Source organism: Maylandia zebra, linkage group LG5, assembly GCF_041146795.1.
Source record: "Maylandia zebra isolate NMK-2024a linkage group LG5, Mzebra_GT3a, whole genome shotgun sequence".
In the NCBI taxonomy this organism is placed as follows: domain Eukaryota; kingdom Metazoa; phylum Chordata; class Actinopteri; order Cichliformes; family Cichlidae; genus Maylandia; species Maylandia zebra.
In genome coordinates, this window is record NC_135171.1 from 28,678,539 (window position 1) to 28,750,302 (window position 71,764).

At 39.3% G+C, this 71,764-nt stretch overlaps 4 protein-coding genes and 2 long non-coding RNA genes across 7 annotated transcripts; 3 read left to right on the forward strand and 3 right to left on the reverse strand.

The window, feature by feature from the left end:
* The first annotated feature begins 58 nt into the window (after positions 1 to 58).
* On the forward strand, positions 59 to 5,748 carry LOC143418760 (uncharacterized). Its single transcript, XR_013098777.1, has 3 exons — positions 59 to 124; positions 5,140 to 5,193; positions 5,628 to 5,748. It is a non-coding gene; the product is annotated as an uncharacterized LOC143418760 (long non-coding RNA).
* Positions 5,749 to 18,527: 12,779 nt separating this feature from the next.
* On the reverse strand, positions 18,528 to 37,386 carry ergic3 (ERGIC and golgi 3). 2 transcript variants are annotated; one of them, XM_004548833.4, is made up of 14 exons: positions 37,215 to 37,386; positions 35,570 to 35,640; positions 34,573 to 34,660; positions 34,351 to 34,470; positions 33,009 to 33,105; positions 32,751 to 32,916; positions 31,827 to 31,884; positions 29,397 to 29,411; positions 26,851 to 26,882; positions 26,598 to 26,694; positions 22,950 to 23,014; positions 22,652 to 22,788; positions 22,285 to 22,340; positions 18,528 to 22,165 (listed from the first exon to the last, which is right to left on the reverse strand). In XM_004548833.4, exons 1-14 carry the CDS (start codon positions 37,300 to 37,302, stop codon positions 22,086 to 22,088), a joined length of 1,170 nt encoding a protein of 389 aa, XP_004548890.1. In that variant the 5' UTR covers positions 37,303 to 37,386; the 3' UTR covers positions 18,528 to 22,085. The 2 variants fall into 2 exon arrangements, with proteins under 2 accessions (XP_004548890.1, XP_004548891.1); XM_004548834.4 differs by lacking the exon at positions 29,397 to 29,411.
* On the forward strand, positions 23,750 to 26,227 carry romo1 (reactive oxygen species modulator 1). Its single transcript, XM_004548832.5, has 3 exons — positions 23,750 to 23,909; positions 25,546 to 25,676; positions 25,974 to 26,227. Exons 2-3 carry the CDS (start codon positions 25,546 to 25,548, stop codon positions 26,080 to 26,082), a joined length of 240 nt encoding a protein of 79 aa, XP_004548889.1. The 5' UTR covers positions 23,750 to 23,909; the 3' UTR covers positions 26,083 to 26,227.
* A 1,735-nt stretch (positions 37,387 to 39,121) lies between the features above and the next one.
* Positions 39,122 to 41,406, reverse strand: hesx1 (HESX homeobox 1). Its single transcript, XM_004548883.2, has 4 exons — positions 41,260 to 41,406; positions 40,325 to 40,434; positions 40,094 to 40,195; positions 39,122 to 39,307 (listed from the first exon to the last, which is right to left on the reverse strand). The coding sequence occupies exons 1-4, from the start codon at positions 41,360 to 41,362 to the stop codon at positions 39,122 to 39,124; spliced, it is 501 nt and encodes a 166-aa protein (XP_004548940.1). The 5' UTR covers positions 41,363 to 41,406.
* Positions 41,407 to 46,858: 5,452 nt separating this feature from the next.
* Positions 46,859 to 51,656, reverse strand: cyc1 (cytochrome c-1). The gene is made up of 7 exons (XM_004548835.5): positions 51,521 to 51,656; positions 49,778 to 49,968; positions 49,401 to 49,527; positions 49,053 to 49,210; positions 48,802 to 48,962; positions 47,839 to 47,939; positions 46,859 to 47,538 (listed from the first exon to the last, which is right to left on the reverse strand). The coding sequence occupies exons 1-7, from the start codon at positions 51,599 to 51,601 to the stop codon at positions 47,434 to 47,436; spliced, it is 924 nt and encodes a 307-aa protein (XP_004548892.1). The 5' UTR covers positions 51,602 to 51,656; the 3' UTR covers positions 46,859 to 47,433.
* Positions 51,657 to 55,323: 3,667 nt separating this feature from the next.
* LOC143418761 (uncharacterized) lies at positions 55,324 to 57,013 on the forward strand. Its single transcript, XR_013098778.1, has 2 exons — positions 55,324 to 55,667; positions 56,317 to 57,013. It is a non-coding gene; the product is annotated as an uncharacterized LOC143418761 (long non-coding RNA).
* The last annotated feature ends 14,751 nt before the right edge of the window (positions 57,014 to 71,764 follow it).

Here is a 71,764-nt window from a genome sequence, read left to right on the forward strand (position 1 = left end):
AGAATGGGGGTGGGGGAAGACTCCAAACCTCCCTCCACCCGCTCATTGTAGTGTTGATGCATATGTGTTCTAAGGTGCAATTAAAACCCAGGAGGGCATGGAGCTACCTGCCAAGGAGCAGCAGGTAAGCGCATAGTCCCTCCTGCTAACATGTAGCTATGCTTGTTAACATGAACATGTAGGTACTCGAGTATGCGGTATGAGGCAATTCTAAATACCCTCATGGAAGTAGTCAGAGCTGCATATGGAATGTGTAGCATTTTGTTATCTCTTTTCTCCTGTTTTTGTATGTCAGGCTCTGTGGTTTTAAGCTTTGGTTTGACCTTGGAGGTATAGGCTGAATAAGCCACATGCCCATAAATCTCACAAATTCTGCTGGAAAAAAGACAAGTAATAAATACTTGCATTAGCTTTTAAAAGCTATGAAAAATGGAGTTTCACTTCTATATTGTGTAAAATGCACAAATGATTCACCTTTGGCTCCTTGAGAAAATATGCAATGAAGTTGCAAAGTTTTATTGTTGCTCAGGAGGCTCATGTTCCTCACACCCACAACCAGGACTACATTTACATATGCACTTATGAGCCTACAAACATCATGACATTCAGAGGTGTAAAATGGAAGAGAAAAACAATATTCATGGCCAGAGCCTGTACATTCCTATTGGGTTAAAGTAGCAAATAAAACATAATCTGCTTCACCATACAAACCAGTGAAAGCTGCTGAATAAGGTCTAATTTGCTCATGATACCTATGCGCTGGTTGGAGTGCTTTCACAGCATGAATCTGCCCCCCTGAGAAGAAGCTGCTGGAGCCACCATGTCTGCAGATTGCACAGGACAACAGGAGCAACATGTCAGGATCAAACTGCATGATAGGAGTCTGATAATGGCTTTAGTCCAACAGACAGTGTGTCAGAAGCATGAGCGAGCATAGACCATGACATTTATCCTCTGGAGACAAAGCTTGATGAAGATTAAAGCACTCCTTTTTTCTTTTTCACTACTCTCCCTAGTCAGAGTGTAGCCTACTCAATCAAAATCATTTGTAGTTGCCAGAAGATCGCAAAAAGCAGTTTGTAACAGCTAACAAGTTATATTATGTCACAATATGTCTAAAATGCCAAGTTTTAATGAATACATAGAAATCAAACTTTTTTTGTGCATGCCTACACCCATCATACTCATCACTAGATTTGAAGGTGGTAAAGAGTGATGACATCTCCAGTCAGCTCTGACTTTAATTGGAGGGGGAAACTGCCTGTAGGTCCCATAAGGTCTGTTTGACCACTGAAAAACAAGCATAAGAGGGTGATTTTGAGGTCAACTTGGAGCTTTTTTTTAACCTCCTGTAACCTGATCTTAGTGTGAAGCACTTTGTGATTTTTATCTGTAAAATGTGCTATATAAATAAATTTTACTTACTTACTTACATGCAAAGTGTCACTGCTGAATGGCAGGTTTTATTGCCACTGCTTAAACCCTGACTAACTGCTTTGCCTCTCCCCATCTTTGTGCTAAACTGAGATAGCTACTTGCTGAAGAAGTGTCAAATTTAGGGTCATGACAGTGGCACTGGTATTCATATTTCTTGTGAAATAGTAAAATGATATTGAATGGTAGGGTCACATGGTGTGTAAGAGGGAGAAAAAAAACTACAGGCTGGTTTTCTGTGGTTGCCAGTTTGTTTGTAATTGGTAAATCATTTGTTTTTGCAGCTTGTACTATTATCATTCAGGTCCGCCCACTTTCATCTGTCCTGCAGCCCTTCGTGCATTTCTTGATCACACGAGTCCAGACTCACCGGTTCACCTGTTCTCTGTAAAAATGTCTGAAATGTTTCAGTAGTCTTGTCATGTTACTATGATCCCAGATCCTTAAGTGTGTTAAAAACCAGAAAGAAAAAGTAAATCAATGTCAGAATTTTAATATTACATGTAAGACTATCTTAACACGAACTTGGCTTTTGCAGTGTGTGGATGTTGCAGCACACACCTCTAGTTATGGCTGTGGCATATCTTTAAATTATAAGTTGTTAGGGGTTTTTTTTATAGCTGACATTAACTGTGGGGATTTTTTAAGCCTCAAGGGTTCTTTAAAGTCATGAAACTCCTGCACAACCTCAGTTGCATTATTTCAAAGACACTTGATCTATTATTGCATTTTTTCCATCCATTTACACATGGTTTTATTGCACTAAAATATTTTCCAGTTGCATATCGGGAAAAATGTTTCCCCTCCTATGACTCTATCTGCAACAAACAAGTCCTCTTTGTTCTGTTTCAGCTTAGCAGCAACACCATTCAGCAGACCATGACTTTCTTAACTTGCTGAGAAACTACACCAGGAGTTTGTTATCTTAGCTGGCGTACATTTCTCCAGACATGTCTTTGATTAAATAGCTGTATTTTTCAGTCATTCTCCAAGCTAGCGCTAAAGGTCCTTCTTCATTACAGACACCAGCACACTTGCACTCTGACCCAGGTTGTTTTTTCATCAGCCCTTTCGTATGCTGTAGCTGGAAGATGGGCATCTGCAGCATGAATCTTTTACCAAATCAGGCTAGCATAGCGTGCATAAACAGTAGTAAAACTTTAGAACTTATAATTTGTACAACCACTCTTTGCATTTGTTACTCCCTTATTAAGGTTTATGCAGAGCACCGACCAGGATCTACTCATGCAGCAGTGTTTTAAAGTGCAAAAAAGAATCTTATGCTGTACTCCAGGTATTGTTAGCAATACCAATGGCTAGGAAGCAACACACTGACAACCTAGCAAGACATTTTCAACCTACTGATTCTGGAATATGGTCATAAGTGGGACATCATTCCCAGCCTTAACACTCAAGATGTAGCATAAAGGTTCCCCTCTTTGGCTGTTTGCTTCACCTGGCATATTTAAATGGATTTGAGCAGAGGCAAAATAAGGTTTTCTGGACATAGACAAGACTTATGACCCTAAACTTAATAGGGTGTTGTATGTATGTAAAGTGCAGTGCTGGACGATGGGTGGCACGGTGGTCAGCACTGTTGATTCACAGTAGAAAACTATGAAACTCTGAGGCCTTCTCTGTGGGAGTCTCTATGCTCTCATTGTGGCTGTGTGGGTTTAGTTCCTCAATCCAAAGACATGCACCTTAGGTTGCATAGCAATTCCAAATTGGCCGTGGCTACAAGTTAGATGTAGTGCATAGAATAACTAAATGTATTGGTAAATTCCAGTCCATTTCCATAAAGTCAAGTTTATTTTTGATGGAATGTTTGAGACCAGGAACACGCTGTTTACTTTACATGGAACCTCGTGCATTTTTTGGTGCCCATATTATCAGGTTAGGGAAGCCACAAGGTCTGCATGACTGGGTCTCACCATAAATATAAAGTAAAACACCTGGTAAGTTATTTAACCATGTATGTTATTAGATCAGAATCAGGACTGTCTGTGGATACCACACGTTTGAGCCACAGCAGTTCAGTGAGGTGGCCTGCCACGCACAGTTTAAAGGGTACAAACCCTGCTTATAAGGTTTCACATTTTCTGATGAGTTTAAAAGACCACACCTCCCAGTGCAGCATCTTTGAGTTCAGCAGATTCTGTAGTTCTGCTGGCTTCATCATACTGTGACCTTCAGCTTTTTCATTTGAATATCCCAGTCTGTAGTCTGAGCTGTGGTGGGAACATTTTGCTGATTTGAATCACTTAATTCAGTTTAAAGCTCTGTAGCTGTTGTGTCTCATTGTAATGGATTAGCCTATACAATGTGCACAAAGGTAATTGCTCTCATACTGACTTTTTAAATAGGCTTTTAATGAGTAAATAAAGCACAGTGACTCACAGATGAACATGGTCCTTTATAAGTCACCATTGAGGGAAGCTCACTGGTGATTCATTTCAGTCAGCTGAACAAAGACAAAAGACACAAATCCATCCACAAATGCAGTCCAGATGCAGTGGAGTGTTTTTAACAAACACGTGTTTGGAAATGTAAAAAACAAAAACAAATAAACCAGCGAGGATTGTGATGAGGTAATGGAGATCAGGTGTGGTGAATCACATTAACTGATTCACCTCCTGTTTGGAGGAGGTGGGCGGACTGAGGGAATCCAGAAAGGCAGGGAATGTCGGAAAAACAGGGAGGGACCCTGATGCATTAGCATTTTAACAATTTTGGGAAGACGGTGCATGATATAAAGTGGCGCACAATACGGTTTCAGGTGCAATTCATAACAGAATGTTGTAATGAAAAGATGATTGTCCTAGGAGTACAATACGTCATTTACTGAGTACTTTAGAGCTGTGCTCATCACTTTCAAGTAGCACCAACAGGAAACCTACACCCCCACCTTCAAGACAAGTGGTAATTTCATATCCCACTTGTCTTGGTGCCTGTGCTGTGAGGGAAGCTCAGTATAGCCAGGATATCATTTCCTTATTTGGTTTTTCTTACATTACCTTATCAACTCAATAAATCAACTTGTGGTCTCCCAGTGCATGCTCTTTCCCAGTGCACGTTTGCGCAGAAAATCCAAAGAGGTTTCACAGTGCAAATGAATAATACTGGATTAAAGTTGGTGAGCTTTAGACACTGTGGTCAGTAGGACTGGAAAGATAGCAAAATGTCAGCTATAAAAGTGTAGAGCTAGGGATGTCCTGTTGAATTATATTACTATTTAAGGCCTAACATGGCTTTAGAGTTGCCATAAGACTGTATGCTGTATGCTATCAGCACACGCTTGATTTTGGACATGTTTACTGATGCCACGTTAGTATAACAAACCCAAAGTATTAACAAAGAACAACTAATTAATTGTAAAGTGTTTTATCCTAATGTCATTTCATCCAAAATTGTGAAATTACAAGAAAGGGCCTCAAAATCTGACTTTTTGCTGGGTTGACTGAATGGAATATTAGCTTAATATTACATTACGGCATGTAGTTGTCTGGCCTGTTTAAGCAATGTTATCCACTCTGAGTGTTAGCTAGTATGATAAAATGACTAAATTAACAACAATCAGAGAAATAGCTATTTTTTTGTGATATATGGCTATAAATATAGAGTCAGAGAGAATATCTGAAAAAGTCTATAAAAGAATGTTTTTGGGCTTTTCTGTTGAATGTTAGCCTCTGTATTATGTCACAGGTCAGCTGATGGCCAAAGCAGACGGGAGTTGGACTCAAATGAGACTGAAACCATGTAAGTTTAAAATACGCAACCAACTCTGAATGTGTGCTATCATACTGACCATGTATTACTATAGTAGAATATAATGATTGCACAAATTCATAGTCACTAATGACACTTGTCACTAGTGCTGGGAGATGCTGCAAATTTTGGTATAGATCTGATACCAAGTAAATTAAGAACAGTATTGCCGATACCGATACCGATACTTTTAACCTAAGGGCGCTTGTGTAGAGGAGAGGAGTCTGTCTTGATGTATTCTGTCATTTAAATCTGCCATAGGCTATAAAGAATTAACGTGATGATATTTCTTCATTTTAAAAAAAAAGATAAAAATGTATTTAACACAGTTCAGTGGGATACAGTGGGGTTAGGTTAATTGGGGATTCGAAATTGTCTGTAGATGTGAATGTGAGTGAAACTGACTGGCTGTCTCTCTGTGTTAGACCTGCCACAGACTGGCGACCTGTCATCGTGGAATTGCAAAAGAGAATGATGGACAGTGGGATACATACTGGACTTTGAGGATAGAAACAAAGTATCGATTCACTTGCGGTAGTATTGATCCGATACTGATACCAGTGTTGGTATCGATACAATCGATATTTGGATTGATCTGCCCACCTCTACTCATCACGTTTTGTTTAACAACAACAACAACAACTAATAATTTCCATAATTTAAGTTGAACAATAAAAAAACCCTGTAAATGCATTATGAGATAATGCATTTACAGGTGCCTACACAGGTGTGTCCAACATTTTCTGCCTTTTCTCTCTCCTAACACTTCTCAACACCACAGGATCCACAGGAGGATTTAGTGGAGGCTGAAGACTCTCTACAGTAAGACAGTATGCTGACCTTGGGTTTTTCAAGTATTACCCGCTTATTATTTGTGTTGTTTCACACAAATGTGAAAGTGTGAATATTTCATGTTTAAAGTATTACCAGAGAAATGTATTTCCTTTTGAAACACTTATCCTCATGCTAGTCCTCTTAATTATTTTGCTGCCAGTTGACATCACTGATTGTCACCTCTCAGTCTCCTTCTGACCTATCAGAAAGTCTTACATTTAAAAGTTGATTTAATTTCTCAATTACAAAATCAATCTCACACATCCTGTACATCACCTACTCTGGAGCAGGTTAGTTTTGCAGCAGAAGTTGCCCTTGTAGTGTACAGTCTACTCTGGTAAGCACCAAATCCATTTGTTAAGTGAGAAAACCCAGTGTTAAACCTGAAGTAACCCCTCCAAGCCCCTAATCCTGTTTCGAAGTACAAAACTCTGTTTTGGCTGCTTACACTAATATTTCTCAAAAAGCTGAAATGTGACCTGGAAACATCCCAGTGTGTAACAGAGGGTGTGTAACTGATTTAACAATAACAGTTTTGTCAGCAGTCTGACCACAGCCAGCCAGACATGTGCAGACTGAATCCATGCTATTTAAAGAACACTGAATGTAGAACTTCGTAATTATGATTATTATTGTTTGAAACATGTATGTTTTGGAAAAACCCGAAGTTCCTCCTCAGAATAGTTGATGGTAGACTGACTCATTAGACAGCTGTCTGTTGCCTTCAGTTCCTCCTTAACAAAAGAAAAAAAATAAATAAAATGAAAAAGAGGGATATTAAGAGTCAGGACTGACTCCTAATTCCTCAAGTTTAAATATAAAACAGCTTGTTAGGATATCATGAAGTGAAACTCAGACAAAGCAGTCTGAGATATGTTTCACTTGGGTTTTTTTTTTTCTCATCAGAGAATTAAGCAAACCAGCAAAAAATAATAATACTTTGGTTTTAATTAAATAACACCAGTTCTCAACAGCAGTCACTGCAAATGTGTTATATTGTAAGTTTATACCACACAATATTAGTATCAGAACCCTACTGACTACATGATCCTCTATGAGCAAAAACCTGGCAAAGGTGGGGAGAAAAAACTCCTTTTAAACAGGAAGAGATCACCAGCATACCCAGGCTCAGACAGAGGCAGCCATCTGTTGTGACTGGTTGGAGCTTGAAAGACTATGAACAACATCCAAGTCAAAATCCAAACTACGAGAGCAGAAATAAGAGGTGCACGCAAAAAGTCTTGGGTAAATGCATGGGGTGAGACAAAGAGGGAATTGAGAAGAAGTGTTAAGGGCTTCATGGGAAGACCTGCAGTCAGAGCACATATCTGATTATGGATGTGACAGTTTTGACAACAGGAACTCAAACTCAGAATAGGAGCTGGTTTAACAGGAGACGGGCCTGAAAACTAAAAGCTCCATCTCCCATTGTGCTTATAGAAACCAGAACTATATGTATGGAAAATGATTTTCAGCTCAATTCTGGATTTGACAGGGAGCCACTGAGGAGCAGTTAATAAAGGGGAAATGTTCATGTCTTTCTGGTTCTTGTTAGTGCTCTCTGTTTTTTGGATCTACTGAAGGTTTTCCAAAGAGAACAACAAAAAATGACAGTACTGTAGACATATGTCTGTGAAGGTTCTCAGTCATCCAGGTCATCGTAGTCAAAGGAGCTTGCAAAGAAAACCGTCTGGACTTCTTTAAGTTACATGAAGACGTTTCACCTCTCATCCGAGAGGCTTCTTCAGTTCTAAGGTTCTAACGTCTGGACTTCTTTAAGTCCAGACGCTTTTCTTTGCAAGCTCCTTTGAGTACTGTAGACAGTATCATTTGTCAGTAACGACATACTAATTATTTTAACAATACATCGAAGACTAAATCTAAGATAACTGTTTAATGTGTGAGTTAAAGGACATATCCTGATCAACACACTGACTCCAAGGTTCCTCACAATGGTGCTGGAGGCCAGTTCAATGCCTATTAAAGTATATTTCTGAGATTTTGGGAGCAAATGCAATGACTTCATTTTGCTTTGTCTAAGTCTAAGCATTGGTATACCATCATCTTGAACCAAGTGTTGCAGAATAAGCACTATGTTATAATAACTTCACAAACTATAGAAACAGATATAATGTTTAACTTGTCTTAAACCAAATATCCACTTATACAACTCACAGGAGAAACACTGTTAATTCAGGGAAGGGAAGGTGCACAGATGCATACTATTACGGTGGTCAGGATATAGTACTAAAATGAAAGCACAGTACATAAATGATAGTCTATACAATGGTACAGAAGGGATTTGTAGATATGTTGTAGAAATGAACAGCACGTTTTATATTTACAGCACATTTTATAGATTGTTTGGCCCCACTGGATATTTGACTGGTGCTCTTTTAATATCACCATGTAGCATCTTTGTCTTAAGCAATGCTTAGAAAGCAGAAATCAGGAAATGATCAATTTTTTAAATTTTATTTAACAATATCATGACATTTTCATTACTGTATAGTGGGATTGGGGTGAGTTATTCATATGAGTCAACATGTTAACTTACACACTTTCCTGCACTTAATTCTTTATCAATACCTAGTTGACCAATAACCAAATTCATATACCATAGTAGTTTATAAAAATCAACAATGTGAAAAGTGACATGCTATAAACAGTTTGAAAATCTATAACACTGAACATTTATTTGGTATTTACTCATGTTAAAGTAATGACTTTTTTAACTACCCACAGGAATGTTGGAAATCAGGATGTTTTTTTTCCATAAGCTGAAAAGCCCAGAACAACCTCAGCGTGAGTCATTACAGATCAGAGGCACAGTAATGCCTGAAAAATTAAGAATAAAATGATGGTCAGCTTTTTTTTTTTGGTGCTATTTGGTGCATGTTTGATATTTTCCTTTTCGTTGTGGGGAGAAATGAACCAGCTTCGTACGACAACCATGAGTCAATGAAGCTGTCTGTTCATCAAGGGAAGTATGGTCATTTTTAAAACTGTCTGCATCTAGCTGGCAGAGGAAATCGGTAAAGGAAGTTCATCAGTCATCTTGTCCAAAATCCCTTTGGTCCACTTTGTCGCCTGTTACCCTGTGTGATTGCTGTTGAGACTGGACAAAAATGACAGGATACCCAAAGGAGGAAAGGTCCTCCTGTCCATCTAACGTTCACACCAATTACCCGTTGCACCCTTTGTTTGGCTGCGTTAGATGCATATCGTGTTTTTTTTATCTAGAACATTGTCTTTTATGAACACTGGCAAGAGGACTTTCCTGAACTTTCAGGAAAGGGGAAGTTTGTGTACAATAATTTTGTTTCTTATTCACTAAAACAAACAAATAGCCAGTGAAAAGTGAAAGAAAGCTAAACAATAAAACCCCAACAATCAGACGACCCTCTGTTAGCAAGTACTTGGTGACAATATAATGGAAAACTCCCTTTTAACAGAATAAAAACCTTCAGCAGAACCAACATCAGGGAGGGGCAGCCAAGACACACTGTGGGAGAGAGCCAGAGATTAATAGTAACTAATAATAATTAAATGCAAAATGGTTTCTAAACACAAGTAAAAAATGCATCACTGGAAGCTTCCAGTCTGGCCTATTTTAGCGCAAGGTTCAGCATCAGCTGATCCAGCCCAAACTATTTGCTTCATCTAAAAGGAAAGTTTTAAGCCTAAAGGTTCCACAGAAGAGAGGAGTCAAAGATGAAGGCTCTGCCTCCTAATCTACAACTATTCATTCATATCTCATGTTGTTGAGCTAATGAGCCAAATTACAGGAGACCACATTATGACAATCCAGAGGACCACAGAAGTAAGTTCACTATGCAACACCATTGCTTTGTACTTGGAAGTTACTTTTGACATTGCAATCTTGCATCTACATTTAGTGTAAACAGAAGGAAAGATTCATGCCAGATTACACTAAAATACAGACTCACATCCTTATTGAGGATCACATCTTTTAATAGCAAGCATAAATGAGAGTAACTAACAGGGCTGGAATAATCCAGAGAATGTTCCACCTTTAGTTAATAAATAATTAGGTCCAATAGGTATTTTAATGCAAAACAGCCTGCTGTCAAGAAAAATACATTTTCATGGGCTCCAGCCTGGCAGTCCTCATAGCTGATGCCACACAGGCAGTTAATGGTTCAGCCAAATAAAACAAATACCAAATATACCAAATATAACAACTAATATAACAAAAAAAAAAACAAAAAAAAAGGTACAGATGCTGTAAAACATAAAACTACAGTTTTTATTACATTTTTATTTTAAAAACGTACATCTGTATGACGTGTTAGTACTTGTAAGTTATCTGGTTATGCATCTCACAAAAAATAGAAGATGTTTATATTGTCCAGGTTATACAGAAAAGTAAATGCAGGTAAAACTGGACAGTTTTACTGTGGTGCACAGTTTACAGTGATGGGCGTTGCACTGTGGTGATGTTTTGGGGTAATTTTCTGGTCACACCTCCAGTGCCTTTTTAGCTTCATTTAGCACATTTAGGACATCAGCAGGTAGTTTTATTTCAGTGAACAACAATGCTGTAACAGTACCAGTGCTTTTTGTATTCTGGGAAGTTAATAGAAAGCCAAACTTAAAGCTTGTTGTGTTCTACAATAGTTTTCAAACACCCAGTGTAAACCTGGCTGAATTGCCTGAAAGGAGGTTTTTTTTTTTAAATTGTCTGTTAAATGCTCTGACTGTTGTTCAACAACATTAAATGACTGTATTTAAATTGTTAGGTGTATCCTAGACATGCTAAGAAATATTCAATTTGCAGCTCAGTTTTAGCCTTAATGTCTAGACACTTGTGAATCACCAAATCAGTGCTTTGCGCTGAGGGAATTCACCACCTGCTGAAGCAAGTAGATGCGGTTTATATTGAATGTGTAGTAACTTGGCAATTGTGTAATAAGAGATAATCCCACCTGTTATAGATTATTTGTAATTCATCAGATTTTTCTTTTCTGTGTAACAAACTGAGCTCTGCTCTGTCCATTTCCATTCCTGGTTTCCAGACAGAACATCTGGTCCCCAGAACTACTGACTACGCCTTTCATTTTTCTACCAACAAACCACTGTGAGAGGTTTTTCCTGTGTGTGTGTGTGTGTGTGTGTGTGTGTGTGTGTGTGTGTGTGTGTGTGTGTGTGTGTGTGTGTGTGTGTGAGAGAGAGAGTGCGTGAGTGCGCGCGCGCGCATCCCAAATCCCAAAGCTAACATCCGAAGCTAGTAGATCCCAGCTGATAGTTCAGCGGTTCGCTCTGATGGCATCACAATCCAGAGACAGGAAGTCGGTGGATGAGTATGTGGAAACACACAAACACACACACAGCTGACAAAGAGAGAAAGTATGGACTTGATGTGCTTTTAAACCTCAAAGAATCACTGGTGTTCATCAGTTTTGATGGTTTTATGTCATTCAAAGCTTTATACTAAAACACAGACACAAGAAAAAAAAAAAAGACCCTTACAGCCCTGCTGTTGTATTTAATCTAAGAGTACAAGCTGTACCGTAGTAACAAAAATATAACCATAAGGAATTGTACCAATTTAACAGCTCTACACCACATTTGGCATGTTTGGCTTTTCATAACCTACAATTACCAGCTGAACTGGCACATGGGAGGACTTTGCTCTCAGGGCTTTCTGCCTGTCAGACTTAAGAGATTTTTAATAGTGCTGAATGTGTCCATTCAAACTCAAACCAAGATAATTTTTCTGAATCAAATCAAGTATTTTGATGCCTAACCCTAACTGTGACGGAAAACTTTATTCTTCTAATAGCAATAAAGGTTGCTATTGATTTCACTGAAGCTTGTTGCCCAGAGATTGAATTCTGGAAACTATTGTGATTCCTTTAATGCCATCATTGGGTCAAAATTAAAATTTATTAGCTTTTATGACCAAATACCTATGAAAATGATTAAAATCAGATGTATTTTTTAGTGTTTAGCTCAAACAAGAAGGAGATTGCATATTATATAAGATAGTACAGCACTTGAACAGTTTGTTTAGCATTTTGTAATTTATTTTATTTCCTTGATCCCAGTAAAATGAGCTATCCATACATTACCCAGCACAAAAAAAATATTTAAAACTACTGTTACAATCAGGAAATATGTGCGCTGCACTGTGCAAATGTTCGTGAACCAAAATGAATCTGGATTAAGAAGGTAGTGCAGTCTGCATCGTATCTACCTACCTGTCACACCCCCATTTCACAACATGAGGAAACAGCTTTACCTGGAGGTGAATTGGAGAAAGTGGTGAAGGTGTTTTGAGAAAGAAACCTGCAGCACTACGCCAAATAAAGCAGGACAAAATCTCTTTTTTTTGTCACAGTACAATATGAGCCACACTCCACTTTTCCAGATTTTACTGGAAATGTGTTCTTGTAATAGCTTATAAAAAGCACTACATGTACATGGAAGTGTTGAAGTATAGTGACCACAGCACACAAACTATTCCAGGAATTTTGTCCACTTTATCACTGATGCAGTCAAACTTGATAATCACAGTCTAAAGATCACAGGCAAACCTCCCCGAAGAGGGAGGAAGAAGAAAATCTAAGGGTAAGCAAGAGCAGAAGTGGGAGATGTTCTACAGTAACATTTAATCTTATCTCATTTGTTTATAAAGTCGTTCCAGTGCATGCGTCAGTTTTCTGGAAGCTGCAAGGATGGGAAATGGGAAGGCAGAAAAAAGAGAAAACTATTCCTTTTCATTCCACACAGGGTGGGAGACATAATGGTTTAATGGAAGTGAAGTAATGAGATCATTTCTAGAATAACAGCGACTGAGAACAGTTTTCCTTTTTTTCCTTTTTTTTCTTTTCTTTTTTAAACAAAACAATCAGACTCTGTTTCAACCAATTTCTTTGTTTCTATTCTTTACTCCCTTGACTGTTACAAAACATTCTGTACAATTCCAGATCTGGGAAATTTTTCCTGAATCGTATCTGAGGTGTTTTCAATAATCCGAGGGCTAAAGGAAATGAAAATGTTACCTGGTGGGCTGGTGTGTTTGCTGTGTGGACCCAAAAGTAGACACAAGAGAGAGGTAAAGAGGGAAATGGAAACACCTGGGGAAACACAGCTGATAAAAATCAACATGATGCCAGAGGGGAAGCAAAACTAAACACACTGAACATGGAAACACAAGACTTTCAAAATAAAGCAGGAAACACAAAGAGAAGTAAAACGGGACACACATAGGAAGGGGGAAACGGGCAACACCAAAATAATAAACAAAACAAAGCTAAACTGATTAAATAATAACTGAATAAAGACAGTATGACCTCCTTAACTTACTCAAAAACAGGAGAAAACGGGTGATTAAAAGAAACGGCAGCTCATTCCTACCCACTCCACTTCCTCAACTGTCACCAAGTGACCGCAGCCAGCGGCTGCCACAGGTGTACTGCTTGGACGTTGGGAGAAACACAAGAACCTCTCTCGCCGCAGCGCTCCAGCCTCCATTTAATGGGCGGGTCCTCCAGCTGGAACCAGTCACTCCTGAGCTTGATTGCACAAAACAAAGACATACAATGCAGGTTCGTAACATGGGCATACATGGCATGGCTCTGGCCTGGGAGCTCCTTGTCATTGTATGTTTATATGTGGGAAGCTGGAAGTGGTGAAGGCAGCAGGAAGTGCCAATCAGGCCTCACTGACAACAGATCATACTTTAATTAGGTATAATGAAAGGGTGAGCTGGGGTAGAAGTGGGTTGCAAAGCATCTTGCAGATGCACAGCAGCTGTAGGCAGGCTAAAGCTGCTTTCTTTCTTTCTTTCTTTGTTTCCAATACCACAATAAGGCCATGCTGCTTGAAATATCTTAACCCTGCAATGTCAAGTGTGTCATATTTTATACATGTGGTTTCTAGACCTGTACATTATAATTTTCCATTAAAAAACCTGAATAAATTGCACAATATATTGTTATGCAATACACAAAACAGCCAGTTTTAGCAAAAAATATGTAAATAAAACCTCCATGCATCCATCCATCTATCCAGGGTCATGAGGGGGCTGGAGCTTTTTCCAGCAACTACAGTGTGAGAGAAGGGGTACATTATGGTTCAGGCTTTACAGGGTTAAAGTTAGATTTCTTCTTTTTCTCATCTTTGCTGCTTAATCCCACAGACAGAAAACTAGCAGAAAAGGTTTCAATTTTTAATCAGTTCCAGCCTCTACAGTTTGAGCGCAGCACACATCTGGCATTTCCAAAGCCATAAAATACCCTAAACACACGCAAACTCTGTCTGACCTTTTGTCTCTGTGTGTGAAGATGAGCAAAAGTCGATAATGATAATTTAAGGTTATCATAAAATGTGTCTGTGTGCTTGTGCGAGTGTGTGTGTGTGTGCGAGGGGTTTACAGCATGTGAATTCACAGCCACAGAAGGGTGTGTGCTGAAGGGTGGGACACCGTATGAGGTACTGCGCGCGTAGGTGTTTAATTAAGAAGATTTGTTGTAATCTGTTCTCAGACTTCACAAATAATAAATCACACATGAGCAAGAAAGACGAGTTGGGTAAGAGTTAGTTTGTTCCCTCAGTGGAAATGCTGTTATAGCACTTACTGCCAGCAAGTGGAGACCTCAAGTGACTTCATCCACACTGAAAAAGTATGTGAAAAAGTGCACAGATGAATACAAACGTTTCTACAGTATCATAACAGCTTATTTGGCCTGTTTAATTTCAGTATTGGGACATAAATGAGTTTGCAGGAAACTCATAACATTACCCAACACATTAGAGTGTATGAAAATTTCACTCTTTCCTCATGAGATCCAGACAGATGTAGGATATATGCCAGATCTGTCATTTCAACTCAAATTGCAGATGAGATGCAGATGAGGAGTTGCAGTGTGAAAACGGCCGAGCTCAACCCTTCAACTGCACTGAAAAAAATGGCAATACCATGCACACATGGTAAATTTTTTGTTTGTTTGTTTTTTGGGGGGAAATTGCAAAAATAAACAGCTACATTAATACATATTTTAAGAGGTCATGTGATTGTCTTAGATTATCTCTGAGCTGGCAGGATTATTCTGAAAGTTACTGACAAAGTGATTCAGAGCCACATGTGGATGCAGGACTTGAGATGAAATGAGATTTTTAATCTCAATGAGATTTTGTACCTGGATAAATAAAGGACTAATAAAAACAACCTGCCAAAGGAGCATTCTCCAAAAGTCTGAATCTCTGCTGTAGGGACGGAGCCCACTTTTTCAAAGATATTCCCGCATTTGGTGTTTTGATGATGCTGGTCTGGATGCTTAAATAGGGCACGCCTACTCGAACAATTTAGTAATCCCTTGTGTCTGGTGGATCGGGCTTTTGAATTCATGGAAGAGACCACTCCTGCCAGGATAGAAATGTTTCATCATCGGATAGAGGGGATTATTTTATGAAGAGTTCAGATGACTTAAAGTAAATCACAGATGCAATGGGCCATCACAGTGTTAAAGCACAACAAAAAGTGACCAAAGGTTAATCTTTTCAATAAAAAAAAATTATGACTGCGGGTCATCTGACAACATCTGACCAGTGGTAAATAACCTGGCACTTAAATATCACCTTTTTACTAAAAATCTCATTCACAGAATTACACACAGATTAGCAGACAACCTGCTCTACTACCTGACCCACAGCCAAAACCCGCAAATCACCCACTATAAAAACAAGCTGAACCCCAGGCCAGCCATAAACTCAACCTAACATAATACATCAAAGCCTGAAAACAATCCCTAAACTTATCTTGATTTTACATCCACGGTGCCACCAGCTGTAAGTGCTCTTAAGCTGCTGACATTTCGCAACTGCACCAGGAGCTGTAGTCAAACCTGACCTCTGAACCCTCTTCAGAAACCAGTCTGACTTGACAGCAGCACTTAATGCAGTGTTAAAAGGTTGTGCTCATTTCAAGCATTTTTTTACACCAGTGTAGGACTTTCCACGCCCAAAAGTCTGAGAGGATCCACTTGGGCATAATGTGATGTCAGTTTAACCATCAGGGCAAATGTTGGGCTCAAATGCGCCCTCTAATTCATTAATTTATTCTGACACATGCAGATACTACATTACAAGGGCACCAATAACACATGCGAAGTCCAGGCAGACATCAGTGAAACAAACAGCTACTTTTCAGTATAATCCAGGGAGCAGAGATCAGGACAATTCAGCCTGAAAACACAAACAACAACGCCTTAAACCTAAGACCTTTCAGGTGTCACATCGTCCCTCAATTTAAACCCAAAGATGGCCTCAGGTTGATGTCTCGACCGCCCAAGACAGAAAGCAGGTAAGCCAGAATAGTAAATATTGTAAGATAACATCCTCCATCCATTCTCTTCTGATTATCCGATTCACGGTCGCGGGGGACCATATTGTTCTAAGTATACAGCTCTCGGCTGTCTGGATCAAGTTGGCCCTAAAAATACTATTAAACACATAATACTTCAAACTGTTAAGCACTAAGCAAGTCTTTTAAGGCTGCAGTGTTGTGTTTGTCATAGAAAACTTGAAAAAAATAATTTTAAAAACTCTGCAATTTAAAATAAGATCATCAGTTCATTAAAAACAGTTGAGTTAATTAAGAAACTGCTTTAAATGTTCACAGATCTTCACCAAAAACACAGTCATGGGTAGAAATCTCTTACAACACATCTGGATGGGAAATGACCCCACATAAAGTCACGACCCAACAGCTGAGGCAGGGCTTTATGAACTTGAATATGCACTTTTGTTTCCTCTGGGGCTCATTAGGTACATGCGACTGAGTTCACATCACTCACAGAGCACTATGACCCAGACACAGTTATATTTCCAGTATCCAACTACTGTCTGTGGACTGTAACACTGAACTGCTCAGCCTTGCGTGGCTCTGACACACTCTCACAGGAAGTTACTCAAGCAAGCTGTAATTTCATTCAGATGCGCCATCGCTCTGTGTGTGTGTGTGTGTGTGTGTGTGTGTGTGTGTGTGTGTGTGTGTGTGTGTGTGGACAGTTGAAACAAGTGGACTGGTTGAAGTATATAGTCGCCATCTAGTGGCTGATGTAACTACTGCCGATTAAGAAATAAGAAGGAAAGTATTTAATACTTTATTATGTAAAGATGGAAAAATAATAATTCAGCAGGACAATTAAAGTCACAAATCCCAGCTCTGCTATGATAAAGGGAAGCCAAATATAAGATGCTCAAATCTCAGGAGTAGTAATTTAGTGCTTTAGCACTGTGTGTCTTGAGCATCTTCCAGGCGTTTGCCTTACTTTGGGGTCAAAATGTTATAATTAAGAAAAAAATGTTTAAAAAAAACCCCCAAATAAAACAAAACAAATTAATGTATAAAGGCCAAAAATAAATAAGGAGGCCAGTCTATGTACAAGCAAAGCCTACCCACCAAAAGTTCAGGCTTCAGCTCTAAGGACTCGGTTTCAGATATTTAGTTCTGCTCATCTCCCTGTATGATGTCTTTGACAGCCAATTAGTTGAAAGCCAGATTAAAGGGAGAGGGAGGTAAAACAGCTTGTTTCAGAGGACAATCTGAGAAAATGCACCACAGATGGTATGAAAGATGGATGTAGCTCCATCACCTACTGGTTTCACAGGTTCTGGTTTGAATCCTTTGAAATTTTTTGCATGCCCAATCTCTGAGTCCTTGCAGCCTGTCATAGGGCTAATGCAGGGATTCAGAGATTTTCAATTGGACATGCAAACAGTTTGATGCGACAAATCATTAGCCATTGAGTGTTTCATAGCACAGATAATCCTCCATTTTTTAAACATAGTATGACAAAAATTTATATAACAGGCTTAATTTCTCATTCGGGATGAGTTCAAATGAGTAACTGAGCCCATAAACAAACAGAGGTCAAGATAAGATCCACTTTCCCATAGACTTCTATAAGACAGGAAGTCTTTTTGGAACCACAGCTATCACCATCAGGTGGCTTTCAGATAGGATGCAAGTTTTAGACACTTCAGCACTGGTTTAATTTTTCGGACATGGAGGCTGTGCCCATGTTTGTCTTTAGGATCTCCACACAAGAACACCAAGGCATAAGATAAATAAGGATTATTTTGAACTGTTGACCATGTAAAGCTAATCTAGAGTCCAAGAACCAAACCATGGAGCTGGAAATAAGTATAATAGCTCCCTATGAAAGATCCAAACTCTGCTTCTGGTTTGATTTGATTAATTGTACAGATTGTACTAAGATTACATTACAATATTAAAACCAGCACAGTGATGCAGTGTTGGCACCGTCCCCTCTCTCTAGGCTTTCCGGCGTCCTCCGCGCATGTTAGATCTAAATTGGCTGTGGACGTGGGGGTGTGTAGTATAGGGAGTACCCTGCCTCTAGCATCAACTCTATCCCTCCACTCCCTTCAGTTGGATAAGAGGTTAGGAAAACGGATGGATGGAATAAAATAAAAAACAACAACAACAACAACCCACACACAGTGGAAGCTGGTGTATTCAACATTTATTGTCTGTCATTTTAAAAACTGTTTGAGGACAATCAAAATATAAATACATTTCTCTCTGTCACTCTCCCTCTCTCTCACATACACACACAAACACACACACACACACGACCCCTGCCCCTGATTATGATGTTAAAAGGTGCAACAAAACAACCATCAACAACTGAGAACAACCGGGATCTTTCAAAATCAACCAGATTTCAGAAGCTTTTACACACAGAGAGATCCTTAGAGTATACAGTCATAACAAGCAGGACCCACCACACTGACATGAGCTTCAGTCACAGATTCACACCATGTTTTGCCGTCCTCCTAAGACCATCATGACTCAATATGTGGAACAGTTAAAACAGAAGGTGGGTATAACTTGAACCATATTTGAGAACAAGTTTAAACTTGGACAGTTTGATGAGATTTGATCAAGTAAGAACTGTGAAGAAGTTATTTGCATAAACAAACATCAATACTGGGAGGAAATCTGGTAATGACTTTGCAACTGACTTTTTTTGGCCAACACTGCATTGACAGAAAACTGAACTTTGAGTTTAGAGGTCCAGTGAGACTTTGAGGGTTTCCAGCTTTCCTTGAACACAGCAGGAGGGAGAGCTTCTGATTCCCAGTTCCAAGCTGCAGAATCTAAAGCTAAAGATACCCAACACTGGACTGAAAGTTGGTCTTCCCCCAAAATTATGAAATGAACTAAAACCTCAGTTCAACTCAAGGCTCAAAAAAGCTCACAGCATGTTCTTGAAATTGTTCATCATTGATGTAAGCCGAGCCTGAAAAGATCATTTCCAAACCAACGATTTCAAACCCAGATTTCGGTTCAGTCTGATGATCTTCAGAATAAACAACAGGGGCGGAGTTCAAACTGGCAGAAACATCTGGACACCACATGGTGACTCAACATGTGAGTCAGGAACACAGTCAGACTCAACCCAACATTTACACGCTCTCTTCTTGTGGTTTGAAGCTGCCTGCTGACCCCTCTCATTTAATGACTGAAGCTTTTGGGTGAGAATAACACTCGGGTCACGGGGATGAGGAGGAATATCGTCATCTAAAGCTACTGGCTGCACCAAATTTTTAACATCCGCATTTCACAAACAAACAATAATTTAACCGCAGTCTAAGTGAGCAGATTTATTTTTAGTTACCCCGTTGTATGAGAGAAATAGACAAACCTCAGCAAATCAACCGCTTCCCTCGGTATTCTAATTCAAGAATATCGTTTTTTGTGTTCAAAGTGTTGAACTGTTGGATTCAGCCCCTCTCCTGAGGCAGTGATCAGTGCATCTGCACATATCCCGAAAACAAAAAATGATGGTAAAATCATGGGAAAGATTTCATTTCCAAGTCACATTATGGGAAGAGTCAGGGGTCATTTTGGCCTCTAGGGAGGCAACTTCCTCTAGAACCGTAAACGAATTACAACAATTTTCTGTTGACAGTCGCTATAAAATGTCATGTGACCAAATCTCACTGTTCAGGTTTAGGGGGAAAAGAAAGCTGAATGACTAAAACGGTCAAGGGAATGCTGAGGAGAGGAGGATATGTAGAGTGCAGTCTGGAAGATGTGTCATTAGAACCACAGACCACCAGTCAGCTATTGTGATTCATCTTTGTATTTTCTTTCCAACCCGGTGAGATGTCATAGCGTCGAGTTCTTACACTAACCTCAGACCAGTAATCCTCAGACTCAGATAGTGTCCCTATGTGTGTAAACCTGATGAAAGTCAGACAGATGGAAACGGTGCAATTAAACAAATATTCCAGCAGTAAATCCGAGGGAGTTTTATTCAATCCCCATTAGTTTTCCCTCCTCGGTTATCAGGTGGGCAGAGAATCAGTCCTGACATCTGTTTTTTAGCCGCCATATGTAGAATTTTTAAATTAATGACTCCTTCAACTTCCAGTAATAGTTTTGAGGCATTAAATGTTATAACTGTTAGCAAGAAAGTAAAAATTTTAATCACGTCTTTGAATTTATTTATTGTTCAGCAATTCCAATAGTTCTAATGCTGTGCCGAAAGAGGGGTGAGTATCTGAGACAGCTGTCTCTGATGGTGGAATAATGATGGACGACACCGACATGAGGCTATTTTAAGTCAACTCAAAAAAGCAGATTGAAAAATCAGACGTCTTTACATAGTGTCTTTAAATTATGTGGGAATATTTGTAGTGCTCTGATTTTATCATTTCGTTTTTTCCCAGCTACACACAGATTGAGGGCTGGGCTACACAGCTTTCATTTATACAACACTGAAACATTTCTGTCATCTATTTAGCACGCCTGTGTTTTACTCCACTCAGGTCTTGCTTGGTTTATAACATGGCCAGGGTATTTATACGAGCTCTGATAAAGACCTGCAGGCCACATCGCCAGAATAAATTGGTGAAAATGACATTTTTCATCTTTTCACCGGACATTTTGTTTATGCGCTATATTTGAACTTTTAGACATTCAACACAGGAACAACACTGAAACTAATATACTGGGAAAGTGCATCTCAGGAATCAACTAGGTGTTAGCGTGACTCTTTTTTTTGGAGGGACAGAGGGGTTAATTACATTTTAGCAATATTTAAACACTAAATTCATCTTCTCACTTGTACAGAAACAGACATAAAGGGAACATGTGATGAGAATTTGCAAGTCAGACTAAATTTAATATTTTTCTTGTTAATAAATCCCTTTTGAAAAGACCAAAAGCAACAAATGTGTGACTATCTAAATACAAAATACTAAAAAAAAAAACCCAACTGCCCAGTTACTTCTTAAAATAGCTGGTTAGTTAGCTTCATTCATTTGATTTACAACTGTTATTCAAAACAGCCAGTTGGCAGCAATGGAGCATGGTTGGTTTAGCTCTTTTTGTGGAACTTGCTGAGAGTAAGAAAGATAAAATAAGACAAACATAACCAAAATAATGAGTTTGTAATCTCAAAAAGTTTGAAGACCAAGACCACGAACTGTATTTTACATGATTGTGACTTTTAAGGCCTACTGGAGCTTCAATTTTATAAAATGTCATCAGTGAGTCCAGGTTACATGAAGTGAATAAGTGATAGATGGCCTGTCTTTCTTATTCCTCTAGACACTGGGGTCAACCACGATTCTCTAACAATCATTCGGTGTAGTGATCTGACAGTGGACCGGTGCGCAGGTCCTTTTTCCCCCCGGAGGCTGGGTGTGCATCTGCTGCTGTGCTTGTAATCAATCACAGAAAAATCAATCTCTGATTCTGTCTCTGTCCTGTGTGGAGAGGAAAATTCAAAAACGCGCAAGTTCCTCTCCAGACTTTTTCAAGAACAAAAAGAGAGGCAGAGAAATTTAAAACCTGGACGATTTAAAACTTCTGTCTCTCTCTGCATTTCTCTCCCTCGACCTAAGAGAAGACAGAGAGATGGAGAGCTGTGCTCCCGCTTTCAAACTTCTCCCTCCACCTTTCTGCCCTTCTTCTCTCTGTCCTTCTGGCTCTGTCATTGTCTTGGTCTGTGTTGCACCGTGGAGGCCACTGGGGAGCGCTGTTAGGATGTCTTCCCCAGCTCTATCTTCTTCTGGATGGCACGAGCTGAATGGTAGATGAGCGAGTCGATCAGACCGGCCACTGCACAGGTCAGGAGGCAGGATAAACACAGAGACACAGTTTGATTACATTTTTAATAATATATACATATTTTATTGCACAGGTAATAACACAAAGCATATGTAAATAGCACCACTGACCTGTAAATACTCCTCCAATAATGGCACAAACTCCTGTTAGGAAGTGTGTAAAGGACCTGAACAGCGAGAGAGAAATTATTTGGTATTTAGATTTGGCAAAAAATACATAATGATATCCTGGTATTCTCGCCAGCCTATCTGAAGGCTAGACCGTCCCCATTTCACAGCCTCGCACTTACAGCCTTCCCGGTCTTTGAAGGACCCGGCCCACGTAGACTGTGAAGGCCGGGTCCTTCGAAGGATGCGGCCTATGAAGGTAGCTTGAGTCTTATAGATGACCTTTTTACATTGTGGCAGAGTCACAATGTAAAAACTTATCGTGTTTGAAAAACGGTCAGCAATAATGAAAGCTACTGTTACAACTTGCCTGTGTTTCTCTGTGAATTTAACCATCATGGGTGACAGCTCATATAAAACAAAGACGCCTGGCAGCCCCTGGTCTCCTATTAGCCCGTTGGCCACTTTCTCGTGCCTGGTCACTGAGAACTGGTTTGTTTTTACCACCTGGTGAAAAAAGTGAAAACCGAAACACAACAAAAACCTGAGTAATCCAGGCTGTAATTTATGTGTTTGTTTGTTTTTTTTAAATTAAATAACTTCTTAAAATCACATATTATGCTTTTGGTGCATTTGAAGAGTAAACATAAAGAGACAGTTCGACTAACCTCGCCGTCAGTTTTCACGTAGATGGTAGGAACAATTTTCACAAAATACTGGTACATCATCGATGCTGTGAGGAGGAACGTTTTTACCATTAAAATATGAAAGCAGTCACATTAAAAAACATAATAAAAAAATCTAGACTTCAAACCCAACCACAGCTCTATTCTATTGTCTCAGATATTAAAACAAGTGTTCATGACATGTTTTATATTTAGGACTATTTTTAATTCAGTTTACAACACAGTACAATCTGACAAACCCTAAAAACAGAGTCACACACACACAGTGAAGCTTACAAAGCTGGATCACAGCATGTCAAATAACTTCAAATGAATGCATAGAACTAGTTGTTTGAAGAGTCCTTCTCCTGACAATATTTTTATATTTCAGCTTTGTGCCACTTCTCATCTATACCTCAGGAAATGAGACACTTTCTGCTGGCTGCTAAGATTGATTTCTGGATCACAGGCACTAAGGACAGGGAAGACCAGGAACCGCAAATCCATTATTATATCCCAAAGAACCAAAATGTTTTTGATTAGTAAAGCTTTTTGTCAGAATCTTGAAAATTACAGGAGGGGGTTCTGTACTCAAAACATATTATTTAAATTTGGATTAAATCTACATCACAGGTTTTAAAAAACTGACCTTAAAACAAAGGAGTAACAGTGATGTGTTAAAGAACACAATAGTGTGAATGCATTCACACAATTAGCTGCTTAATGGAAATAAATGGGAAAATTGTATTAAATGTTGTAATAAAACAACCACAGGATGGCGCTGTTTGCTCCCCCCTCCACGTTACTGTAGCTCTTTATAACCTTCCTCTATCTTTTCCTTCTTCCTCTATCCGGTTATGGAGGTCTGCTTGAAAGGCATTTAAAAGCAGCTGCGCTCAAACTCACGAGAAACCTGAAGTTTCAAATCTAAAACCCCCCTCCGTTTTAAACACACAATTAAAGGTAAGCGTGACTTCGGAGTCATTCTTTTTAGAAATCACACAGTCGGTGGGACCAGGCCTCGTCTATCTGTCAAGGCCACAGGTGACGTTAGCATGCTAAGCTAACATAACAAACCACACGGAGAGAAAAAGGTGAATTTGACAGGTTTCGCAAAAAGGAGACCACACTTTCCTTTGTTATCTTTGCTTACATAAGCGCCCTTAAACGGCAAACGTTAACACGCATGGACAAGCTATGGACAAGCTAACATTAGCCTAGCATCCCAGCTAGGGAACAGAGTAAGTCTACGACCTGATTTGTATTAATGCGAGTCAAGGCAACAGATTAAAATGTCTTTAAGCTGTAATGGTTTTAACTTGAGTGACTTAAATTACAGATTAATCTCGGGTATGTTTTTATAATATTTACTGGCAACGATGCACAAGTGTATCCAAAAAGTCAGTAAACATACAGAAATGCGCACAGCTGGAAAGGGTGACGACTAATTGCTGATGGTAACTGCAGAGTAGTGGAACGCGTGTACAACTGGGATCACTGGGTTAACTCTGTGACCTTAAGGCAAAGAAACCCAAAACACAATGTACATAATTGTTATACTTGAATACTTTCATTCCAAAAAACTCAACAAGGTTCTTGCCGCACTTTGTGAGCTGTAATGACGACCCTGCAGTGATCTGAGATTGTTTACAAGCTTCAACCTGAACATTTACCCCTGACAGCTGCTCACCTACATCCTTGCAGCTATTCTTAGATTTATATTAATGCAGTTTGCACTACTCTTATACAATCTCAATCTTTACTCTTCTTTAACACAATTTTTAGTTATTTTTGTTATCATTCTTGTGCATAAATACAATCTGTTATTATACACTGTACTATTTTTATTTGTTATCTTGCTTTTCTAGCACTAGTTTTCTTTCTATTTTGACATAAATCAGAGGCATTGAAGCCTCTGACACCTGAATTCACAAGTAAAGTTCAAAGCCCTGGTTGTGCCACTTAAAGAATAATATTCTTCAGAAGAGTACAACCCAACATGTAATTTTCTCATATGGGGATAATATTGTTGGCTGATATTGCCAAGAAGATTACGTTTACTGACAGCGCTGGCTGAGATTTATTTCACGATGTTTACATTTTTATGGCTAACATGAGGAAAAAACATCTTGAACAGTTCATGTATTTGGGTACTGAAGTGCTTTTTCTCCTGGCAAAAAGGGGGAATGAATAGCTTTATCAGACAAAACATTTGAATACTAGAATCAGCCCTGAGTTTCAGAAATGGTGAATCATAAGTTGCAATCTAGAACTTGCATTGGTTAATCTAATCAAATGGTCAACAAAAATGATATGCTATAAGTTTTAGTAATTGTAGTGCATTTACTTATATGGCTTTGTAATCTGGAGTGTTTCTGTTGCCACTGTTTCTGCAGATAAAATAGCTAATATTGATGAAATTAGAAAATATTATAATCTCACAAGTCATCATTTGTAGACCTACCACAAGCCGCTTTTCACAGAGTGAATTAAGGATTCCAGAGGGTCTGTTTTACAATTTTTGAATAAGAACAAATACATAAGATGATAATTTATCTAGCTGGTCTTTAACCTGTTTTTTTGTTGCAATCCTCTGTAGATGCCGGTGGCTGTAGGTCCATATGGCCAGACCCAGCCAAGTTGCTTTGATCGGGTCAAAATGGGCTTCATGATGGGTTTTGCAGTAGGAATGGCTGCTGGTGCCATGTTTGGTACTTTCTCCTGTCTCAGGTAGGTTTGAATTTGGTGTGGGAACAAACTATTTATATAAGATGTAACAGTATTGTGCTGCTCTAAGTGGTAAATACAGACAGTGCATTTTGTGCATCAAGATGTTTTGCTACAATAATTGAAAAGAATCTTATTAAAAATGTGTTTTATGGAATTTTTAAATTTGGTGTAAATGTTGCTTGCTTCAACTAGATGAAGAAATGAAAGCTTTAACATATATCAATCTTGGGGCTAAATATGGAGTGTCTCACTCTAGGTCACATGAATAAAAAGTAAGACTGTTATTTCTCTTTCCAGGATCGGCATGCGTGGCCGGGAGCTCATGGGAGGAGTAGGAAAGACCATGATGCAGAGTGGAGGGACGTTCGGCACTTTTATGGCCATTGGTATGGGTATTCGCTGCTGAAGACAAGAGGAAAGACCTATATACAAATATTCAACAATGAGACTCTTCAACTATTTCCAGTCACAGCTTTCTGTCCATTCAGTGCTGCCATGTTCTCAGCCAACAGTCTAGTTTTGTCAATAAAAGTTCAAATTCGTGAAATGGTTTTCAGGGGGCATGTGATTTACTTTTTGATGCCTTTAAAACAAACAAACAATTTGTAACACAAGTAATTATATTTAGTTCAGTGACACAACAGGGAAATACTTTTTCTTATCAATGCTGGTTTCTTTCGGTTACCAGCCAACCTTCTATTTTAAACATGAGCGGAAACCTGGAAGTTCACAAATGGCACATCTCTAACCACAGTTAAGAGTTTGGAGGAGTTGATCAATTTGTCACTGAACAGTTGTTTGACAGGTTAGTCCAACTTGGAAACATTAATCTGAGAAGTAAACCCTGAATCGTTTGAGAGCAAGTGCCAGGCTGCTCCTGCAGCACTATTGATATTAAAAACAAGAACTTGTATCACTCACCCTGTGGTGCTGTGACATCAGTCCCATCCAGGGGGTTAACAAGACCGGGGTAATCTTTACCAAACGACAGGTGTTTTATCAGATGGGTCATGTTTATCTGTAGAAAGAGAGATTACAAGTTAGCGGATCTCAGAAATTTCTCTGAGTAACTAGAAATAAGCATAAAATTTCACTGCTGAAACAGCCAGATAGCTTGGACTGTAACATACTTGCAGTATGTATTATGAGAAATGATCAAGAAAATGTTACTTACATTGTCCAAGCCAAAACTCTGCAGGTCGTGTACTGCAAAAGAAACAAAACCACTTTAAATCACTTACTAAAAAGTAAAAAAAAAAAAAAAAATGCAAATACAGGCCATGTGTAGTAAATGAAATAAAATGTGTTCAAATCAGCTTGTGTGATTGAGTAGTGCCCCTTTGTTCAGCTGTTTGACTCAATTTGTGGATGAATCTGTGGCTCCCTGGCACAAAAGTTCATTCCAGAGTTGGTAGATATCTGTCAAATACTGGAGTATCTAAAATGGGATAAATTTAGGGCACTTTTATGGTAAGGAGGTTGGATTTAGAGGGACTGACAAGCAGCAAGTTCTACAATGGCTCCACAGACAAACTCGTCACCTTTTTGGAAGAACTACAATCACACAAACAAGTGACAGCTGCACAGTGCAGAAGCTGATCAGGGCAAACTCTAAAGCAAACGCCAAAGGTTTGAGTTCACCACATGCTTAGCAGTAATGTATTACCCCTTTATTGCAATTAGTACTTGTATGTGCAGTAATAAAGGTACTGGTTTAGCAAATCTTATGACAAAAAAGAAAGTAATACCTCTTCTAATTCAGAAAAGCATATTTAAAATACCTTCTTTTTTTTTTCTTATACAAGCTGTAAGCCTGGTCCAGTATAATAGGTGCCATTATGTATTTGATCAATTTGAAATTTTACTTCTCATACACAGTCAGGGGACTAAAACAGCACAGAGACCAGAAATGTTAGGTCCACAGATGCTTGCCATTATTATACACAATGTAACTTGGAGCTTCGATCATCAAGCAAAGAAGAGGAGCAGTCTACAGATGTCGAGTTATGTTGAACCTACACAATCTTTCCATTTTCAAACTTTAAAGATGATGCTGACTTAAAGGGAGCCGATTCTGCTTTATTCCTGCTCCATGTGGTTTTTTCTTGGACTCTACTGCAGTAGTTTTGCATTATTTACAGTCAAAAATAATTCATCTTATACTGAGTGCAACTCCTCAGTTCGCCTTCTCTGTGAAGTTCTCCCTTCCCGCTCCCTGTAAGCCTGTTGTGCTCACAACTAAAGTAAAAGGACTACATTAGGGACATCCCCCATTTCTAAACACAAAGCCAGTAGGGGGGAAAAAAGTGAAACTGAGTGTTTAGAAGGCGGATCTTTTGTCTCACACCATTACTTGTGTGCTGACCTCATTATTTTAAAGTTCAGCCATGTTTAATAAGAGCGTCCACCAGTGGAGCAGTATATACTGTCATACACACACACACACACACGTGTGTGTATGACAGTATATACTGTCACACACACACGTGTATGACAGCCAATCAGAAAAGGCATAATAGGTCCCCTTAGAAGTAACAAAAGGCTTTACACAAATGCAGCCGGACTCCCCAACACCCATCAGCAACACTCCCCTTGAAATCCAACACTTGTGTTTTTTAGCTCCTGCTTTTTCATCACGTTGCTTAATTATAGCATAGGTATATATATATATATATATATATATATATATATTCACAGTAAGTACACTGCTCAAAAAATTAAAGGAACACTTCTTTAATCAGAGAACATCATCAAGTTAGTAAAACTCCAGTTTTAGCTGCTTTGGTTTGAATGAAATTAACAACAGACGCTCTAGAGGGGCAACAATGAGACAACATCCAAGACAAGAATGGTCTTACAGGTGGAGGACACTAGCATTTTTCCCATCTTTTTCATTTCTGACAGTTTTTTGTTATATTAGTGTTGCATTTAGCTAGAGTCAGCATCACTGCTGGCAGCATGAGGAGACACCTGGACCCTACAGAGGTTGCACAGGTACTCCCAACTCCTTCAGGATGGCTCATTAATACATGCCACTGCCAGAAGGCCGTCTCCCAACACAGCCTCAAGAGCATGGAGGAGATTCCTGGAGACAAGCAGTTACTCTGGGGGACCTGGACAGGACTATAGAAGTTCCTTAACCCATCAGCAGAACCGGTGTCGGCTAATTTGTGATGAAGCAGGATGATGACAGCCAGAGCTAAAAAAATGACCTCCAGCATGGCACTGGTCTGAATGTCTCTAGCCAGGCAATCAAAAACAGGCTACCTGGCACCGTGGAGCCTGACTGGCATTTGCCATAAAATACCATACTTGGCAGACCCATCACAGGTGGCCTGTGCTTTTCACAGATGAGAGCAAGTACATGCTAAGCACACGTGGCAAATATGGAAAGGGCCCAGAAAAGCCACACAGAGCTCTACAGGTTAGGCAAAAACACCCTGACTGCCCTTGGGTATGAGGATGAACTCCTTGGACCCATTGTCAGACCTCATGCTGATGTGTTGGGTCCTGGGTTTGATTTTGGAAAAATGGTTGAGCCTTTTTCACTTTTGTTTTTCAGGGTGTCTTTAGCTAATGTGTTTTCCCCACATTTTTTTGAGCAGTGTTCTTCATTATGTGCAACTATTTATTGTAACAATAACCAGGCTAATAAACTGCATTAAAGCTGTTCTTCAAAAGAATAAAAAAAATAAAATCTGCAAAAAAGGATGGACTTACTTTCCACAGCGTGCACTACAGAAAAAAGAGAAAAGAGTCACAATAGTAATGCAGGTAGACAGCAAACCATGTTACATTAATGTGGTTGGGCATGTCAGTAGGGGCTGCACAACTTTGACAAACTGAGTTTTTATGCTTAATATTTTTAGATTTATAGCATTAAGAAACTAATAACTTAACTCAGGCAATGAAAACAAGCTCTTTGTGTTTGTGGTTTGGCTGTTTAGGAGTATTAAAAGCTTAACTCCATTATACATTTTGATTTATAAGCTTGAGATTTACAGCACAAAAAAATATCCAATTGAGGAGGATTATATTTGTCAGCTCTAAAAGGTTTGAGCCCCTTGTGATTTAGAAAACAGTTTGTATCCTGTCGGAGTAATTGTGCAGTCCCAGACACACACAGTACAGAGGGTTTAAGGTCAGTCCAGGCTGGAGATGATTTGGGACCAGAGTAAGGATGAAGCTGGTTTATTTCAGCCACAGCCTCGCTTACAGTCCTCAAGTGATTCTTGTCTCTTGTTTCTTCTGATAAGCATTTAATATTACACCGTTGAGATTCAGTCATGATCTCACATTAGCAACTTAAGAACAAAGGTCAGTGTTTTATGTTCCAGATAGGAAACTAAAATCAACAGTGGAAAGTGCAGTAAAACGTCAGCTTCCTTCACTGTTTTACCAGCCAGCCAGGTTTTTACTAAAACACATTCTTTATACTTTTAAATTTGGTATTCAGACAGTTTTAGAGTCAGATCAGAAGTAGTGTTGTGGCAGATTTGCCAAATAAAAATAAATGTTTTTAGCATGTGGTAGCTGGCTACTGTTAATTTCCTGCTCTGGTACTCCATGAGGTCTAAGTCATCAATGAGAATAAGAAATGCCCTAACCCACTGTTATTGTGTCTTAGCTGAAGATGTCCAACTTCCACATCCTGATAGTACACATAAGCAATTTTACTAAATGAACCAGTCAAAGCATAAATAGCAACAAGTGTCTTAGACCTCATGGGGTGACTGTACATATGAGGGAAACATTTAGCAGGCAGACAAAAAAACAACAACTTCCAGTCACAATAATGAGCAAAATGCATACACAATGATGGCAAACACAACAGAAACACAAGGAAGAAATGAATAAAAGGAATAAAAATGTAGACAAACACTATGTGAGAGGTAAAATGATGAGAAAATTGCACTTTGGCTGAAATAAACTTGCTACGAACAGTTCAGAACAGCTTTGTTAGCTCCAGAAAAAAACTTTGGTTTATCTACAAACTCAAAGTTCAGCTATCTTCTAAAGAGAAACCTCTGAGTACAGAATATGACCCCCATCAAGAAACACTGCAGTCAGCTTTGTAAAACCTGATGTGGGTTCAGTCAAACTCCCAGGCAATGCATGAAAAACAACACGAATGACATGCAGTGTCACTCGTACCTCTTTCCATTAATTGCAAAGCACGAATAACAGAATGTATTGTTTTCTGCCTGTGAAATCATAAAACCTTTTCAAAATAAAAGACTGAAGATTTCAGAACTTAATGGATTTTAGATAATATAACACACTGACCAATGCCTTTTTCAAAATAAAAAAACCAGCCTAAATTTACATTTTGTATCCGCTGACCGGTGAGTCCGTGTCTCAGATCCTGTATTGGTAGACACGATCAGCTGACTGCACTGTAGCAATCCCAGCTACTGTATGTCAAAATCTTCATCACTGAGCTAAAATCAGTATTCTCAACAAAGCAGTCTGAATAGTGACAAATTGCTGTCATATTTATTTCACAAGTAATAAATACTAAAGCCAAAATGATTTATATTTATTGTTATTATTTTACATTTTTCAAAATGTAAAATAATAAGCAAGCTTATTGTGCATGATTTTCTGTTTTTAATGAACAGATTTAGATGTGTGGCTCAATGTGGACATTTGATTGATGGATGGCTGGATAAATGAATAAATACAGACAGAGAGACTGATGAACAAACATACCCATCAAAGGTTTATAAACACCCTTATGATAGCGTCGTAAACTTGTCTGCTAGTCACTCCAAATTTATTTGGAAAAATATAGTCACAGTGATTCTTTCTGTTTAATTTAGGTGTCGTTCAACAGCGCAGTGATGAAATCCAGGTGAAACACTCCAGACTACAGTGTTCGTCTCAGATCACTGCTGAATTGTCTGTGATAAAATATGTTGGGTGTCTTTGCCTATAGAAACATCAATTCATCAAAAAGCTTCTTATTTAGAAGCTTTATGCTTATCTTAGATCCCAACAGTTCTATAGATTCTGGCTTTTTAAAGGTATTTTGGGCTTCTGACTATAATTACACACAAAGCTCTGCCAATTAGTAAAATAAAAATAAACTAAGGGTGTTAAAAACCTTTGGTTAGGTGTGTCTGTGAGCTGAATGGAGTGGCAGTTTACCGTGGACATGAGACTGCTGGAAACTTTTTCCTGGAGCGAAGTGGAAATTTCCTGCCACCTAAAGCATAAAAACCCCACCACAAAACATGAGACATATGTATACATAGATATATCCATTTATTAAATTCACTTTGATAAAAATGTCAAGTGATAGCATTGCAAAGGAGTTTTTGTTTAAACCGCAGTTACATTTATAACATATTATTCCTAGTCAAGTCAAGTCAAGTCAAGTTTATTTATAGAGCACATTTAAAAACAACCAAGGCTGACCAAAGTGCTGTACAGTAAATACAGATAAAAATACAATAGAACACAATTTCGTAAAACACCTCGCTGATCAAATAAAAAATAAATAAACAAATAAATTAAACCTTTCTAAAAGCCAATGAAAAGAGGTGAGTTTTAAACTCCAGTTAAACTCTTTCTTGCAAAAACGCTACAAAATTATTATTTTTTTTTCAATATTATCTTGTTATATTTTAACTTTGCTCAAAGATCATCTCAGATCATCTTCCACACAGTGGTCCCAATAACAGGGCACAACATTGCCGCATTAGGCAAATAAGGCCAGCTTATGACTGAAACTGGTGCTCAAGGAAACGGCGAATTAAAAGACACACAGACAAATAAGAGTGACATTTACTTATGTAAGTCTATTAATAACTTTCAAAACAGTTTCTTCATAGGCTGGAAATTCTGGATCTTGCAATACAAGAACCAGCTACGTCAACATAAAGTTACACAGTTGTGTATCATTCTGAGACTTTCTGAGTTGTGTCATCCCAGGTATGACATACTAGTGATGACTACTCATCTCAGTAGTATTCTCGTTCTGAACACTGGATGTCCTCCCGAGAGATAACAAGCCTGCTGATCTTTGACAGCCCTGCCATGTTATTAAGGATGACGTGTAAGACTTCATACCTTGTTGACTTCCAGGAAGCCGTAAACCTGACAGCCTTCATTCTTCTGCTCCTGCATCTTCTGAGTGAAACCCTCTCTTTTACATTGCTCGATGGTGTCTGCACTCTTGAACGCCCAGCCTCGCCGCCGATACGCTTCGCGCACATCATCACAGGTGTTGCAGCATCTGGACACACACACCAAGAAGAACCAAGGCGAGTTAACACAGGGTCATACAGTAAACAGAGACAGAAAGAGCAGCCTGTGTTTGTGTCTTACTTGAGATCTTCAGTTTCAGCTCCGTAGCAGCTCTCGCATCTGTCTGGGTCCAGCGTGCTGGGATCAAACACTTCGCCATCATCAGCCTTACCGAGCTCTGAACAATAAAACACAAAATAATCATGATGATTAGCAGCCAAACAACATCCCTACTTCAGCACATAACTCTGAGGAAGATAAACCCTTTCTAAATTACATAGTTGTGTGTTTTTTTTATATATATATGTCAGTAAAGAGACCCAATATCCTGTCAGTAATGCAAATATGACAATATTATAAAAAATATAAGAAATGCTCTTTTTGTACAGATTCTTGTCATCTTCATATATTTGTATTTTGAGGTTAATAATGAGACCACATAAGCAAAGTTACAGATGAAACTGACAAATATTTCCAATTGATCATCCTTGATCATCCTCAAGTTGAAATCTGATATCAGAACAGACCTGAGCAGCATCTAAGCAAAACAAAAGGTTCAACTGCTCCCATATTATAAGAGCCACAAACAGCTTTTAAGTAGCGGTGCCTCCTGCATTCACAGTATTGTTGACTGAGGTCTTCTATAGAAGAAATACATATGAGCTTATACATCAAAGAACTGTAAGACACTCTCTTTGTAAATCATTTTCAGAATGCTTTCATTCTCCTGGCACAATAAAAGAAAGAAACACTCCCAACAAGTTTCACCATGCATTCCTTTATCTGGGAATTAAAAACACTCCATGCAAACATTTTTCCCAAGTGGTGCTTCCCCAATTGGAATCTTTCATTTTTAGTGTTCTGCCAATAACAGATATCCACCTTAGTGAGAGTGAAACAGTCGACCAATGATGCTCCATTAACAGGAATTTCCCAAAAGTCCCCACAGTCAGTGGTGCTTTCTATACTAGAATGCCGAGAAGCGACTTGACTTCTGGATTTGTGAGCATACGTTTCTTAATTTTCTTAGGGAGTGACAAAACTATAAAATTCCTCAATATTTCTGACTCTGGAAACATTAATAAGTCACAGATCTTACGTGTGTATCAGTGATGCATGTTGATCACTGGAATGTTTTTATGTTTGAGAAGCAAAAAAAATAAGCAGGAAAATGGAACGAGTTTGCTGACTCATCGTCTGTTTTAAAACTATGCCCAGAGAATTTTACAATGCAGAGGCTCTGCAACAAGAAAACAAGCAAACAAACAAAGGAAAAAACTGAACAAAAACAATCTAACAAAAAAATCATCACATTATTTGTTAATCCACTGCGCTGCCAAACCAAATATGCACACCTCCACACACTGTCCAATCTGCTGAGCAGTATCAGCACCTTAATGGTGAGCGTAACATCAGCTTTTACCGTGCTTTTCTGCCTCCTGGGTGACAGGTTTGAGCTCTTTGTCCAACCGCTGTTTGAACAGATTGTGTTCAACGTCCAGCTGCTGCTCACCAGCCACGTCCATTGCATCTATACTAAGATCTGCCAAGAGAAAAAGCAGATGTAGGTCTTTATCATTAACATATGTTATGATTAGCATGCTAACTTCATCAGTCTGGAGCTTCTTGAGAAAAGAGAACTTACAGGCACACGGCATGTGAGGGAAAATAATATCGATGTTGATTTTGAGTTTGTCTCCCCGTGACGTGTCGACGTACAGCTCAGGATGGACCTGCCGGGCACAGGTGATTGTTAACTTAGTCATCCACGTAAAACAGAAACACCAGTAAAAACAAACGTATTTAATCAGTCAGGGAACAATTTATCTCTGATGCTTTTTGTTTTTTTAAACACCAAAGAAACAGAAAGTTAGTCTTCATTTCTGCACTAAACACAGTAGAGATTCTGAGAAAACCCTGGAAAAAAATTGTTTTTGTTTGTCCTTCACACTTGTGTGTGTAGACTTTTAGTCTATTTCACTGTTTACATGTGCAGACTCATCAGAGCAGTCTAACAGGTATTTCAGGCCATCTTTATCACCACAGTCTGTACCTTTAATCATCGGGAGAAAAAATTAACACAATCAGGATCTTGGAAACCACGTCATCAGTGTCAGTTAACTGGTATCAGAGGAAACCAGATTTATGATTATGGTTCTTTGCAGATAATAAATATGGATTCATTCATAATGGAAATTTAATTGGAAATTTACTTTATCAAGGAGAAATAAACTGAGACACTGCACTAAGCCCCAGTATGAGACTTAAGTTGTCTGCTGTAACCAAACGTATTCGTTTGGTATCATATATGAGAACAAGAACAAAAATAATCATCATATTTAGAGACAAGGCAGTAAATATTTTCTTACATTTTACTGAAAAGATTTAGCTCTAGTTCTAGAATATTATCTAGAATTTGCACATTCAAAAATAATTGTGAAATTTCTACTAATGAATTTTCTGACATGTTTGATTAGACCACTGGCCTGCACATGTAGAAGCTCAGAAACAAGTGTAAAAAAGCAGATTTGGAACTAAAACCTGTTATTTTTTACTTTGTGTGCCAGGCGTTGGGTTTAATTTCACAGGGTGGAGGATGACACCATCTAAAGAGGACATCAAAATAAAGTGGATAAACTCACCTCTTTAGTCAGATAGTATTGCAACTCAGAGACAAACAGGATTAGCATGATGACACCACTGATTATAGTCACTGCAGAGACAGAGGAAGTATGCATTTTAACACCACACAATATCACATTTCTGTATAATGAGAAAACTCTGAACTATAACCAAGTGATTACATGAAAGGAATACGTGTACAACAATAACATGGAAAAGAAGCAGCATTATTGTTACTTGTACCTTCTTTCCAAAAGTAATCCAATATTCATATATCACCTAATTCTGGCATATACAGACTGCATATATACATACATAATATGGCACTAATAAGTTCATAAACTAGCCTACACCACAGTCAGCTCAGCTGGAATACTGGATAGTACTGAGTCAAAGATCTTCTGCTGAATAACTACATCTAGGTCTAGATATTTTTTGACACCATTACATTTAATATTTACAGAATACATTTAATATACATAATGTACTCAATTGTGCAGCATGGTGGCACAGTGATTAGCACTGCTGTGAAGCAGCAGTGTCAAGGCGATATTGAAATTTGGTCTTGTCCTTTGGCATCACTAAATGACACGCTGGGTCAACAGTGAGTCAGAACTGATGCTCCCAAATGCTCTTTTTTTCAAGGATCATGTTCTAACTTTCCCTAAATCTAAGCAAGTAGTTTTCAGTCCCTAAATCTGAATAGCAAAAGCAAAAACTGTTTGAAAATCAAATGAATTAGCAATTGAGGAAAAACGATGAAAGTGGAAAACACAAAGGTCCAAATGTGAGCCGAACCTCTGTCTACTGTGATTCTTATGTTTGACACCCCTGGTTTAGATGATACAAATACATCCCTCTTCTTCTTCCATATTCACAAAACAATGTGTTTTGACAGTCATTTAACAGTCACCAGTTTAAAAAAATCCCTAGATTATAAATAACAATAGCCCTGTTGGAAGATCAAAAAGACTAAAAAGTCTACTATACCTCACATTATTTATAAATCATCCTCTACACAATTTTAGTTCCTACCAAACTACACAATACTGTTGTAGTTCACACATCATGATAACAAGACTGTCTCTAAGCAAATGTCTGCATACGGCGTTATAATAGATATGTTGTATATAACCTTTCTAATGATGCTTGTCCCATCTCTTATGTTATTGTCATCATAGTATAATTAATTTAGTTCAAGCCTTTTCACGTCTGTTTTTACCTCTTGAATTCCCTCTCTCGAATTAATAGTTTTACTCTATAAAAACCACAGGAGAATGATTACAAACTAGTCAACAGTCTTGTAAAATCATGAAAAATCCCCAACAAGTCCTTCACAAAAAGCCTGTGACACAAACTCCTCAAAATGTGTGATTTTAAACCGGTTTCTCTACATTTGCACCCCCACTTTATGCTCAACTGTTCTTGAGCTAGCTGCATCGCTACTCTGTTATCGGAAATGTAAATATTACCGGCATCTATTCTGCTTGATTTCCGGCTTCCCTTGAGTTGCCACAGGCATGCTAATACTGTAACTTTATTCATGTGTACTGTATTTGAGCACTGATAGGAGAAATGAAGCAAATAGCTGTGTTGTTAGCCGCTGCAGCTAACAGGTTGTATGTATGAATGGCTGCTGCTCTGTGACAAATTAAAGCCTCTCACCAGTCGCCCCTCCCCACGTCTTCACTCGGAAATCCTCCAGAGTTTTAGGATAAGCGTCAAACTGCTTCAGTTTATTTAACGTGTCCATTTTCTAAACCTCCAATCACCCGCTACAAAAAATTTTACCGACAGATTCCTTCAGACACACACACCAGCCCTCAACTTTCACTTCCGGGACACGCGAGGGGCAAGCTTGGGCCAATCAGCGTCGGCCGCGTATTTTTTTTCTTTCTCCTTGCGTTCCTTGTTTTCTTCATTCAAAGGTCTACCTGTGGACACGCTGGTTTACATACAGTTGCATACATTTTACAACAATAATCACCTTTGTGGTGATTATCAGTAGTTACATTTAAGGCTATTGGCAATCAACAACTGCATTATAATTAACACCAGTAATAAATAAATAAATAAGAAAGAAATATTAACGATTCATTAATACAGAAGATATCAAGAAATTCATTATTTATTTGACTGTGGCCAGTTATTTGTAATTTTTTATGCTTTGATACTTTTTGGATATTTCCCACATATGTTGATACTTATTCATACTTGTTTCAGCTGATGTATCAAATGTCAGGCACCAGAAGGAGCTTGTATGTTTTTGCAGTTCATGTCTGGGTTCAGGCACAGCACTGTGGTTTCAAGTTACTCAGTGGCTCTAATTTGGCTTAAGGCGTAAAAATGCTGTCTCACTTTGTTAGTCCAGTGTTGGACTGGTGGATGGTGACATGTCCAGGTTGTATGCTCTTCAATGCCTGTCCCTGAATGGGTTGAAAAAAACTGAGAAAGAGCCTAAATTATTGATCGTATCTCCAGACTCCCCAGAACCAAATCCAGTGTTGCATCTTTTGAGGTGGAACAAGCTCAATCCATACATCCTACAACCCAGAGAACCCAAAAGATCAGTGCCCATATCGTAACATGAGATACAACACTCCAGAGTCCTGGGTGAGAGCTATTTTGGCTGAATGACAGAGGCCCAGCTTCACTGTTACGCAGTCTTTCACCACCAATAAGGTGGCAAACCTGCTCAAGTCACATAGTTAACTGTTCCTGTGAGACACAGTAGGGATGGGAAAGAGACATATTAATAGTAGGTGTTGCAAAAGTCAAAATCTGAGCTGGAAGCACTACAAAAATTTCATGCTTGAGTGTGGACATAGTTACTCAACATTTGAGGATTTGTGGAAGAGGTGCAGTGGTGAGCACTATTGCCTCATAGCAAGAAGGATTAAGGTTAGAACAGTTTGCATGTTCTCCTTGGGGGTTGCAGATGCATGGGTTTTCTCTGGATGCTACCAAATTTCAAAGACATGTTAGGCTAACTGGTGAGTCTCATCTAGATAAAAATGTTCAAAGCGATGCATAGTCAAAGTAGCATTTAGTAAGGAGTATTTTGAGCTCTCAGTAAGCACAAAATATAAATGCTGGCCCATTGCTGCAAATGTGCTAAAGTAAAGATTCACAGTGCAAAAAACAAACAAACACAAGACTCAGTAGCCTAATCGTTTTTAATCAAAATGTGCATTGCTAATAAAATAAAGACCTATTTACACAGTGAGACACAATAAGATTGTACAGAGACAGCATTACACAGACCGATCTACAGCAGATCTCACTAAACATTTTTACTTCCAAATCTCCAGAATGTCAAACATTATATTTTATCAGTATGTTCAACTTGAGGAATTTATTTTCAGTGCCAAAAAACAATTACCTGTATTTGTACCACTAACTGAGATAAAACAGTGCGAAACAACTCTGACATTAAATTGTCTCCATTTTTTTTCACTGTCATGTTTTTGAACAGAAGAAAGACAAAAGACAGAACCTGGAAGAAACTGATGATGTGTGGAGCAGTAGAACAATAAATCCTGCATAAGAGCAGGAACAGAAAAAGTCCTTAGTCAGCCTTCTTTTTCTGCCTCAACCTGAGAGAGGAGCTCTCTGTCACCTCGCCTGCCCAGCCTGACCTTCAGATGACCAATGACCTCATGTCCGACCCCGAGGTCAGCCACAGCTGTCTGAACCAGCTGCAGTCGGGTTTCTCTGAGCGAACGCCTCAGTTTGGCGCGTCGATTTTGAAACCAGATCTGAGAGAGAGAGAGACTGGGTTATTCTAAGTGGACATTTGATATTTTTTCTTATATATACACACATATATTATATGCACTAAGTCTGTTAAATACTGATACCCTAAACACAAAGCCCCAGCCTTAAAAAAGTAACTACATGACACAGAAACTTATTTTGCAACAGTTAAGATAGTTCTGCTTGGTACTGTTTATTAAAACACTTTTCAACAGTGCAGACATGGTATTTCTCATTTCCATAGTTCTGATAGTCTGGGTAAAGATTCAGTTCAGTTGGTTTAGTTGCCGCTCCTCCCTGAGCCTGGTTCTGCTGGAGGTTTGTTCCTGTTTAAAGGGAGTTTTTCCTTCCCACTGTTGCCAAAGCACTTCCTCATAGGGGATCATATGATTGTTGGGGTTTTTTGTTTTCTTTGTAGTATTGTAGGGTCTTTACCTTACAATATAACACTCGTTGAGGCAACTGTTGTTGTGATTTGGTGCTATATAAATAAAACTGAGCTCAATTGAATCTAATTATTTATCAACTCCAACTCTAACATGGCAGATGGCGCAGGACTATGTGAAACTTAAGCACACACATCCAGATCTGTTTTCTAACATGTAGTGTTTAAACCTCACAGTTGACCTATAAGACCTGCAAACAGTTTGATGGAGGAAATCTAAGGAGTTTCAGGGGAAAAGCACAATCACTGGGTCCTGAAATTAAATATAGTAGGAGCAAGGACAGGGAATGACAAACGTGAAGCGGTAATACATTTGGTTTTTCAATATTCTGTATGAAGCTACCTGTATTCTGTCCTCATCCAAGTTGAGTCTCTCTGCCAGCTGTTCCCTCAGCTGAATACCAGGATAACAATTCACCTGAAACACTGTCTCCAGTATATTCACCTGGGAGGATGCACACAATGATATTAACCCAGGAAAAAACCTGTATTTCCTCCTATAATAGATGGATGTCGTGATTACTGTATCATAATTGAACAGAATTATTGAAGAAGTGGCTGATAAACTGATTACCTGGCTGGTGGTAAAGGCAGTGCGTGGTCTGCGTCCGATATACCAGTTTGATGTCGGCTGGGAGTTTAGCTGCTGCTGTTGTTTTCTGTTCTCGCTCTCCACATTATTTTCTGGTTTAATGGAGAAAAATAAAAGAGCATTTCACATTAATGCGGCAATTATAATCAAACGCAACATTTAGGCAGCATTAAGCCAAATTCTAAAAGTAACACTGGAAGTAAGATTTACTTTTCACACTGATGAATCTTACAAATGCAAAATATGAAATATATAATTTAAGAAAAATTATGTAGATAAATGTAACATAATAAATTATGCTTTACTTTGGCTTGATTTTGAGTTTTGTGTAATGAGCCAGAGAAAGCTTAGTTTAGTGGGTTACTTCCAGTCTGTTGCCACTGCTCAACTGTAAAATAAAAATGAAACCTGGTATGAGGGACAACAAGAAAGGAACAAGCAGGAGAACAAAGAAAGACATGAAAGAGAAGAAAAATGCATGTTCTTCAAAAGCAATGGATTTAAACATAGACTAATAAACTCAGTTTGTTTCCTGTACAGCAATAGGACATAAGGAATCGCCCCCAATCAGGTTTTAAAAAAATACTGAAAGTGTCAGACTGAAATACTCAAAGTTTAGTATCAACTGGAGGATGTTATGTTACAAAAATTACAGACTGAGCAGTTTTATAATGACACAAACATGAATCAATGTTGTGATTCAGTGTAATCTAATTGCAATTTTTTCTACAAAAAAACCAGACAAAAATGAACCTTTAAACCTAAACTTTAATATTACATATGATAACTGGTTTAGTTTAGATTTTTTTGTTTTTAAATGCTTTGGAAATCATGTCGTATTACAGACCAGAGGTTAGCACTTCATCAGTAACAAACAGACTACCCATTACTAACTCTTCAGACCTTTTGTTCCTTACCTGCCCAGGGTCGGTGGAGTTTCAGGCAGTTTCCGGGTCTTTCCAAACCCAGAATCCGATCAATGGAAAATGCCAGCCTGCTTTCAACTGTCACAGACGCCATAATGATTACTCTGACTTATAAACAATCCTGAAAGCCGAGGGCCCCCGGCCTGCAAACAACAATCTTATGTCGTTGTAAAGAAAGAACGAATCCAAAAATCAAGCAGTAGTTGATCGCACTGTGGTCCTTTAGCTCTGTAGTCTAAAATAAACTGAAGAGGCCAGTGCCTGTTTTAGTCTGAGGTGCATGAAGCAGCAGGACAACAAACTGATGACTGCTGGTTTAAATGGGAATGGGAGGTTTACAATGGTCACCAATTAGAACTAAGAAGTCCTTTTTTCCATGTGAATAAGATTCCCCGAGGTTCCACATAGGAGCTAATCTCAGCTAATTGTGTCTGTGTGACCTAAAGACAGCATAAATATTTAACTCCAGTCAAATACAAGACGGCAAAAGTATTTGCAAAATTCACAGGAAACAAAAACAGCTCATCTGACAGCATTTGTGCAAATGTGTAAGTTTCTCTCCCAGATGATAAACTGTATGAGTGTATGTGTGAGATTAGGTTGGGAAGTCTTTTTTTGAAAACTGCCACCATGAAACAAATACAAAGCAACACTGACTCCTTTTCTTCTAAATTAGCAAAGTAGAAAATCAGTTTAGTTTTCACAGTAAAAAAAACCTACATCCTTCTGTTACAAGACTGAGGCAGAAGTTAAACTAATAATAATGATAATGATAATAATGATCCAGTGAGATCCACTAATGCTATTAGCTTAATCTGTTTGTGTTGTGATGCAGATGAAGCTCGTAGTGTCTGAATGCAGTCTGAATCAGCAGGCAGGAAACCCTTTTCAGAAACAGCTTAGCTCCTAATGAAGGCCTAGGGCAGCTTTAAATCAACAGCACACTTGTTTGTTTATCCATGAATGAAAGGTGGGACGGATGTGACTACATGCAGAGAGAAAAGCCACTTAAACTAAACCTCAGTGTGACTGTGGCCGTAGAGTTGAAGCAATATTTCAACATTACTTATCACAAGGCCGGGGACAAAAGAAGAACACCTTCCTTGGCTTTGTCCAAATTTAAAAATAATGAGAAACAGAAATGTAAAAACAGCAGTAACAGCTTCTTGTTTTCTCTGTAAATGGTTTTCAGAAACATTTCCAGCATTGTTTAAAATGGAAAGGTACAAACACTGCCAACTCCCAAATGGCATTTAAGACCCCGTGTGAAATCAGTCTCAGATTTCGTCTGTTTGCACTCTGCGAGATGTGGAGATTCAGCAACACACAGCAGACACAGGGAGCTTTAAAAGAAGGGAATACTAATTATCTGTCTGATTTAAAGCATCAACACTTCCTCAAACACCAGCATGAGGTCGAAGACAGACACACAAGGGCCAAAATAAAACTCTACAACCATCAAACTCTGGAAACAAACACAGCCAACATATAAGCACCACAATTTTTAAACAACAATTTAAGTATGTTATCTTTAAAGCACTAAAAAAAAAAAGAACGTAATCAACATAATAAGGAAAATAAGGACACACATAGCTTGTGATTCAGGAGGATGACAGGGTATGTGGCTATGTGTGTCGTAAATCTGTCACTTTCAAAGGTATGAATACAGTATACATGCTAAAATCCTAACATTGTGTGTGAGGACACATAGATAACATACCAACAATTTGAGGACATGACTGACACAGTGTGTACTCTAAGTTTTTTTTGTGCATCTGTAAATGCTATTGTTGCTGTGCTGTGTTTAAAATTTAACATAATAAGTGTTTGTCAGTCATTTCTGTTACAAATTACATATTTTTCAACTAAATTTGACCAATAAAAACTGATTTTGGTGCCTTTAAAACACCATGATGTCACACCCAAATGCTACACATAATTCTGTTTTGCATTAAAATATCTTTACACTCTACACAGGCCAGCCTTTCTCACTTTATCTCCGCTAGTTCCTTCTGCAGAGCAGCATATCAAAAATCCCTTGCACATTCCAACATGTTCACTAGAAAATGAGGGAGTGACAAATAGTTCATGCCGAGCAGGAAGAAGGGTGAGTTACAATAAGTGAAAAGATTCCTCTCTTAAATAAAGACTGGAATTCATTTAAATTGGCTTTGGAATTTTACTCCTGTTTGCTGAAACAAATGACTGAGACAACCTTAAAATACAATGAAAATAATGAAAATAAAAAAATACATAGCAGTAAACTGGTTACCTTATCTTGTCTTATCTTATCGTTAATAACAGGGTGGAAGTCTATTTTTGTCATGTGTGGAAGAGAAAGCATATTTTGTTAATATTAATTCTTTATTTTAGCTCTGAATATATGACAGTTCCTAACCCTGTGATGCTAAATGTGTTGTATTATTATTCATTCACTCTGCATCATCAATGTGAAAAACTACTGTTTACAATCACACACATGCAGTTTTTTTCCAGTGAGGAATACATTATACAGAAATGCCAGATATAGCAAAAATTATATTTAATATTGGTATTTAGTTTATTTAAAAAATAACAGAAGGCTTAATAAAAAGTTTGGTTCTCAAATAATTTGAACTGAATTTTGTGGCAATTTTTTCATGGTTCAGCCTTTACAGAGTTAAAGCTTCGCCCCTTATGTAACACACTTGAGATATTCCAGTAACAGTTTGTCGTTTTTCCGCATCTTGCTTTCCACCCCTATCCCCTCCCGCCCAGCACACACACTCAAGTGACTCGAAACTTTATTTAGCTCAGGCAGATCACATCAGCAGCATCTACTGTGAGAGAGCAGGAGGAGGTTCCATAATTCTGGCACTTCAACCTGCTACAACACCGTATGCTGAAGTTTGCTGTAAGTTTTACTGAAGGCATGATCCAAAGGTAAAGTAAATATCAGTGAGGATAAAGTTGTGACTGACTACATTCCTTCTATGCTTTCAGATTCACCCAGAGAGAAATGTCTTTCAGATCAAATGATGATCTGTCCTGTCCTGTCTGCCGTGATATATTTAGAGATCCTGTTGTCCTCTCATGCAGCCACAGCTTCTGCAAAGCTTGCCTGAGGAACTGGTGGACAGAGAAACGAATACAGGAGTGTCCAGTTTGTAAAAGAACATCATCGAGGAGTGACCCAACTTGCAACTTAGTATTGAAAAAACTGTGTGATTCAGTGTTACAGAGGAGACAGAGGAGAACTTCTGCAGTGTCTGAGACCCTCTGCAGTCTCCACGGTGAGAATCTCAAACTCTTCTGTGTGGACCATCAGCGGCCAGTATGTGTCGTCTGTCTGCATTCAGATGAGCACACCAGACACAAATTCAAACCAATTAATGAAGTGGCATCAGTTAACAGAGCTCACCTCCAGAAATCCCTGAAACCCTTAAAAGAGAAACTGAAGCTTTTTTAACAAGTTAAAGAAAACTATGAGAAAACGGCAGAGCATATCAAGGTCCAGGCCCAAACCACAGGGAGGCAGATCAAGGAGCAGTTTCAGAGGCTGTGCCAGTTTCTACAAAAAGAAGATGAAAACAGAACAGAAGAGTCAGGAGATTACAGATAAGATTAAGGCTCTGAGCAGAGAGATAGACAGTCTTTCAGACGCAATCAGTGAAGAGAAGGAGCTGAGAGCTGGAGACGTCTCATTCCTGCAGAACTACAAGATCGCAACAATAAGAGCTCAACGGCGCCCCCTGCTGGATGACCCACAGCTGGTTCCAGGAGCTCTGATAGATGTGGCCAAACACCTGGGCAACCTGGCCTTCAACATCTGTAACATGAAGAAACTGTTTTCCTACTCACCTGGGATTCTGGATCCCAACACAACAAATCCAGAACTCGTTCTGTCAGAACATCTGACCAGTGTGAGACGTGAAAGTGAACAGAAGCTCCCTGACAACCCCGAGAGGTTTGATTACTGTCGCATTGTTCTGGCCTCTGAGGGCTTTAACTCAGGGACTCACAGCTGGGACGTTGAGGTTGGAGAAAGCGAGGACTGGTTTGTGGGTGTTGCTGCAGAGTCCATTCAGAGAAGGGAAAGCGCCCGTCCTGTTTATGGAGAATAGGATGCTTTAATGGTAATTACATAGCACGGTGCTTATCGGATCCCTCGTTGGCTCTTACACTGAAAACAAAGCCCAGAAAGGTCAGAGTTCACCTGGACTGGTACAGGGGAATACTGTCGTTCTTTGACCTAGATACGAACACACACACTTTCACAGAGAAGCTGTTTCCATATTTTTACACTGTAAATGTGTATCCACTGAAGATAATACCCAGGAAAATAGCGCTAAAGCCCTGGTCAGACAGTATTAGTGTAGGAGTCTAAATCCATTTTTTAAAAAGTAATTAAAGGATTTCTGTTAGTGTCATATTCAATGTTGTTACGTTTGATGTGATCAATATAAAGGGTTAGCATTTTTAAATTGGTCAGATTTCATAACTCATTAGTTTAAGAAATATTTAAGATTCATATGCAAATTATATATTTTTTGGCACTTAAAGGTGGGATAATTATTTAGTATAATTAATTTATGCATTCTATGTGTGCTTATTATTGGATGCTATTTCTATATAAGGTTTAATTTGGACATGCACTGAGAAAGGGGAAAAAAGGCACTTATTGCATTTTTAAGAATTTTGTAAGGGTTTAATATGAAACGTATCACCGCCATGACGTTTGGAAATATCTTGGTATGAAGTAAAGGGCCTCAGTGAAGTTTATCAGAGTCTCCTGGATCTGTTTGTCTGGAAGTGTGGATTCCATTGAGGGAGGAACTTGGGAGTATCGCGCTAAGGATTCATTCATTAGGATTTACAATTAGTGTTGACTGAAAACCTTTTGTAGCCATTCCAGCTGTCATTCAAATACATTAAATTACAGGTTCTACACCAGCATCACCACGTAGCTGTGGGAAACATGTACCTGAATGTATGGATTTAATCATAGTATAATGTGCCAAATTGAATGTAAGTGCAAATGATGCCATTCAAAGTATTGGAAGACGTATTTAAATATCTGAAAATTTCACTTAAAAATAAATTAATCAAGTGCAATAGAATATATTTATTTAAAAAATATATTGTAATTTTTCCTTTTAAGTTCCTTTCTAATCATGTCTTATTTCTACATACTTTGCACATTATTTGAAAAATCTATTTTCCTTTAACATGGCTAATGTGTCTGAAAACAAAACTTCAGGAGATGTGTTGAAGTGCTTGGAAAAAAAAGTCTTAAATGTTACTTGACATCAATACAATATTGTTTGTTTCAAAATTTATTTCAAACAAAGAAATCTGAAGATTTGCAGCAGTGTCATCTATATAGAAAGAAAATGTAAACGGTTTATGTGACTGATTTTATTTTTCTGTAGTTTAATGAAATACAGAGTTGAATCAGACCAAAGAAGCCATGACGTTTCTCTCTGGAGGTCAGAAGTCGGGAGATTGTTTAATGAATATGTGACAAAGTTTAGAAGCAGAACGTCACAGGCAGCATCTAAATGTGTGAATTTCGCTGCTGTCTGAAATAAAACACATGCCCACAGAAAGGTTCCTTTAAGATAATTTATTTTGTACAATAAAACTGAAGTCTAGAGCATGCTTTGTGGAGAAGACTGTGGAAGAATGACTTCTCACACACCCTGGATGTTTCACTTCTCACCACTTGCATTGCTATTGAGTATCTTACAAAGATGGACAGTCAATCAACTTAGCAGTCAATTGTGACAAAGAGACTGATACGAGATGTCAAAACAGGAACTGCTACCAGTAGTTAACTCGTTGCCGATCAAACAAACTTTGCAGCAGGTGCGTTCAAGAACACCACAAATCTGAAACAAACATGAACCACAATATGCAGGATACTTAACAAAAAACAAAAAATTTCATAATATTTGTTCTACCATGCCACCAGCTTAGTAAAAAAAAAAAAAAAAAAAAAAAATCTGTAAGAATAAACATAGTACATCCACTCCAAGTTCTGTTCCACCTCTCAGAAAGGCATGTTTGTGTTTGTCAGTAATTATGTGGCTAAGATCATCACACGGTGAGCATTGTGGGGTCATTGAACGCAGCCCTCTCCGTTTTCGGCCCAGGTTGGGGTGTGTGGGAGGCGTTTTGTTCCATTTACTTAGGAGGCCTGTAGGCGATCTTCCTGCTCTTCAGCACAGACCACCTGTGTCTCTTCATGTAGTAGAGCAGAGGCACAATGATAGCTGAGCCCATCAGCAGCTGATAGGAGAAAGAGAACACAAACATTAACCAATGCCAAGATCCATGCTTAGACATGTTTTCTGTTTTAAATATTCTTGAGACGACAGGAAGGTCACATAAGAAGTTGTACAGTTTAGTGCATGACATAAAAACTTATTTTATACCCACAACATGTGTCCTGTAAAATATCTTACAGAGTTGCATGTGTTGATTTAATTAAACATATCTAAATTTGGAGTATCACTCAATTAAGAATGGGTGTCATTTTAAGTGCTGGCAAAGACAAAAAATAGGCACTCCAGTTGGTGAGAGGTGTACCTTCAGTCCCATGCGTTTGCGTTGGTCATGCTCGGGCTCAGCAGCCCACCTTAAGAAAGTACACACATCCTTAGCAACCTGACTCATGGTGGCAGGGGTTCCTATAAGAAACCAAGAGAACAGAAACCATCAGCAACACTTTTTTCATTTGTTCCTTCCAACCCCCCCCTCCAAACTGTCATGCTTCATTTATCAATGTAATAACAAATTACTTTGCAATAAAGTTATTGAAGTCATTTATGTGCAGCAAACGAGTTAATTTAACCAATTTAGCGCACTGGAAACACTTAAAATATGCTACTCAACACAGCAAATGGATTCACTCAGGCCTCACTCTGAGTGCCACAAGTCACAAAGAGGCGTCTTTCTGTCACAGCCTCTCAGAGTGGTGAACAGATTTTGATCTATAAACGCCAGTGTTTAAAAAAGTAAACCTGCGGAACGACTGGGCAATATTTTCTGCCAGAAAAGGATACATTGAGCAAAGAGCTGCAAGTGTTTTTGAAATCCATGAATTTCAGAAGACTTCAGACAAAAAAAAAGCCAATTAAATGCTTGTTACTGTCTATTTGGTGAATTCCCACATTCATTTCCATCCACCATTATATTTTATGACGATTTTATTTTTTAAATTCGCCTTAGACAATATGATCACTACTGAGCAATCCACCCTGCACTCTTAGTTTCAAACTTGAGTCACAGCTAACCAGACAGCATGGCCCTTGCAGTCTCCTATGCCCCTACCTGGAAGCTCATTAGGTGCCTGCAGTGAAACCCAAAAACACAAGTGTATGTATATTAAAAGGTAACAGGAAAGGCATGTTTTGCATGTCTTCGTTTTTTGGTTCACTCCAACAAACTGAAACTCTTTCTAAAGAGGGGGAAAAAAACAAAACAGAAAATAGTGCTCCCATTTCTGTAGCTGGAGAGAAGATTATCCAAACATGCACCTGCACTTCTTACCATCATCATACTCCAGAATTTCATTGTAGATCGGTGGGGCCATGCCAATAGCCTGTCCAGGGAAGTAGGGGTTGTAGTAAAGTCCCTCTCTCACTATCACTCCTGCAGGAGGGTCGCAGTAACCCGTCAGCAGGCTGAACACGTAGTCTTCCCCTCCGTGTCTGCAGGGAGCAGAAGGGTGAAATGAGTTAATGCTAAGGATACTGCAGATTTTGCACCTTTCAGAGTAAACACAGGTTTTCAGGACTTACCTGGCGTTCACAATGTAGCTAAGGTCTGGAGGCAGGGCGCCATTGTTGGCGGCCCTGGCTGCCTCGGGGTTGGGGTAGGGCTTTGGGAAATAGTCTGACAGCTTTCCTGGCCGGGTGAACATCTCGCCACTCTCATCAGGACCATCAACTACCTCTACCTAAACACAAATCATGAGAAGAGATGGGTCACCACCTACGGGCAGAACTTACTTCTACAGATAAAAACAATGAGACAATTTATAAAAAAAAAAGATTCGGTCTGACTAAAATACCATTATGTGATTAAATTAGAATATTGGCAGAATCAAGACTATTCACAGGATCACATCTCCCCACATATAGACTCACCTCTTCAGCGATGGTCTTCACCTCGTCCTCTGTGTGCGACACTCCCACGAGGTTTCTGAAAGCCAGGTATTCCATACTGTGGCAAGCTGAGCACACCTGCTTATACACCTGGTAACCACGGCGAATACTGTGGGAGGCAGAGACAAAGATATGAAACATAACGAGTTATTTTAAAAGAGCTGTCTGAAACTGCCAAAACAGACTTTCAATGAAAAATTCAGTCTGTATAAAGAAAACAAACGTGAATAAAGTGAAATTCTCTGCAAACTCAAGTCTTCAAAGCCAGCTAATTTTTAGTGGCAGTTTTACATTCAGTGCCTTTCATCACTCAAAGGATGTTTACAAGCACTTGAACAGTCTGTATACATTCAACTCACCTAGCATGGTCCAGAGAGGACAGAGGTCCAGCGTGACTCCAGGGGTACTGAGGGGGATGAAGCTCCAACTCGGATGCTTTAACCGACTGGTGCAATATCAGTGCAAGCCCGGCTCCACCGGCTGTGACCACACCCAGCGTTGTCAGGGCAACCTTCTTCCCCCTTGGCAGGCTGGCGAAGGACATGCTGGCCTGTGAATGGAAATAAGCACAAAAAGTTACTTTAACAAACTCATCCAATAAGGGTAATCTACAGCCGACTATCCATTAGATTAAGTTACTTTAAATTATATTAGAGCTGAAATGTACTTTGCTTGGGCATGGCGCCCAAGTCTACGGGGCTACTGGATATCCAAGCACATTTGACAATTTATTTTTTGGTCTGAGTACATAATTATTTTTCAAGTTTACAGTTTCCCAGTGAGGCTAAGGTCTTCCTGCTTTGTGTTGACCTTTTGGCTGGTATCCTTCAACATCACACAGCTCTCTCTGTGGACTACAAGAATAATTCTTGTTCTACTCTGAAGAATTGCTATGAGCTGAAGGCCAAGGCTGAGTAAAACCTGCTGCAGGTAAAGAAGTTTGTGTGCAAGGTTTAGTTAATTGAGTGGCCCTTTTTTTATAATCCAGTCTGGTTGTCCTTATGAAACTGCCCTTCACAGCTGATTTTGTAACCAGGTGTTAATGGCAGCATTCGATAACAGCATCCTCACATCAGCAAAACAAACATAACACACCAACCTCCACCTCTGACATAAAATAATGCATGGCAACATTAATTTAGGGTACTTTATTTTAGTTAAGGAAGAAAATCAATATAGTAGTTAATAGCCTAATGATTGGCATGCATGTCATTTACTAACAGTAATGCTCCAATTTAGCCATTTCTCGCTATGCCCTTCTCCATCTCTACTGGGATACTCCCTCTGATTAAGCATTAGTAAATAAGCAAATAGAGTTTGGGAATCATATCTTCGCAGTCTGAAGATTATATCCCCAATAATCAAAACAAAATGATCTCAAAGAAACTAAAGCTGAAAAACGTCTCCTTGTCCCTGAACTAGGTCACAAGCTCAGTTGGGGCCAAATGACAATTATGTTCAGCTTCTTAGGTATTTTCGGTTATATCCATCGTCTGAAACGCGCATCAGTGAATTGTAGACAGGGCACAGATATTTAGTTTGGCGATTGAAATTGAGGACGGTTTTTGTTCACCGGAAGTCCTTTCAGTCCTTGAGATGCTAACTCTTTAGCAAGCTGTTTAGCTCAGCGACTTCAGCGGGTGTCGTTACTGACAGAAGTCAACAATCGCGACCCACGCCAGCTGAGTTTAAATATGCACAAATACAGTGGCCAAACAATTCACATTAATCTTCATGCATCGCTGGCCAACGTATATTTTAACCACGTTGCACGTTTGCCGGGTGCTGGACACGACATCATGGTTTAGCTCACCGGCTAGCTTCCTAAACACATTGAGGAGAACCTGCTTTAAACTGTCTTTGGCATTTCATTTTGGAGATACTGATGCCGTATCACTATCAAGAGGTTATGAGTGATAAAACGTTTAAGAAATTAAAGCTACAGTTGTTGGTCAAATCCTAAAAAGTGTGGGAACACGAGTGACCTTGTCTCACCCCGCTGTCCGCACCAAGCTAACCTTAGCCAAGACACCTCACAGCACCGGTTTTCTATTAAATCGTGTCCTAAACACGTTCATGTGTGATAAATACTACTACACTACCTTGGAGGCCCTGAGAGTTTTCGGGGTGCTGAGGAGAGCCCTCCCCTTCCCCGATAGCACCACCGCTCGTAGCGCCGCCATCTTCTTTGCGGTTCTCGCTCTGCTCTGGAAGGAGTTGAGGCAGATAAACAGCTTGTTCCGGTCTGAAACTTCAAAATAAAGACGGCCAGTGTGAAGCGTTTTGGCCTCAGTTGTCAAAATAAAATCGCTGAGACCATGCCCTCCATATCTACAATGTATGAAAAAACAAGGGAATTACTGAATACTGAGTACGTTCAAATTACTCTAGATTTATTTTGAGTTTTGCATAATTTGTATGCAGTTGGTTTATTTAAGTAACAAATTTCTGACATTTTCAACAGCTAGTTTGCCATAAACTGTGGCATACAATATTTCAGAAGTCAGTAAACGCAAGACAGAATACATGTGTGTAAATAAGCGAGAGAGAGATGTAATAATGAAGCTGCAAGGAACAGAGGTAGAAGATTTTAAATACCCAGACAACCACTCACACCTACAGACAGTTTAGAATCAGCAGTTAAACTAATATGCATGTCACTGCACTGTGGGATGAAGCCAGACTGCCTGAAGAGAAAACCCACCCAGACACATAGAACATCCCATCTGGACAGCAAATTCAAACCTAGGACCTTTTTCCAGTGAAGTAATGGTGCTAACCACTACACCATCCTAGTACTATATAATACATTATATAATATAAATGTACATATTTTCACAAATTAAGATATAAGAAAGAAGTAATACAACTTTATGCTTATTTATTTATTTTAAAATAAATACCTCTGCAAGTGGAGAATATGGGCCTATTGCGTATTTATTTTCTTCATACTGTCTCTTATTATGAAGGTAGATACAAAAGTACACCGGATCTATAAGATGCTAGCTAACTTGACATAAATCTTACACAACTAATTTACACAACATTTTTTTTTGGGAGGGGGGGGGGTGTTAAGTAACGTTTATTTGTAACATTCTGTCATTAATAACATAAAACTAGTATTTACAGATTTTACCCTTACAGCTTCTTTCTGACCAGATTTCTAGCAATGAATGAAATGTAAAGTTGTTGTTTTTTGAAGAAAATGTGAAAATAGCCCCACCTAGTGGCCGCTCCAGGACTTTTCAGACATCCATCCATCCATCCGCTTCCGCTTATCCTTTTCAGGGTCGCGGGGGGCGCTGGAGCCTATCCCAGCTGTCAAAGGGCGAAAGGCGGGGTACAACCTGGACAGGTCGCCAGTCTGTCGCAGGGCGACTTTTCAGACATTTTTACCTAAATTGCAAAGGCTGATGTCACACTTCTATCTGCTGCTATTTTAAACTTTTTTTCCCCTGTAGGCTGACCTATGGCACTGTGAACGACTGAAAGCATGGTGAAATTTAAGGCTTTTACTTTTTAAATCAAATAAATCAATAAATCAATAAAGTAATAAGTTATTAATTAAACTAAGATCTTTCAAAGCTACAGTCCTTTTATAACAAGAGCTTTCTTTGTACCCCCTAAACTGTTCCTACATGAAGTCATATTCATGATGAAAAGATTTGTTTTCTTTCTTTCTTTCTTTCTTTCTTTCTTTCTTTCTTTCTTTCTTTTTCATGTACTCTATTTATCAAAGTGGCAACAGTGAAGCTTCATTTTAACCATAGGGTCTCCATCCTTTGCCATCCATCCATCCATCCATCCATCCATTTTCATCCGCTTTGTCCGGGGCCGGGTCGCGGGGGCAGCAGCCTAAGCAAAGAGGCCCATCTAATCTAGTCCATCCTTTGCCCTTTATGCATATTTTTAAGGGATTAAAAAAAAACAACAACAATATGAACAGAAGGAATGATTACAGAGAGCAAATTTTCTCACATTGTAGGTGTGGTACCTGCAAATTCCAGAAGGTGGAAGCAGAGTTACAAAAAATAGAATTCACTTAATAAGTTCATAGTAAAAACAAATAAATAAATATGAGCAAAAAATACAATTAAAGATAAAAAACAGTAGATTTCAATACAGATATAATAGATTTATGGGACTTGTTTTTAATTGTGAACACAGAAACAGGAAAATTCTCTGCAAGCATGAAGCTATAAAAACCCAAATATAAACAAAACCATTCAATAAAACCAGAAATATACTATGACCCCTAACATATTTTGAAACAAGTATAAACCGGGGAAAAATACAATTTTTTTTATTGTGTGTAATAGTAGGTGTTATTTCAACATGAATGAATCTTGTGTCTCCAGTATAGACATGAGACATTTTTCAGAAACACAGATGAAGAAAGCAGAGCTTATCTAAATAATAAAACAACAAACATCCAGCTTGAAATATTAAGATACATAAAACATCTAACTTGTTTAAATGAAGTGAAGTTCATTGTAAGCTTAACTGCAGATGGATGTTTGCTGTTTAACAGCAGGCAGGTAATAAAGTATTAATCAGCCCCAGAAGTCACTGTCTTTGCTGGTGATTGTTGCTTGAAAGAAAAACTATTCCAGTTCAATTCGGTATTTTTTTTAGTTTACTTCTGTTGCACAGGTACCATTTTGCATTTTTGGGGGAGACTGGCCTGCAAGGCTGTATTTCTCATACCGTGAAAGGTCACCAGAGATTCTTTTTCCTGTTTCAATTAATATTTGTTTTTTGGTTATTTTTTTTCAGTAACATCTGTGCAGTTTTTATCTGGCAGAAACTTGAATGTAAATCTTGCTTCTTCTTCCGGTTGCGCCCTTTAAGGATCGTCACAGCAGTTCATCTGGGTCCACCTCACCCTATCCCTAGCACCCTCTTCTGTCCCACCAACCCTCTGCATGTCCTCCTTCACTACATCCACAAACCAAAATATATATATTTTGCCTTTTAACTGGCTTTTTTTTTTTTTTTTGATAGGTACAGCAAAGGTCGAAAGGAAAGTGGAGGGAAAGAGAGAAGGGAAGACATGCAGCAAAGGGGCACGGCTCGGACTTGACCCCGGGTCACCCGCTTTCAGCCATGCGGCATATGGTCACCTGCTCATCTGATTGAGCTAAACCGGCGCCCGGCAACTCGATATTTAACATCCTTTGTCGAATACATGCACTATTCCTTCTCTGCACATGTGCGAACCATCTCAACCCCATCTCTCTAATCTAGTCAACAAACCTTCTCCACCTGAGCTGTTCCTCTGATGTAATCATTTCTGAATTTGCTCATTCTGATCACAGTGAAAATCTCTGCATCTTCAGCTCTGCCACCTCCAGCTCCACGTCCTGTCATTATTGCAGGTCTCACTACCATCTTGTAATTCTTCCCTTTCACTCTTGCTGCTGTCCTTTAATCATGGCTCCTTTATTGTGGCTCAAGAGTTGGGAGTTTGCCTTGTAATAGGAAGGTTGCTGGTTTGAGCCCTGGCTTGGACAGTCCCGGTCGTTGTGTCCTTGGGCAAGACACTTCACCCATTGCCTACTGGTGGTGGTCAGAGTGCCCGGTGGCGCCAGTGTCTGGCAGTCAATGCGCCCCAGGGTGGCTGTGGCTACAATGTAGCTTGCCATCACCAGTGTGTGAATGGGTGGATGACTGGTTTTGTAAAGCGCTTTGGGGTCCTTAGGGTACGGTGGCCCCTAGAGACAAAGCACGTACAAACTCCAAAACACTTGCAAACTCCAAAACACATGCAAACTAAAAAACACTTGCAAACTAAAAAACACATGCAAACTCCAAAACACGTACAAACTCCAAAACGCTTGCAAACTAAAAAACACTTGCAAACTCAAAAACACTTGCAAACTCAAAAACACATGCAAATTCAAAAACACAACGGAAGTGCTCCAGGACGCTAGGGGCAGTGTTGAGCTTTTGTTACCTAGTAACTACACAAGCCAGGAAGTACCAATGACCGGATTTGGGGTTTGCAGCCTTAAAGGCCGCATTTTAAGGCCGATTACCTCACAGCGACAAGAGAAGGCTTTCCGAATTCAAAGGCTGCCCGAAATGCGGCCCTGAAATGCGTCCTTAATTTCCCTGAATTTTAAGGATGGGTCTGTGTAGCCTTCATGGCCCAACATATCCCAGACTTCATAGTGCGGTGGTGGTGTGGATAATTTTGCCGGAAAAAAAACGGTGGAAGCGGAGCGGAGGAAGAGTAAACTTTCAGAAGTAAGTACTGAATATTATGTCACTCATTTATGCGCAAATATTTTTTTTAATGAAGAACATGAAACCATTATTGTTGGCCACATGTCGGGAAAGTTGACATTAGCGATGTTTGTACTTTCAGAATTAACTTGGTTTTAAAGCCTTTACTTTAATAAATATATATATAGTCGACCTTAATCTTACAGAGATGATTTTGTGGATAATTAAAGTCAGTCATATATCCACAAACACAACAAGCTGAAAGTCAGTGATGCTGCTCAGTTCGCAGTCATGAATATCACGGCACAAGCAGGATTCACTGCACTGTAATGTTAGCTATGTTATATTGCTGCCTCTGTTCGGTGGTGTCGAGCCAAATGGACTTTAACGTGTGTTTGAACGAGCTGACGGTTCACTCGTTAAGCTGAAAGAAAGATGCTTTAATCACAGCAGTCACACATGTGTCCACTGTACCATCTGGGAACTCTTCTTGTTTTGTAATAACACAAACTAAATCCTCCTTCTTTTGTGCTGTTTTGTAGCAGTGTATACACCTGAGACTTTAACCTGTCTGTCTGTCCTGCGCTCTCTCTCTTTTTCTTTCTCTCTGATTGTGGAATAAAAGTATGAACATGTGTTTATAAGTTACACTTGTGTTTGAATCCTGCAGCTTATCACACATTTGATTTCCATGTGTGACAACTGCAAGTGTCCAGAGTGAGGACAGACTGAGGGACCCACTGCTGCACATCATCTGTGAGGCTTTGCATCCCTGATGATCCACCGAACTCAACAGTGTGTGAGGAAGAGGAGGAGGAGGAAGAGCCAGCAGCAGCTGACAGATGGAGAGAATAGACAGACTGTTCCCTGTTTGTGAAGGACTGCTAGAAAAGTTTAACATAACTAACTGTCTGAATCAGTCTTATTAGGTAATGTTCAAATAATTTTATCCTCCCAGTGTTTTCAGTGTGGGAGAAAGTACTCAGGGCCTTCAAGTTACACACTATGAAAGGCAGCAACAAGTTTAATGTTCAGAAACCTAAAGTATGTATCTGCAGCAGAATGGAGCTAAAAATAAATGTTTGTTCCAGTTCTATGAAGCTTTGAGTATTTTGGATTAGTAGCACTGCTGTGTTTGTTGCATCATATTGCTGTAATTGTTTATATGCTTTATATATTCTGAGGTAAGTTGATCTATAGTGTTACATCATATTCTATAAGGATGTTATGTGTTTGTATACTTTCTGCCCAGTTTGACCCATTTAGCAGAAGTCAGCCTGTTTAAGGCTCTGATATCTATTCTGTATGACTTAAAGCAGTTATGACATGGTCTGATTTTCTCACCCAATAAAGGAATATTTCATATATCAGTCTACTCTTCATTTTATCAGAAACGGTTATCACAGCTTGTACATTTTCTTTTTATAAATATATGTAAGCAATGAGCCAAATTTAGTAATGGCAACATACTGAAGTAACAACATTTGTCTCTGATATATGATACACCTATATATACACTGTCAAAGATACTTGTCTTTGAGTGAAGATTTAAGGTGATAAGACATAACTGCAACTTGAATCTGTACTGGTCAGTATTTGACACAGAGTTCATGTTCACTGCTGTAATAGCTAATAATTAATATAATAACTATAATATTGGCCATATTATATTTACATTACCAAAGTGATATGACTTTAGTCTCATGAACAACATTAGCTAATTCTTATTTACTAACTAATCTTGAAATAACTGTTCAGTACAGAAATGAAGCCCAAAAATCATGTTTTACTGTCCTGTGGTCTCAGCCTCAGATACTTATCAAATCACACAAAGCTCTTGTAGAAACAAACAAATGAACAAAATATGTTCTCCCTCATTTCTGTCAAACCAAGTTGTATGACACGTTTCCAGCGGTTAGTATCATGGTTGCTAGGCAACCTGGGAAGCGCGACAGAGACTAGACCGTCCCATACAGACAAACTTGCCGTTTATTTTGCAAATAGAGCTCAACACTGCCCCTAGCATCCTGGAGCACTTCCGTTGTGTTTTTGAATTTGCAAGTGTTTTGGATTTTGCAAGTGTTTTGGAGTTTGTATGTGTTTTGGAGTTTGCATGTGCTTTTTAGTTTGCAAGTGTTTTTTAGTTTGCAAGTGTTTTGGATTTTGCAAGCGTTTTGGAGTTTGTACGTGTTTTGGAGTTTGCATGTGTTTTTTAGTTTGCAAGTGTTTTTTAGTTTGCATGTGTTTTGGAATTTGCATGTGTTTTGGAGTTTGTACGTGCTTTGTCTCTAGGGGCCACCGTACTTAGGGACTAGTAAAAGCACTATACAAATACAGGCCATTTACCATGTTAAATGGACTGATTTTTGTATAGTGCTTTTCTACTCTCGTGAAGCACTTAAAGCACTTTGTACAACATGCCTCATTCACCCATTCATACGATCACTTTCTTATGCTTAAGTGTTTTTCTATCTGATATTCACACACATTCATACTCCGATGGAAGCATTGGAAAGCAACTTGGGGTTAGTATCTTGACCAAGGACATATGGCATGCAGACTGGGGCAGCCAAGGCTCAAACCACCAACGTTCCAATGAGTAGATGGCCTGCTCTACCTCCTGAACACAAATCACCCCTCACAGTTGTCTCCACCTAATCCACACAGCTTGTACCGTGTTGTTTGCCTGTCTTGTGCATTTTCTGTTGCCCTGGATGATTGACTCCAGGGAGATACATTTGTCCACTGTCACTATCACAACTCCTTGCATGTTCATGTTCTCATTCACACACCTTCTGTCTTACTTCTTCTTGCTTTCATTCCTTTTTCCTCCACATAATGCCTCCCCCTCTTCAGATTCTCAGCTACCAGTTCCATACTCACTAAAGATCACAATGCCATCAGCAAACATTGTAGTCCTTGTCTGCCCACCCGTCTATTACCACAGCAAACAAGAAGGGGCAAAAGTCACATCTGTAGAGCTCTTTATGGCATGAAGCCATACAACTGCTCACCGATCACCAACTCTCTTCTTAACCTGCTTCAGCTACTGTTTCCTGTAGCTTCTCCCTCATCAGCATTCTCATCAGCATTCTCCCTCTGTAGTTGATACAGCGCTGCACATCAGCCATGTACTTGAAAATTGGTACCTGTACACTTCTTTTCAATCCCTCAGACATCCTCTTGTTCTCCAGGATTGTGTTAAATAATCTGATGAAAAAGTCCACTGCCTGTATGCTAGACAGTATCATCTAGGTCAACTCCCTGTCTGCTCTTCATAACCGTGGAAACTGGAATGTAAATAAAGCTCCAGATTTTTTTTTTAGCATGTTTGTTAAAAAAAATAAAAAACATATGACACTTAATTTAACAGGTATCTCTTCCACAGCATGTCTTTTGCCCTGTCTTCTTCCCCCACCCCCCTCCCTGAGCCTGATTCTGCTGGAGGTTTCTTCCTGTTAAAGGGAGTTTTTCCTTCCCACTGTTGCCAAAGTGCTTGTTCATACTATCTCTGTTGTTTTATTGTAGGGTCTACCTTACAATATAAAGTGCCTTGAGGCGACTGTTATTGTGATTTGATGCTGTATAAATAAAACAGAATTGAACTGAATTCAATTGTATGGCAGTAACAAGGCCTGGGTGCAGCTACAGAAATGTTTTGAAACAACAGAGGGTTATTACCTTTTCACAGAGGCCCAGGTATAGACAGCATTTTATTCCCTTTATAAAAGAAATCATTATTTAAAAATTGAATTTTTATTTACTCCGGTTATCTTTGTCTAATATTTAAAATTTGTTTGATGCATGTCTGAAACAAGTGTGATCTTCTGTAATGCTGCTTTTTGTCCCTATGTATGATTCCAACAGCTTTAAATAGACAGTCTTGGGAGTTTTCAGGATGCAGAAAATTACTAAACTAATCACTCGCTTTCTCAAAAAATCAGCTGTGAACATCAAGTACATCATTTCTAAGAGGTCAGAAAGAAATGTCAGTGCACGTGAAAGAGGCCATCATTAGAAGGATATAAAAAATAAACTCATCAGACAGGTAGCAAAAACTACAGGAGTGGCTAAATCAACAATCTGCTACATTCTCAAAAAGAACAAATACACTAGTCAGCTCAGCAACATCAAAAGGCCTGAAAGACCACAGAAGTCATCTGAAGTGGATAATTACAGTATTCCTTTCTGGGGAAGAAAAACCCTTCACAACATGTATCCAAGTAAAGAACACTCTCCGGGAGATAGGCGTGTCATCGTCACAGTCTACAATCAAGAGACACCACCATGAATGGAAATACAGAGGCGATACAGCAAGGCGCAAATCACTGGTTACACTCGAGAAGAGCAGGTTAGACTTTGACAGAAAACATCTAATAGAACGAGCACAAAGGGTGGCATGATGGCTAGCAGGATCACCTCACATGATGGCTAGCAGGATCACCTCACATCCTGTGTTTGCATGTCATCCCTGTGTCTACGCGGCTACTCCCTGGGTACTCTGTCTTCCTAACACAGCCTAAAGACTTGTATGGGGTTAATTGATGATTCTAAAAACTGACCTTCGACGTGACTGTGAACTGTCAATAACTGTCTGTGTTTTTCATGTACTCCGCCTGTAACAACTGGGACAGGCTCCAGCCCCCCACAGTCCTGAAGAAATTGCATCAATGGAGTCTACAAATTTCTCTAAATTTCTGACACTTATGTCTTCCAATGGAACCAGGTCGCTAGTGTTTACTGATGATGTGACTGCTGAACGAAGCAGCTGGATGAAAGTGAACACGGCTCTGCTCTCTGCTCAGAATCAGCTAAATGCTACAAGACTCATCAGACAATGCTGCACACATGCAAATGGACAATGACCCAAAGCATACTGCAAAAAACAATCCTACCCACATATTGCCAGTATGTTCAGTGAGCAGTACTCAGATTCAGTTTCTGTAGTAGAAACTGTTCTGATCTCATTGTATAATCAAACTGCCTTGTTGAGTTCTCAGTTCTCGCTGAGTAAATATATCCGCTGAAGACTACATTTATTTTTGCAGGTGTGTGTCTGTGTTTGATGAATCAAACACATGATGGGATACTGCACACAGCAGCAGTTTTGCCCATCAAGGCCCCTGATTAAATATGGGAGCTCACTATTGGGAGTGCGGTACTGCTGCTGAACTCTACCATCAGATCAGAGGAATCCATCGCCGCAGTGTTTTTTCATTTAACTCGTACGTCAGGAATGATTTTTTTAGGTCAAAGGATGTTGGTGTGGGTTCATGAACAAAGAGTGGGATGCTTTCATACTTTTATTGATCTGTATGAATTTAACTGAACTCTCAGCGTGACAGTGAGGTGAGCTGCAAAGACACATGAGAATACTAAACAACACCTTACTTTCAGAGCAAGAAGCAATCAGAAGACAGACAAGCAAAGTTCACATGGTTAAAAACTTGCAATGAAAGTAAACATAATAGAGTGTGGAAGAAAAAAGCACTTTACTGATAATCAGAGCAGCTTCTTTCTGTTGGTTTCTGCATTCTGCAGCAAGCAGGCTATAAGACTGCCAATGTTACACTGCAAGGGATAAGAGACTAAGTGAAAGTACCTTTACTGTAGATATTTGTCTTGGGCAGCCAGAGTGGTATTACAAGTATATGTAGATAAGAGTTACATGCTTTTAATGTGAGCAGCTAATTAGTTATCTAGCTCGCAAACTGATGTGCAGTGCACAGCGCGTCTTTGTTTGGTCGTTTGTTTAACAACCTCAAAGTGAGACGTGCATATGTTAAGATGTTAAATAAAAAGAAGGCAGCAGCAGTAATTACACTGTGTTGTTGACCACGCTGAAAGTTGGTTGCATAGCCGTCCGCTGTATCACTCAGTGAGACTTTCTACTATACTTGTGATACAAAGCTGAAATCATTTGTTACACACAGATTCTCAGTCTGACCAAGAGTCTCAGCTGTGAGCAAAAGATGACGACCAATAAAATTCCAAAAATATATGTTATTAGCTAAATTGCTGAGGTCAATAGGAAACAATATCTGCTACAATGTTTAAAAAAATGGAGGGATAAAACTTTTCAGTGCCCCACTGGCAAAAGGGATAAAACACACAGTGCAAGGCCAGGGCGAGCTATGTCACAATCAGCTACACTTCACACGCTGACAACTACGACAGGAAACAGCAGTTGTCCTCCCAGACCCACCACCCTGTAAGTAATAAGCCGGCAATCACCCCGGCCTCAGCAAGCCAACTCTGCCTTTAGGCTGTGGTGTATAGTTGGCTCTGGACTCCACAGAGAGACAGAAAATATCAGCTTCAAATGCTTCTTAACTGTACAACTCACAGAGCAGCAAACTGTCCAGTCTGGGCATAGGACATACCTGCACAGAGAGATAGAAAATACAACAGCATTGTTTGCAGTACGGACAATAAGTAGACTATAGTTTGATTGGCTGTATGAAAAAAATTCCATTCTACAGTAGACATGTGTGACACACCATAAGAAAAGCCAGCCAAAGACCCAGACTGAGAATCCAAGCACAGATGGAAGAGAAAAAGATCAACTCGACTTTCTGATATTTCCAATGTTTCTTATCTTAACTCCTCTGTCTATGAAAAATGCAGTTTATTGAATAGTTTCTGATGCATAAACTGCATATAAATAATGCACTATTTTGCCCGAGGTCTTCACCCAGCAAACCTCTCAGTTTTGTGAGGAAAATCCCCACTCAGCAGAACCACACACAGCCTGGGGGTGCAGCCTGGTCAGTCAGCCAGCGAAATTTGCTCCCTTGGTGATGGTGGCAACTTTTGCATCCTTAGCCTGTGGCAATAACAATGTGTGGTTTGTGATGATCGATGGTGTCTTGTAACCCTTCCAGAGCCTATATGATAAGTTTAATGATTCACAAACATATTACAAGTGAATGCTTATATAACAAAAACAACAATCAACCTACAATGTCAAATCAAATTTGGTGGCTGGATGCATTTCCAATCCTTTCAACCATAGACCTCTATTTAAAATTGTAAAATAATACATTTCGCTTGAACCAAACAACAGAAATATACAGTATTTCCTTCTGTTTCCCATTGCACAATCCTGGTGTGTTCTTTAAAGTAACAAAAACAACCCAAACAACACCCATTAAATACCCCCCAGTATCACTGAGGTGGAACAGGTCTGCCAGCAGTCTTTCAACAGTCATCCTCTGTTTTTGTATTTCAATGCAGGAAACAAAAAATGGCAGTAAACGGAAAAAAATAGAAAAACAAAATAGAAGAAAATTTTGAAATGATCATTTTTTGCATTGGAAAACACAAACATGCAAACTTTTACATAAATAACAAAGGCATTGCTTCTGGGAAAGGAGATGGAAGTCAAATTTATATTAATTGCCCATTTTTGCTTTTACAGCGTAAAAAAAGAAGAATTTAGTTAAAAGTTTAATGATGCTTTTCACAATGGATTCTTTTTAACAATTATGGTGTTCAGAAATGTTTATATTCTACCTAAAGACATTATTAAAATGTAGCGTGCCCTTAACATTCAGACAGATTTGCTTTATTTCGGATGCACAATTCAATTTTCCTATTATTTATGAATTTACAACACTTCATGTATTAGTTGCTCTCTAGTTTTGACAGACATTGTTGTGAACAGTGCACTCATGCATTCTGTGCAGCTCTACTCCATAGAGACTGAAGATGAGCTGTTCAGTCATCATTAAAAAGGTTGCGTTGTGCAGATCTTTTAAAAGAGAAAATCTGCTAATTAAAATGAAAATAACCCAGATTAGCATTTGTACGCCGATGGCTGAAGTAAATGACACATTGCATTATTTTATAGTTTTCTGTCTTCTGTTTAGGGGCAATGGTTTTTTGTTCGTTTGTTTTTTTCAGCTACAATATCTCCTTCTTTGAGGCAGTTGAGACTGTCCATAGCAACCATCCAAACTTCCCTCTCTGGCATGGGACAGCCAGAGAGGGACCAGTGTTTCCTTGGTCAATAGTTTAAAAATCAGACTCGGCTTTTTGTCAGACTCAGGGACCACAGTGTTGCCCGGTTTCAAAAATGGCTGTTTTGATTTTCATGAAGGACACGCTCTCACGACTCATCAAGTGATGCCTCTGACTAGCCAGTCGGTGCCATACCATCTGTTGATGCCACGTTTTCGGATTGCCTCAGAACGCTTGGAACCACAGCCGAATAGGTACCAAAAAACTACCTGGTAACAGGTACTACCACCTAATTGAAAACCCTAAAAACTGTGCCCAGCCAAGTGTTAAAGGGCTAACGGTGTCCTTTGCATCATCTGTATGGTGTTGCACTTCTGGTTCCAGTGAAACAGGTCTGCACTTCTATTCTGTCAAATATGGATAACTTGTCATATTTAAATGCATTAAGTATGTATATTTTTAAAAATGCAAGATTAGTGCTAGTGAAGAACTATATTTTAACTTAAGCCACAACCATTTTAATAACTATTAGTAGGTATGTTTGTGCTTTGTCTGACAGTGAAAACAAGGGAATCAAAAGGTAAACACAAAACTGCCAAAGGCTAATTTGACCATCAACCTTAAAGCACAGATTATGCATATACAACACATTCTCATTGTGGAACACATTTTGACAAATGTGTCTGTCTCATCATTACTGTCGTCACCATCGTTGGATTTACTGGGTACGGAAATTTTCCCCAGCAAGATAAAATGGTTCAGATTTAGACATAGAATTCTGCATCAGTAAGTTGTGAGGTGGTGAGTGCATATCTCTTATGAGACTCTTTCTATCCTGTTTGGGTTCACTTCTTTCCCCAGGTCGTTATTTATTTATTTATTTTTTTACTTTTGCTTAGTTGTTATGTTTATGAACTAAAGTGAGCTTGGTTTATGTTCAGGAAAATATTATATAGATAAAAACGACACCCCTTCGCAACAGCAACAATCCACATTGAAAAATTATGAATCTAGAGTGATGATCGCATCTCATTAATGTCAGTGTATTATGGTACCAACATTAGAGACACTAAATGAGAACACTTTGTAGAAACATGGTGGACTTTGTGGAAAAAAATCTGCTTTTCTGTTGGTATAAAGGGCCCATTGTAATCCTGACAAAATATATAGACATATTTTTCAGACATTATGTATTGACAATATGAACACCCTAAGTCCTGCACACAATGGGCTTTTTAATGAGCAAGTATAATCTGTAACAGTTGTGAATTGAATTAACTGGGTGGTGAATTGCAACACATTTACAATGAAAGATGCATACAGAAAGAGAGGATTATTAAAAAAATGGAAAAGATCAATATTCAAACAGTGGCGAGCAGAGCTGACAGCTGAAGTAATTATCTCAAATCATTTTCATGGATGATGTTGTGTAATTACAGACGTGCTAGCTGTCGTGAAGATTATGGGCTGTACAGGGTCTGGTTTATTTGTTCATTCAGATGAATTGTGCTGAGATCCTTATAAGCGCTTCTATCGGCACGCGTTACTTGGGTTGTATCAGTTCTGTTGTATAAGTTTAAATCACAGTGAGAGGCTCTTTGACAGGCAAACGTATCTGCTTTCCAAGTCCATGACATCTGAAGCATTAATTATAATGATGAGTGCAGATAAATAGACTTGAAAAGAGCAGGTGACTGATTTAACAGCTACATTTGACATTTGACACATTTTTCCTCTCAAATGTACCTCGGGGGCAAACTGCCCTGGAGACATTAATGGTACTGTGTTTTTTTTTATGGTTTTTGCTTGAAACTGGTTTTCTCTGGTTTTTGTCCCATAAGTCCACAATTTTTAGTTTGAATTTTTGGTGGAAGTTGCTTTTACAGTTTTTTCTGAATGCTTAAACCCTAACTGTGATTCCTGTAGCACGATCTCTAAAACTATTCAGACTTATAGCAAAACCACTCACTGAGTTTGCAAAACTAAAAGCACAAAAACTGCTTTGCACTCAGTTTGCAATTTTGTAACACACACTTTGCAAAACTGTAGGCACAATTCACTGCACAACACTCAATTACCAAATTTCCAACACACTCCTAGCAAAAGTATACACATGTATGGCTATCATTAACACTAATTTGCCAACTGTCTGGCACACTTTCACATGTGAAAACTTTTTTAGATAATTAGTTCACTTTGCAATCAGCCTAAGCACTATAATACAGGTAAGCTGTGTGTGCGGAGTACAATGGAGGGAGCAGAAAGAGTGAGAAGTAGAGGAGGCCGAGGAAGAGGACGTGGAGGTGAAGAAGTAGGATGAAGAGGACGACAAGGACAAGGAGGAGCAAGAGGAAGACGAGGAGGAGGGAGAGGAAGATGAGGAGGGGGGAGAGGAAGGGTAGGAAGAGTAAGAAATAGAATTGCTGATGACATCAGAGCTACAATAGTGGACCATGTAATCAACCGTGGAATGACCCTGAGGGTAGCTGGCCAACGGGTCCAGCCTAACTCGAGCCGCTACACTGTAGCAAGTACCATAAGGACATCTTGAAATGAGAATCGGTTAGTACAGTCACTTCGCACAAAGATTTGTAGCACTGCCATATGCCAATGAGAAACACACCAATACCATTGATGTAAAAATACTGAAATTGTTACTTTACAGAATTGCTAGATGACCAGATGCTGGGGGCAGAGGAAGCATGTTCACTGCAGACCAAGTAACCCATATAGTCATTATGGCGATTGCAAATAATCCTATACTTGGAAATAAACACTTGTGTTTGTTTTGATGTACTTGAAGTTTGGATCCCTCTATGCTTATGGATCTATGACAGAAGTATGAGCTCAAACTGACATAGCCTACCTTGTGCACAGAGAAAGCAAAAGCCAGATGTGTTTTGTATTCATACCATCAGTGTGCAGTTGGCGCATTGTGTGCTTAGTAGATGATGGCTTGTGTGTACTGTTTGATACGGAAACACCATTTTTACGAAGGTGTGAAGAGTTAATCTAGCTGTGTTTGCTTTTGCAAGAGAACTACAATGTTTTGATTATTGGGTGACAGGTTTTCTTATTTGTGTGAAGAGTTTTGCAAAATTAGCCAATAGTTACAAAAAATGTGCTTAAGCAATCAGAAAAAACTGTAATATCCACTAGATTTTAAAAACGCCAAACCAAAAACTATACATGTTTTCATACACCCAGTGTCTCTTGTTTGTTTCTATGGAAATTGATAAATGCTGTAAATGTCAAAGCGACATTTCCTCTGGACAGAAATGTCTCCCTCTGGATCCTGGTGTACAAGCTTAAAAGGAAGTCTGAAACAACCACACACAAAAAACAACATGCACAAAAAAACATGTAATGCACATTATGTATAATGAGTACCAAATGTACTTTTATTGCTCTGAGGCCAGAAAAGTCACTGCCGTTGGATCCTCCGGGGTGTCCTTTGTTTGAAGTTGCGCTGTGTTTTTGTGCTCAGTCCCTGTCATTTGGATCAAAGACAAGATTACTGAGAGGCATTAGCTCATCATTACACTAATGCATGATTTCTTATCTGTAATTTTGTTTTTCTGTCTTTGTATATTCTCTGACAGGCCTGTTTCATATCACTTAATCACATTTTGGCTGACCTGCTCTGTCTTAGAAGTCATTGTTTTCTCAGGGTTTTTTTTTTTTGTGTTTGTTTTCAGTCACCAAAGATTTTCCACCGCTCAAATTTTGATATTTGCAATATTGCAATATTGATACCTCTTTCATAAATGATGAACTTCACAGAGCTTTGGTTCTAATGTACTATGCCATGTTATGCACATGGGTATATAAGCTGATTTTTTTATAAGTGAGCCCTGAACAGCATTCATATGCATGTTCATCCGTGACTGTCTATCAGCGCCTGATGTGAGTACTTAATTAGAAAGGGTAGGACAAAGTGACACCAACTGTTTCTCAAGATAAGTTTTTGTTTGCTTCGAGCACAACATTATGCTGCTGATATGCCGATGTCTATGTATTTGAAATGATTTGATTCACAGCAATTTTTTTTTTAGCTATGACTTTTCAAAGTTAAAGTGTTCTCGAGGCTCTTTGCCATCTGTGCCTGATTGATGGTTGGGTGGATTTGAAGTCACATAAGGCTACCAAGAAAGTTACCAATCACAACACAGCCATCTACCTGATCCATCTGTGTGTCAAACCCCAGCACTGAACCCATGTTACACACATGTTACGCACAAGGCCCTGTTCCTTAAAGGGAAAGGCTGGGTCAGCAGAAAGCGAATCAGAGCTCATGAGTTAAACATGAGCATCGCGTGCATGTTGTCACATGGATAAATGAAAGCTTGACTAGACGAATCTCGAGTGATGCTTCAAAGCATCGGTTTTCAACTCTCAGCATGTCAGTTGGTGATATTTAAATGTGTCAGGGGAAGCACGTGTTTCCACTTGTGAGCAGTCTTTAGAAAAAGGTAAGCTAGCGAGTCGCTTCTAAGCTTTACATCCATACAAATGCCCTGCCGGCCATATGGGGAAAGGAGTGGTTTTGATCTTCTGTTTGTCCTTTAAGCGCATTGTTACAGCTCTACAGCAGTAAAAAGGAGGTTGTGTGGAAAGGTTCAGCTTATAGCAAAATCGGATTTGTTTTCACTTAAATGCTTGTACAAATATATACATCCTCGTACATACACATGTACCACATACTTACTCATACCAGTGACTTTGCATGACTTTCTGATGATTTATGCAGCCATCAAAGTGGCACAGCACACAGGATCACTGAATTTATTAACAAGCAGTGTAGACTGAGCTGTGTTAACCACCCAACATCTTGGAAACTCACAAGCAGGTCATTTTGTGTTTGTGACCTTGGTGGATTCTTAATTCAGACGTGTAGAGCGGGCATGAAACTGGGGGGCGATCGTGGCTCAAGAGTTGGGAGTTCACCTTGTAATCGGAAGGTTGCCGGTTCGAGCCCCGGCTCGGACAGTCTCGGTCGTTGTGTCCTTGGGCAAGACACTTCACCCGTTGCCTACTGGTGGTGGTCAGAGGGCCCGGTGGCGCCAGTGTCCGGCAGCCTCGCCTCTGTCAGTGCGCCCCAGGGTGGCTGTGGCTACAATGTAGCTTGCCATCACCAGTGTGTGAATGTGTGTGTGAATGGGTGGATGACTGGATATGTAAAGCGCTTTGGGGTCCTTAGGGACTAGCAAAGCGCTATATAAATACAGGCCATTTACCATTTTACCATTTCACCTCCCATAACACTGAATAATTAAACTCTGAGCTTTTAGGGATGAACATCATGTGGCAGAGGAGACAGGGAGCAAAGGGAGAGAGGAGAAGTGGCTGGTGGGAAAGGCTTAGATGGCTTCAGGGTGGAGGGGTGGAGATGAATTGAGAAGAGTGTTGCTGTTGTTTCTTGTTTTTGTTGTTGTTGTTATTTTCCATTAAGAGCATGTTTTTGTTATAATTCTAGTAGTGACATGTTTAATTGAGGAACTAGCATGTTTAAAAGAACACGGGATCGTAATGTGAGTCTCCAGCAGAGATTAAAGATGTTCTGTGCATTCCATGGTTTGTATTAGTGTCGGCAGTTTAACGCTGCACCTGTTGTGGCTTTAGCAGGCCTACTGTGTGCCGGTGCTTCACTCCCACCGATTCAGCTGCCATCCATTTCTCCTGAGAAACCAGCCCACGCAGCAATTAACTGCACAGCTATAAAAGCTGAGAAGACGAGCTGCCCGGTTTCAGAGTGTGAGTGCCAGCTTCAGTACTGTGGTGAGCTTGAGGTGTGTTTCTAAACTGCTAGTGAGTAGCTGTGTTTGTTTGCCTGTAGAGTTTTCCACAGTAGTGCGCTTTGCTTCAGTGCTTTGAGCAGCTGTGAGCAGCAGTTACCTTTTGTTAGTAGAAGTGCTTTTCAATGAACCATTTGTTAACACCTTGGGCTTGCTAATATTTTGTTGTTAGACTGACATAAAATGATACATGTATTTGTGTTGCATACAAATGTTCATTATTTGGATCTTAAATTAATTCTTGTTTGGATTCTGGGCACTTCTGAATTGCAAAGATGCCAACTGACAGATAGATATGTTTTTTTTATTAACTCTTTATAGTGAAACAAAACGCTGGGATAAACACACTGACACAAATAACCACTTATATCTACATATCTTTACATATGTATTGTAACCCATGTCCAAAAAACATGTAACAGAAATTTAGTTTCTCTTGTGCTCTTGTGGGCTTCCCGCATAGCTTCATCTTCTATTTCTGGGAGTCTTGTTCTGACCACATTTACTAGTTTTCCTTATTTGCACTGTAGCTCTCATTAACAGTGATTGTCCTCGACATTACAGTTTTTGCCCGTTGCCTGAACACATTTTGCAAAACTTTGCTCATTGTGCCAAAACCCTAAACACAAGTAAACATGACACAACACTGGGAAATATACCATTCACATCTGCACCAAATTGAAACTCTACTCTCAAAACCTAAACTCTGCTGTCAAAACCTAACATTCCTTTGTCAAAATGTAACTCTGTTGACAAAATGACACATACTTGCATCATATGCAAACACTTACAGAGCAGGGGGAACACACTAGTCTACTTTATATAAAGCACTGCAGTCTTTGATTTCCATTGTTCATTCAGAAGGCATATTTTCAGGAGACACATTTGCAAACAACCAAAAAAGCAAATAGGCCTACTCAATATTGTACATTGCAGCACTGTACATTGCAGTACCATGAATTCAGATAAAGCAAAATAAACAAAAAAACAAACAAAAAACCCATACTACAGTAATAGAAAAATCACTATACTGTAAACAAAAAATCATGACAATTGTGCATACGTGGGCTCATGGATCCCGCCGTCTGTTGGGGTCTGGCCACAGGACCTCAACAACATCGCAAGCAATGTCTTCTCCCGCTAGGCACCGGGGAAAATATCCTCTTTCATGTCAAAACCATCCATGGATTGCTGTCACCTGAATGTCGCCGCAGGCCTGTTCCATTGCCTGCAGAAGAGGCATGCAGGCATGTAGTTGGCGGTCATATACACGCCATCTCCAAGCCGAAAAAAATTCCTCTATAGGGTTTAAAAATGGTGAGTAAGGGGGCAAGCATACCACTTCAAGTTGACTGTGGTTGGAGAACCAGGCCTGGACCAGAGCAGCCCGATGGAAACTGACATTATCCCATATCACTACAAACATGGGCTGATCTGCTCTGTTCTGTACAACTATATCATGGAGAGCATCTAGAAATGTGAGTATATGTTGCCTATTGTTTGGACCTAGTTTTGCATGATGATGCAGAAGCCCTCGAAGGCTTATGGCGGCACACAATGTGATATTTGTGTGCTACACATACAGAACCCTCACCCCATCACACGGGTACCTGTGTAGCTCTCAGAATGTATTCATGTGGTACTGATATGGTACATATTCAGCTCGAAGTCCTTTGACCCTGTCACTGTTCCTCTCAAATGGGACTCTATAGAGCTGCTTCATGGTGATGCTGTGTTTTCCCAAGATGCGTCTGATGGTGGTGATGCTCACATGGTTTATGTTGTTGAACACTTGCCTGTCTGCAAGTATTTGCTTTCGTAGCTGGTGGAGACGGATGGCATTGTCTGCCCTCACTAGGTCCACGACGGCGAGTTCCTGCTGTTGTGTGAACAGGCGTTGGCGTCCTCCCCCAGAAGGTCTTCGAGTCATTCTAGAGAAATACAACCACATATTGTCATCGGTTTGCTTATTTTTCTTACAGTACTTTACTGTATATACTGTATCGTCCACTGTACAACACTGTACTTCAATATAAGTAATCATGGTATGTTTCACAGAAACTACCACTTTGGCTGCAAAAGGAGAATTAGCACCCTGCAATACCCTGTACACTTGATATGGTAACTGTAGAACAGTACTATAAAAACCATCTGAGTAGAGTAGAAGGCAGTGAGATGAAGACAGACCTGTTTTCTAGTCGGAATTTTCTTATTACAGATGCCACTGTGAAGCGGCTTAGATGTGGGTGGACTCTCTGCCCAGCTTCCCTCATAGTCAGGCCGTGGTTGATGACATGGTCCACCAAAGTTGCTCTTATATCATCAGAAATATGGGTCCGTGCATGGCCTCTTTGACCTCCT

Coding starts and splice junctions, on each gene's coding strand:
- ergic3 (XM_004548833.4), bottom strand. CDS start 37,302: ATGGACACGTTAAATAAACTGAAGCAGTTTGACGCTTATCCTAAAACT. Junction 34,661..35,569: donor AATACTATCTGACTAAAGAG/GTGAGTTTATCC, acceptor TGTGCCCGGCAG/GTCCATCCTGAGCTGTACGT. Junction 34,471..34,572: donor CCCTCACATGCCGTGTGCCT/GTAAGTTCTCTT, acceptor TTCTCTTGGCAG/ATCTTAGTATAGATGCAATG.
- romo1 (XM_004548832.5), top strand. CDS start 25,546: ATGCCGGTGGCTGTAGGTCCATATGGCCAGACCCAGCCAAGTTGCTTT. Junction 25,677..25,973: donor GGTACTTTCTCCTGTCTCAG/GTAGGTTTGAAT, acceptor TTCTCTTTCCAG/GATCGGCATGCGTGGCCGGG.
- hesx1 (XM_004548883.2), bottom strand. CDS start 41,362: ATGGCGTCTGTGACAGTTGAAAGCAGGCTGGCATTTTCCATTGATCGG. Junction 40,435..41,259: donor ACTCCACCGACCCTGGGCAG/GTAAGGAACAAA, acceptor CCATTAAACCAG/AAAATAATGTGGAGAGCGAG. Junction 40,196..40,324: donor CTGCCTTTACCACCAGCCAG/GTAATCAGTTTA, acceptor GCATCCTCCCAG/GTGAATATACTGGAGACAGT.
- cyc1 (XM_004548835.5), bottom strand. CDS start 51,601: ATGGCGGCGCTACGAGCGGTGGTGCTATCGGGGAAGGGGAGGGCTCTC. Junction 49,211..49,400: donor TGAAGACCATCGCTGAAGAG/GTGAGTCTATAT, acceptor ATTTGTGTTTAG/GTAGAGGTAGTTGATGGTCC. Junction 47,539..47,838: donor GCAAACGCATGGGACTGAAG/GTACACCTCTCA, acceptor TTCTCCTATCAG/CTGCTGATGGGCTCAGCTAT.